Source organism: Sander lucioperca, chromosome 10 (genome assembly GCF_008315115.2).
Source record: "Sander lucioperca isolate FBNREF2018 chromosome 10, SLUC_FBN_1.2, whole genome shotgun sequence".
NCBI lineage: Eukaryota > Metazoa > Chordata > Actinopteri > Perciformes > Percidae > Sander > Sander lucioperca.
Genome location: NC_050182.1, coordinates 12,723,802 through 12,795,890, shown reverse-complemented (window position 1 = coordinate 12,795,890; position 72,089 = coordinate 12,723,802). Strand labels below are relative to the sequence as shown.

Genomic DNA, 72,089 nt, shown 5'->3' with positions numbered 1-72,089 from the left:
TGTGTGTGTGTGTGCGTGTGTGTGTGTGTGTGTGTGTGTGTGTGTGTGTGTGTGTGTGTGTGTGTGTGTGTGTGTGTGCGTGTGTGCGTGTGTTCGGCATGTTTGCATTTTAAACATGCTACTGCTGTCACCTGCAGGGCAAACACAGCACTGCAAGCCGTCCTCACTGTCCTGATTTGTTTTTCTCCGCCAGAAAAGTCAACATCATTAAAAATAGATATGGCTGAAATAGAGCAAACAGCTTCTCCTCTGTCATGAATTATGTTTACATGGATTTCCTCCCACAAATAACATCCAATGGGTTTGTTAATGGCAACTCAGCAAATTCTAAGCAAAGCCTGGTGGGCTTCCAGGAAACAAATTGGCAGCAGAGAACAGAAAGTACCGTTTCAGTTAAGATACAAAATGCAAAAAAAGCAGGCATCAATTAAGACGGTTAAGGAATTAAACAAAGATTCTGACTGTGGTCAGAATGGATGATGAGAAAGGAAGGAAATAGAGTCCAGATGAAACATGGAAAGTGTTATATTTTAACTTCCAGCTCCTCCTCTTATATTACAGAAGAATAGTTTGTTTTGCTGAGCAGCTCCAACATTTAAATATTCATAACTGACTGAAGCAGACAGCTGCTTCTGCTGCTGATGATGATCACACACATCGGAATCCACCGTCCTGACAGAAACACGTTTTCTTAACACTGAATGCAAAACACCACTTTTTTTTAGTCTGCAGATAATACTGCTATGACTTGATAAGAATAAAGTATATTTATAAATTAAGTTGTATTCCAAACTTTTATATCCACCATTCAAAACAAGTTGCGACTGTTCTTTTGCTTCACTACAAAGCCGATTAAGAATTACAATTTATCCAGACCTTTGCCTCCAATTAAATCACATTTTGATGATGAAATAATTATTCCCTTTTGAAATGGTGATACACTGTAGATTGCAGGAATGAAACCTTTCACTTTTTCAAAGACATTTGTTCAGCGGTCGGCTGTTTCATTACACAGATAAGCCGAACAATTAACATGTAAAGCTACACCAAGACCTGTTTTTCAGTCATTTTCTCATTCATCGCCTCCTTTCAACGACTGATACCAATTATATTTGAGTTCAAAAGGGGATTATGATCATGTTGTTGGACTTCAAAGGCTGGCGTCAATCTGTCCTCAAGGGATTAATGTGAGAACCCACTAGCTTTCAGAGATGAATAAACAACCATATTGCACATTTTCTCCTGCCAAACATCTTGCTGAGCTACGAAAATAACATTTTAAAGATGCTGAAACAGTTTTGCTTACCTACCAGGCCTGGAACAACCTGCTGTAGGTCCTGAGCATGACTAAACACTAATCATCAAATTTGGAATAGCATCCAAAAGGTTTTGTTAAAACATAAAGAATTGTTTCACTGTCCCTACATCCTAAATGTTTTAGTCTGGCTATCACCAGACCAAGCTCAATCTTTTAAGATTGAACATTATTCTGGGGAGTCTGCTCTGTATTTTCTCTGCACAAGAGGCGTGATCAACGGGCATAGTTCAAATGACTCTGTACGCAATTGGATAGTCCTTCAACCAATCAGACTAACGATCTGGGTGACGTAGCAGCGACAGCGGCATCAATGGGTTGCTGCCATGGAGTGCTGCCCTTCGGTGGCCATTGTCGGTACACGATCCGTTCTGCCTGCACGATCCGTTCTGCACATGCGCAAGATAATACTGTTTTACCGAGGATACGACCTGCACGATCTGTTCCACGCTAGCCTATGGCTAGCCTCCACCGGGAAGCTAACGTTAGTTTAGCTAACAGCTAATTCGGCTAACCGCTAGCTGACAGCTATCCATCCATCCATCTTCGTCCACTTATCCGGTCTCGGGTCGCGGGGGTAGCAGCTCCAGCAGGGGACCCCAAACTTCCCTTTCCCGAGCCACATTAACCAGCTCCGACTGGGGGATCCCAAGGCGTTCCCAGGCCAGGTTAGCGATATAATCCCTCCACCTAGTCCTGGGTCTTCCCCGAGGCCTCCTCCCAGCTGGACGTGCCTGGAACACCTCCCTAGGGAGGCGCCCAGGGGGCATCCTTACCAGATGCCCGAACCACCTCAACTGGCTCCTTTCGACGCGAAGGAGCAGCGGCTCTACTCCGAGCTCCTCACGGATGACTGAGCTTCTCACCCTATCTCTAAGGGAGACACCAGCCACCCTCCTGAGGAAACCCATTTCGGCCGCTTGTACCCTGGATCTCGTTCTTTCGGTCATGACCCAACCTTCATGACCATAGGTGAGGGTAGGAACGAAAACTGACCGGTAGATCGAGAGCTTTGCCTTCTGGCTCAGCTCTCTTTTCGTCACAACGGTGCGATAAATTGAATGTAATACCGCACCCGCTGCGCCGATTCTCCGACCAATCTCCCGCTCCATTGTTCCCTCACTCGCGAACAAGACTCCAAGGTACTTGAACTCCTTCACTTGGGGTAAGGACTCATTCCCTACTTGGAGAAGGCACTCCATCGGTTTCCTGCTGAGAACCATGGCCTCCGATTTAGAGGTGCTGATCCTCATCCCAGCCGCTTCACACTCGGCTGCGAACCGATCCAGTGAGTGCTGAAGGTCACAGGCCGATGATGCCATCAGGACCACATCATCTGCAAAAAGCAGCGATGAGATCCCCAGCCCACCGAACTGCAACCCCTCTCCACCCCGACTACGCCTCGATATCCTGTCCATAAATACTACAAACAGGATTGGTGACAAAGCGCAGCCCTGGCGGAGGCCAACTCTCACCTGAAACGAGTCCGACTTACTGCCGAGAACCCGGACACAGCTCTCGCTTTGGTTGTACAGAGATTGGATGGCCCTGAGAAGGGACCCCCTCACCCCATACTCCCGCAGCACCTCCCACAGTATCTCCCGGGGGACCCGGTCATAGGCCTTCTCCAGATCCACAAAGCACATGTAGACCGGTTGGGCATACTCCCAGGCTCCCTCCAGGATCCTTGCGAGAGTAAAGATCTGGTCCGTTGTTCCACGACCAGGACGGAATCCGCATTGTTCCTCTTCAACCTGAGGTTCGACTATCGACCGAACCCTCCTTTCCAGCACCTTGGAGAAGACTTTACCAGGGAGGCTGAGAAGTGTGATACCCCTATAGTTGGCACACACCCTCTGGTCCCCCTTTTTGAAAAGGGGAACCACCACCCCGGTCTGCCACTCCTTAGGCACCGTCCCAGACTTCCACGCAATGTTGAAGAGGCGTGTCAACCAAGACAACCCCTCCACACCCAGAGCTTTAAGCATTTCTGGACGGATCTCATCAATCCCTGGGGCTTTGCCACTGTGGAGTTGTTTAACTACCTCAGCAACTTCCACCAGGGAAATTGAAGACAATCCCCCATCATCCTCCAGCTCTGCCTCTACTATAGAGGGCGTATTAGTCGGATTTAGGAGTTCCTCAAAGTGCTCCTTCCACCGCCCTATTACCTCCTCAGTTGAGGTCAACAGCGTCCCATCCTTACTGTACACAGCTTGGATGGTTCCCCGCTTCCCCCTCCTGAGGTGGCAAACGGTTTTCCAGAAGCACCTTGGTGCCGACCGAAAGTCCTTCTCCATGTCTTCTCCGAACTTCTCCCACACCCACTGCTTTGCCTCTTTCACGGCAGAGGCCCTTCGGTACCTTGCCACTGCCTCCGGAGTCCTCTGGGATAACATATCCCGGAAAGACTCCTTCTTCAGTCGGACGGCTTCCCTGACCACCGGTGTCCACCACGGTGTTCGTGGGTTACCGCCCCTTGAGGCACCTAAGACCCTAAGACCACAGCTCCTCGCCGCAGCTTCAGCAATGGAAACTTTGAACATTGTCCACTCAATGGACTTGAGTTCAATGCCCCCAGCCTCCACAGGGATGCACGAAAAGCTCCACCGGAGGTGTGAGTTGAAAGTCTGTCGGACAGGGGCCTCCTCCAGACGTTCCCAATTTACCCGCACTACCCGTTTGGGCTTACCAGGTCTGTCCAGAGTCTTCCCCCACCCTCTGACCCAACTCACCACCAGATGGTGATCGGTTGACAGCTCTGCCCCTCTCTTCACCCGAGTGTCCAAAAAATACGGCCTCAGATCAGATGAAACGATTATAAAATCGATCATTGACCTTTGGCCTAGGGTGCTCTGGTACCAAGTACACTTATGAGCATCCCTATGTTCAAACATGGTGTTCGTTATAGACAATCCATGACTAGCACAGAAGTCAAACAACAAACAACCACTCTGGTTTAGATCAGGGAGGCCGTTCCTCCCAATCACGCCTCTCCATGTGTCTCCATCATTGCCCACGTGCGCGTTGAAGTCCCCCAGCAGAACTATGGAGTCCCCCACTGGAGCCCCATATAGGACTCCACTCAAGGTCTCCAAGAAGGCCGAATACTCCGAACTCTTGTTTGGTGCATATGCACAAACAACAGTCAGAGTTTTCCCCCCCACAACCCGCAGGCGTAGGGAGGCGACCCTCTCGTCCACCGGGGTAAACTCCAACGTAGCGGCGCTCAGCCGGGGGCTTGTGAGTATCCCCACACCCGCCCGGCGCCTCACACCCTGGGAAACTCCGGCAGTTCCGGCTCCTTCCCCCACAGAGAGGTGACATTCCACGTCCCCAGAGCCAGCGTCTGCTGCCCGGGTCTGGTCCGTCGAGGCCCCTGACCTTCACTGCCACCCATGTGGCAGCGCACCCGACCCCAGCGGTTCCTCCCACAGGTGGTGGGCCCATGGGATGGAGAGATGGATGCCACGTAGCTTTTTCGGGCTGTGCCCGGCCGGGCTCCGTGGCAAACCCGGCCACCAGACGCTCGCTGACGAGCCCTCCATCTGGGCCTGGCTCCAGATGGGGGCCCCGGGCTTCCTTCGGGCAGGGTCACTCCATCTCTTCCTCGGTCACTCATAGGGTTTTTGAACCATTCTTTGTCTGGCCCCTCACCTGAGACCACTTTGCCTTGGGAGACCCTACCAGGAGCACAAAGCTCCAGACAACACAGCCCTCAGGTTCATAGGGACACACAAACCTCTCCACCACGATAAGGTGATGGTTCCAGGAGAGGTAGCTGACAGCTAGATTCAGTCTAAAATAACGTTAACTCAAACGTAATGGGAAAAGCAGCTACAGCTAAATTAAGACTTCACAGTAATAACAATAAAGACAAGTATTGAGTGATTGTATTTTAAATGAGCACAAGTAAAGTAGAACTGACGTAACAGCTGTTATATATGTTAGGTGTTTGTTATATATGTCAACGTTTATTTTCAAGTTTTATTTTGAGGGTCTTTTAAAGTTATTACATGCTGTCTCAGCTAGCAGTTAGCCAAATTAGCTGTTAGCTAAACTAACGTTAGTTTGCCTGTGGAGGCTAACGGCAGACCGCTACAATCAGCTAGCGGTTAGCCGAATGAGCCGTTAGCTAAACTAACGTTAGCTTGCCTGTGGAAGCTAACGGCAGACCGCTACAATCAGCTAGCGGTTAGCCGAATTAGCTGTTAGCTAAACTAATGTTAACTTGGCTGTCGACCGGAAGCGTGGAACAAATCGTGCAGTGTCGTAAATCCTCGTACAACCGCGTATGCGCGAACATTTTGCGCATGTGCAGAACGGATCGTGCAGGCAGAACGGATCGTGTACCGACAGCCATCATGTTGAATGTAAACAAAAAGCTGCTTGGTCACTTCTCTATCGTCATCGTGTTAAACCCGCCAATGGCGCGCCAGGTGGATAAGTCAGTTTGTGATTGGTTCCCGCAAATTTGTAACAGAAGCAGGTTAGAAAAATGTACAGGTTTCCAGCCTGAGCTGCAGGGCGAAATCAAAGCGCCGGCAGATCGGGCTATAAATGTTCTGTATAGTACCCCAAATCTCAAACTCTGCTATAGCATCCCCAAAATTTATATTATATGCAGATTGGTTCATAGCACCACTAAATCCCAAGGTTTGGTATATAGTCCCCCACATTTATTTGTTAAAACCCAAAATCTCATAACTTAGTAAAACATCCCCAAAAATATCCCAAAAATGTGTTTTAATTAATCTTGTAGGTATAGCACCCCAAATCTCTGCTTTTGGTTATGATCCAAACATTTAGAGTAACACCCCCCAAATGTATTTTACAATAATCTGTATACAACACCACCAAATTCTAAGGTTCTGTATGCATGTGCGTGATCACGTAAGGCTTGTATCATGCGGACGCGCCGACAGTTTTGTTGTCATTACTTAGAATTCCTCATGGGGGAGACAGAAACTACACACTATAGCTTAAATATATCTGTTATAATCAGCAAATGCATTTACGGCAACACCAAACCCCAAAGTTTGGTATGACTCAAAATGTTTTATAGCACTTCAAAAAATTATAATTTGGTACAGCATCCACAGATAAATTTGGGCTCCTTTCTTCCGCACAGGCGACCAAAGTGGCTGTGAATGTCGGTTCAAGTTACAGAAATGGTCGAACACAGACCTCTCCAATCCAATGTCGGAAAGGTGTAAGGCGAGGGGGTTCCTGAAGATATTCCACCCTCAGATAAGCAGGTCTGTCTTGATACTGATACTTGCCCCTTAAGCAGCCACTTACTCTCATGTTGTTACATCTCAGTATGTTTATGTAATGAAGTCTCCACTACTGTCCAGAGCTCAGAAGCTAAACACAGCAAACTGTAACATGAACAGAAACAACTCATCTGTTAACAGTAAATTCATCTAACACTGTTTCCTATCCGCACAGCACTCCCCTGGGAAGAGTATCTCCCCCCTCCCTCCTGCCACATTTATCTTCCATTATGTGTCCTGTACAGTACAGCAGTGTGTTGCTTGGGACAGCACAGCGATGAACAGCACCAAGGGAATGCAAACAAACCATTAATCTTCTCCCGCCGAGCAGAAAAACAACCCACACTGAGAGCATTTTTCTAAATACTTTCTCCTGCTTCTTTAGTCTATGTTGTTAAGGCTGGGAGAATGATGCAAACGATAAGGACACAGTGTGGCCACAAGGTAACCGCAAACAACTGTTTATTCATATTTTACTGTGGGGAACACAGGGAGACGGAGAGGACATCTGGAGTGTCTCTGGATATTAACAACGTCCCTGTGTGTGAATAAATAAGCCTAAATAGAAATAGCAGCAGTGCTTCGTTTTTCTCGCTCTCAATTACAGTCACAGTTGCAGCTTTTATTATTGGCCTGTAAAAGCACCTGTGCTGCCAAAGTGTAAAGAGGGAAAAAATAATAAATAAATGTAGGATAAATAGAAACACATGTCAGTAGCTGTAAAAAAAAAAATAACCAAAGATTATGCTAAAGGAACATCCACAGTGTATATGTGTTCTACTTAAATCCATGCGATCTCTCTCTGCGTCATGAAGTAGGAAACTTCTGGAAACTAACCAACACACACATAATGAGCAATCAGATGTGATTGTGTTGCCAATTGGAGAGATATTTTCTGTGGCTCTGTGGCACAACATGGTTGATTGTGTTTGAATAGCCGCTGATTGATCGTAGCCTCGCTGCAGCCTCGCTGCAGCCAAGCTGCACACGCCGTGAGGGGGAAAAAAACACCCAAAAATTGGTTTCCCAGGAATAAAGAGTTATACACTTCTACACTCGACACACTTGCAACGCTCTTTAGGCCCTAAGTTTAGTCCGACCGCAGGGCTGAAATGACTTGAAGAGTCACTGTTGGAAATACATTTCAAGGTTGGATTTTGTAATGGAAAAGCTGGGTAAAGCAAAGCATGCCGTGTCAGAAATAACACTGTAGCACTCTCAGTCTTTAACTAGCTGTTTGACTTTTGATTTTGTTAAACGAGTAAAAACAAATCTGACAATATATATATATATATATATATATATATATATATATATATATATATATATATATATATATATATATATGTTTCAAGAATTCTTAAGAAATGTGTATCGTTTTTTTGATTCAGCTTCTTTGTTCAAAATACAAATTTCTAGAAACTTCCTGAAACATTAGGAACAGTTCTATAATTTATAATAATGTCACTTCAATGGCTACTCCATCTTGAGAGACACATTTGAAAAAAATGTAGGGTGGAAATTGCTAAAGAGGAGTACAAGTAGTTTTTGGTTTGGATTATTTCAACATTATGGAAAGGACTCTATGGTGAATCGATTTTCTGCGTGCAAAAGTCGCCGGACGACACCATTTTCTAAACGTAGCCATACTGAGAAAAACAGAGAGAGTTTTTGTGGAGCTGATAGTCTTAATTAGCTTTGCTTGAATGTATCGGATGTTCATTAATATAAAGAAGTTACGCACTAAAGCTTTAAGCGAGACTTAGACACAGTAGTATCGCTTTGCCAGACCCTCCTCCACAGCGCTGCGGAGGAGGGGACGGTCTGGCTAGTAAAAAGTACAATATTTCCATCTGAATTGTTGGGGAGTAGAAGTAGAAAGTGGCAGGAAAAGAAAAGGCTCAAGTAAAAAGTACTTAAAATGTGTTACTTCATAACACTCCACCACTGGATGTGACGTGGAGCAGGATTCCTGAGGAGCTGAGTGGACAGGACTTTGAGTTGAGTCATGTTTTGGTCGACAGAGAAGTGGACTGTGTCAAGGAAGAAGTGAAATGACAGCTGAAAGCAGTAAGAAGCAGTTTAAAGTCTGACAGCAACAGCATAATGGTTAAATCAGATGGGTTATAGTAGTGGGAACTCCAAAAGCCGATCATCAGATGACAGAACAGGAGATATGCTTAACTATGCTAAAAGTATGCATATGAAAGTATTTTTCTGTATGAACTTTCACTGAGCTTTTAAACTTCCACTTTGAAGTAAAATCCATTTTGACAGTTGACTATGAGACTAAATTGCAGTGATGTGACACAACAGATGTTTTTGCTGGACTGAGGCACGGAGGACACCCAGCTGCTCTAGTAGAGATGTAGGCCTACAGACTGGCCACCAGTCCCGGGGAACTCCCAGTTGTGGTTGTGTGTTGAGCACATGAATAAAAATCTGATTTCTGATGAAAAAACAGCATGCTCCATAAACCTGCTCCCTGGATGCAGAAAGGTGAAGAAACCCCGAAAAAGCATAATTAATTCTGCTAACAGAGCTGCAGGGAAAAAGAAGGAAAAGTTAAAAAAAAACATGTGTCTCAGTTGCACTAATGGCAACACAAACCCCTTAATTCCAATAAGGGTAATATTTTCTCATGTCTGCACTGCAGCAGCAAAGGTCTTCAGCTCTGACTCAGAGCAAGTTGGAACGCGTCCAGCAGCTCCACTTGAAAAGTGAGTTTCACATGATTGACCCTGAAATAGAACAAGACAGCCATAAAGAGCTCTGCTGCACCCTTGGATGATGTCTGTGTGGGAAAACCTCACGTCTCTAGTTTTGATGATTTTAATGTTTTATTCTAAAGGGACTAATCAACATTTCCGTCCATTCTGGGCCCAGAAATGTCAGAATTGGGGATGAAAAGTGGACCAGACAGAGTCGCTGGTGTGAAAGTCAGTCAAACATTTGCCATTACCTGAGAAATGTAACATCTCTTCCCTCACTTTCATACCAACCTATACATCATTTTAACGACTCAATACTAGCAAAGAAAAGCAATGCCTTTCTGTGACATTTCGGGAGGGCGATTACACCTGGTAAAACAATTTAAAGCCTTGAAGGATCATTGAGCATCAAACGATTCTGTGCCGGGAGTTAATTTTTCCATTCTTAAGGGACTATGGGGGGAGCTTTTAAACAGCCCGTCCTCCCCATGCTTCGCTGCCGTGCCCGTCCTACTTTGAATAGAGAGATGATGGGTTTGAGTCACCTTGGCCCGCTGTGGTCTGTCTCGTCACAGAACGGCAGTCCCGTCCAAATCAATGTCTCCCAGACTCAAGTGCTGCCATCCCTGAGTGTTCGAGGGAAAACAAGACCCCCAGGAATTCACACACACACACACACACACACACACACACACACACACGCACACACACACAGACTTCATCTCCCACTCTCGTCACGCCTTCTTCACTCCACCACCGTGACATTAAAATGACAGCGGCACCAACATCACCACAGAGGAGAGAAAGCAACACAGAGAGATGAGAAACATGAGAAAGGAAGGTCTGGTGATTAGCACAGGTCTCACAGCCCCACCTTGTGTTTGAAGGCAGGAAGTGACACACACACACACACACACACACACACACACACACACATCAGGGTGGAGAGAGAGGATGAGTATTGCTACTCCAATGGTCAGAAAAAATTGATTGGTCAGGTGCCTAATACACAGCAACACATTCATCATTTACAAGGTAAAGCAGACTCACACACAAACATTTGCTCACATGCATACTCATAAAACTGGAGCTGGGCTCCTTATTTAGAGTGTGAGAGTGTTATTTAGAGTATAGAGTGTGTAAAGTGATTATCATGCCTTATTGTCACTCTGAGTCGCAATTGCAAACAACAAGTGTTTTATACTTTTATTTTTCTAGGGATGGCAGTCCACTACTTTGGTCTAGTACCAACATTTATAACAAATATTGGATGGATTAAAATTGAGTACAGGCATTCATGTTCCCAAGAGAATGAGTCCTGCCCATTTTGGTGATCCTCTGACTTTTCCTGTAGCGCCACCATGAGGTTCACAGTTGTGGTTTGAGAGAAATTTCTCAACAACTATTGGATTACTATGAAATTTGGTAGACATTGGCGCTTCATTTAGTTAGGGCCCGAGCGCCAACAGCGGCGAAGGCCCTATTGAAACTGAAGGAATTATTTTCCCGGCAAATGAATTGCCTTTTTGAGGGGCTTAACATATTCAAAAACTCACCAAAATCGGCAGTCGCATCAAGTATGGTGAAAATGTACGTATTTTAAGGGTTTCAGGAATAGGCGCACAAAAATGGCTCGCTAGCGCCCCCTACAAAGTAAAAAAAAAATGTAGCCCCTGCAGTGCATTTAACGTAGACTCACGAAAGTTGGTACACATATGTAACATGGCAAGATGTACAAAAAAACTTCATTGGAGCCATAGCCTAAACCCAACAGGAAGTCCGCCATTTTGATTTCAAAGTTCGAAATTAGTGAGATTTTGGCCATTTCCACATGTCGTACTTTAATGAACTCCTTCTAGAGATTTCATCCGATCAACTTCAAATTTGGTCTGTGCCATGTTAAGACGTTAAAGATGAAAAGTTGTTAAAAGAAAAACTTTTCGTCATAGGGCGTGGCCGTAGCGGGGCGGCCATTTTGTGCGTTTCGCCATCAAAACAGGAAGTGGGTGTAACTCGAGTGTACATTGTCCAGTTGGCTCGAAACTTTTCAGGATTCATAAGAGTCCAACCCTGAGGAAAACTAAAGGCCGATATTTACTTAAAGTCATAGCGCCCCCTAGTGGCAACAGGAAGTAGGCCTAAAAGTCAAGGTGCTATATTTTAACAAACTCCTCCTAGAGATTTCATCCGGCGGACTTCAAATTTGGTCTGTACCATCTCAACACCTTAAAGATGAAAAGTTATTAAAAGAAAAACTTTTCGTCAAAACGTGGCCACCACGCCACGTGGCCATTTTGAGTGTTTAGCGATGAACAAAGAAATTGTTGTAACTTGAGTGTACGTTGTCGTATCTGCCCAAAATTTCTCACGATTGACAAGGGTCCAGGCCTGAGGGCATCTACAGGCCAATATTTACTTTTGGTCATAGCGCCCCCCGCTGGCAACAGGAAATGCACCTTATATGACAAACATCATCCGATTTACATGAAACTTATAATGTGTGGTCGACACGTGATACTGAGTCGCCCACTATACTTTAACCACGCCCACATATTCAGGCCACGTAGAGTCTTGTGTGAGGTGTCATTGAACTCAGCAGAGAGTTCCTTCTTCATTGGTGATGGTTTGGCCCGCCCCCTATGTTTAAGCCACGCCCCCTTTTATAAATGCTGACCCATCTAAAGTAGAGTCTTGTGTGAGGTATCATTGAACTCAGAAGAGAGTTCCTTTTTAATTGGTGATGGTTTGAACCGCCCCCTATAATTTAGCCACGCCCCTTTTCACAGCTAATGAACTGTATGACGTAGAGTCTTGTGTGAGGTATCGTTGAACTCAGCAGGGAGTTCCCTTTTCATTGGTGACGATTTGCAGTGTCTGAGTGCCGCGCAAATCCACGGTCGCAAGGAGCGGCATTCGCCAGCAACGGCGACGCGCGCAGAGGCGCGAGGGCCCGTCCATCACTGCTTGCAGCTTTAATTTGAATTATAATCACTTTGCTGATCCATCATCTTTTTTAAGCACCATCATCGGATCAAAAATGTTTGTCCCCTTGGTGTTTATGACCAAATACCTGCAAAGAAACTGACATTCTCATGAGCATCAGCTGTACTTTGTGTTTAGTGCTAATTATTACTAAACATTAGCATGCTAACACACTAAATCATAATGGTAAACATGGTAAATATTACCTGCTAAACATCACCATGTTATTAGAGTACGCTTTAGCAGTGCACAACATTGTTGGACTCACAATGGACTGTAGGATCAAAATCTACACAGCAGAAGCAGAGATATTCTATTTTAGATTCCACACATTCTTCATCCCTGTCAAAATCTGGCACCTACATTACCCACAATGCAACTTGAATGCCAACAACTAGATATGGGAAGGGAGTGGAGCATCACATGGCAAGTCATTAAGAACAGGTTCTTATTTACAATGGCGGCCTGACAAGTGGCATAGCCACTTGGGGAAAGGGAAGGAGGGTTAGATTATAAATACATTAGAAATACATACAGTTTAGAAATTACATGAAATACAATTTGAAATACTACACAGACAACAATAAATACTTATAACGAGATAAGTGCACAGGTACAGGACTGTTAAAGACAGGTAAAAAGCATGTACAAGTCATAAGCACCCCTGGATGTTTTTCATTTTCAAACTTGTAGTTTTCAGCCCCAGCCAACGCTGACTTAAGTCACATCACTTGAGGCAATGTATCATACCTCACACAGCACCCTCTGGAGCCACAAAGGTCCTTATACAACTCACATATGCAGTATAGTCTATATCGACGATGTTTCATCTACAGGTTAGTTCCGTTGACGCTGGAGGTTCCGGCCGGATGTCCCTCACCTTCCGCTTTCTTTGTGTTGGCATTCTAAACTCCGGTCAATTCGGGTGGAAAAACCTCCGAGCTAGAACCGACAATCAAATTATATTCATCTTTTTTTGAGTACAATTTTCATTACTCACTTGACAGCCACTTTTCCAGAGCTCGCCTCCCTAAGTGCACATGTGCCACCAAAACAAGTTCCTTCCCGAGGCTATTTTGCAGCGGCACCGTTGCTGCGCCCGGCTCTTAGTGCCGCCCAAGACGATTGTGATTGGTTTAAAGAAATGCCAATGAACCAGAGCACATTTTTCTCCCATCCCAGAATGCTGTGTGGACTAGTCAGACCTTCCTCCGCAGAGCTGTGGAGGAAGGTCTGGCAATGCGAGACTACATATGCAGTAGTACTACATAAGACCTGTTAACATATTTGGATGTTAGCATTAGCATTTGCTCAAAGTACAGCCTCACAGAGTTGCTAACATGGCTGTAGACTCTTGTTTTTACTGACTGCTCCTAAAGCAGATCATATCCTCAGTTTTTAAATGTGCCGTTAAAAAGTAAACAGTCAGTTTTACAGATCGCAGCCTGGAAATGTGATCGCACGCTGCTGTGCAGAACAGAGAGTGAGATCATGGTGAATCAGCAGTACAGCAGAACAGATGAATTGTGCTCTTCTTGGCATCAAAAACATTACAGTCAGCCAGCTGACTTGGAACAGATTTACTTTTATATTCATAGTGGGTATGTTTTCAGGGTGTATGGCGGTATATATACGGTGTCTACACTGATTTTATTCTTCCTGCAAACATAAAACAAGCTGAGCTCCGAGGAGCATGGGGAGTCATGATATTCAACTTTTCCCTCCCAGGAGAACTAAGGGTTGGGTGGTCCCAAGATATTTAAAACATTCTTTGTATGTGCCACTGTGGGACAGTATGAGCCTGATTTTATCCAAGTTCCCAAGCTGTACTGTAAGTGAGTCATCATTGCACCAGTATGATTCCATCTTATCTTGAATTACATGCTTGTCCCTTCTAATTGTTGGCTTAATATCAGCAAATAAGTCAATTGCACATGAATCGATCATCTGTGCATGTTATCACAGATGGATTTCATTCTCTCCATTTCTCCCTTCCACCCCCGTCTCTTTCCCCGCAACATCTGTGTCAAATCTAAAGAATACAATGCCACCCCACTCAAGCATACTTAACACTTATCCATCCAATCTGCAGGCAGGTCCCATAACAAGGATCTGCCACGGGGCTCGCAGCCTATTGCTTCTTGATCGGAGCAGGGGGGGACCGGGGAGGGGGGCCCGGCGAACATGGAGGACCAGGTTTTGGATTGTTCTAGGGGTTAAACTTAATCCACAGGATTTCCATCACAAAAGCCTCCTCAGCAGCGAGCAAACGTGACCTTGGGGCCTGCCAGGGACATACTGAGGAAGTAAATTCACTGAAGCGTCCCCTATTCACGTGAAGGCCTTATAGGTCGTTGTCTATCACACCAAGTACCCAACCCTCGGCCCACCTCCTCCTCCTCCTCTTACACTGGCCAGAGTCCCTTTATTATGCTGATCTAATGACTGTGGAGGGTAATCCAAAAGACCTTCATTAGAATGAGGGTGGCGTGTTACACACTCAGCCAGATCTGAACTGACACCGGGCGCCATACCTGCCAAGTTGGGTGAGCTTCAAAGGCATGCAGTAGAAGCAGAACCCTTTTTTCTTTCTATAATTCTTAAATTATCATGTGAGACATTCCTTTATCACTGATACACCTTCAGCGATACAAAGAGCAATCAATACGATTGACAGAAAGCAGCAGTTCCACACAGGAAGACATGTTACTAGAAGGCCACTTTGATGTATTTTCTGATAATTATGTATAGTTATGTTGGGTAATAATGCAGAGGAGATAAATATCTCAATGGAACAGTGTTGTGATAGCACTTGAATGCCAAAAAGTCATTCAAAAACATTGTATTCATGGTCTTGGCTGTCCTGGCTAAGAGGCTCAGTATGCTTCAAAGCCTAGTTTGTACAACAAGTTTGTACAATTTGTCATCCTAAAACATCTTAAAGTGTTCTGAACAACCAAACTCAAAGGCAAAATACTTTTGTTGTGCACACAAAACGTGACAGAAGTCATTTTGGGAAGGAATAACAAAAGAGAGCTTGAGAGAAGTTAAAATCCTGCATACTTTCACACCTCCACACTCATGGCCAATCAGATCATTGGCCGTGATTATCGGATTGTCGATCCCAGAAAGTTACAAAAAAGTGCCTGAAGGGTGTGTGCTGTTCGATGATCCAACAAGCACTTTGTTTGAAGCACACTGATCCACTTACGCAATGATTATACGACTGAGTGCAACATCATAAATGCTGCATTATCGCTGTTTGTTCAATTGATTGCATCAAGAGTGTGTTGCAGCCAGGAGGAAGCTATGATGGCAGGGTTTTTTGCTATTTCATTTTGTACAGACATTCATGGTCCCCTGAGGATGAACTACTGTATAATGGCTTTGGTGTTCCTCTAACATTTTCTCTAGAATTGCCAAAAGGTCAAATTTGTCAATTATTCAGTGAAATATCTCAAAATCTACTGGATGGATTGGCACAAAATTCCCTAGACGGTGTATTCTAATAACTTAGGTGATCCCCTGACCTTTCTTCTAGTGCCACAACGAGGTTGATATTTTCACCCTCAACAACTATGGGATGGATTGCTGTGACATTTGGGAGAGAAATGTATAGTCCCCAGAGGATGAACTGCCATCATCAGGTCAAAATTGTATCCCGTCTAATACTTGTACTGGTTTATGATCAAATACCTGCAAAATTAATATTCCCATCAGCCTCAGTTGTAGTTTGTATTTAGGGCAAATTTGTGCATGTTAGCAAGTTAGCACGCCAAACTATAATTGTGAACATCCTCCTAAACATCAAAATGCTAGCATTATATTGGTGAGCATGTTAGCATTCTGACTTTAGCATTTAGCTCAAAGCCGCTGTGCCTACGTACAGCCTCACAGAGCTGCTAGCATAGCTGTAGCCCGTAGACTCTTTGTCTTGTTTAATTATTAGTGATAACATTTCACTTCATAGCTTATTGTTCTCTCAGTGTTGCAGATAAACCTCTCCAGTCCAACAGACCATTTGGTGGGACCATTATTACAAACTCATGTTGTGCAGACAAGCATTGCTCAAACCCAGAGCATAATTGTTAATTATAGTCTAGAGCCCAATGTTTCCCAGAATACCAAATATGTTGCAATAGACATCTAAAAGATTCCATGTAATGCAATGCTGCAGCCATAAAATTACCAGTAAGTGTAATACAGCAACATTAAAGGAAAATACAGATTTTGCATATCTTATATGTGATGTTGTCCAACAGTGAGTTTTAATTTATTTACAGAGACATTTATGGGAATATTTGGTAACATGTTCTGGTATTTCTCCACCTCTGACAAATGTCTTTATAATATACAATCAGAGAAAAGTAGCGTTAAAAGATACAATAAAGGTTTAAGGGCAGGGCTGGATTATCAGGAGAGTAACTGCTCCCAGGCTCCAGGCCTCAAAGGCCCCATATTTATCGTGTCTCAGTTGGTTTTGATGAATTACCAATTTGTTCAGGAATATGCACCACTAAATCAATATCAACTCAAATGATTAAGGGTCTCAAAGCGGATGCTGCATTACTACTTGTCCCGTTTACCTGTGTCAAAATGTACATGTCTCTTATTTGTAAATTAACTTGTGTTTAACCAAATTACCACAAACGGGGTCAGTGGGGGCCCACTGCAAATGTCTGCCCCGGGGCCCCCTTGTGAGCCATGTTTTTGGGTCAAGCTAAATGAGCCAAGTTCATGATGGAGAGAGAAGTCACAGTTTAGCTAAATGAAATGCAGACTTTTCCCCCCTATTTTTAGAAAAGCATGTAAGCTACCTACATGATGCTGTTCCCATGATCATTTGCCACCTCCCTCAGTCACCACTCGTGTGAATAAATGTATTTATTGTGCTGGATCAAGAGATCTGTAGTGACAAGCAGCAAGACTTTGATCTGGTGAGCAGCCACTCTACTCCAAAGCTGTGGAGAGTTGAGACTTGAAACTCTTTAAGAAACCTGTCATGTTACTTCTCTATGTTATCACCTCTCTTTCCCCACACTTGATCATTTTCTCTGCCACCATGTGACCTTTTTCTTCTACTATGTAAGGTTAGCCGAGGCAGAGGCCCAGTTTGCAGTCCAGATGTATTTATTCACAGGATGGTAACATCAATCTCGTGCAGCCATATTTTGTGCAAAGCCCAGCCCAAGAAAATAAATTAACTACAGAGAAAAAAAAGATTTACCAAGAAAAACATGGAATAACTAAATGCAAAACGGTGAACAAACTACAATTAAACCCCCTACCCTGGTAGCTATCCACACTTGCTTCAATCAGTTTCCATGCTTGTCCATCAATCCCTCATGAAATCCAGCCTCCTCCCTTTATCAGCTAGGGGCCCACCAAAAGATGCTGATTAGTATTTGATTTTCAATTATCTTATAGAGAACAAGACCTGGTCCACAACTTCATCCACACATTTATTATTAAATTACAAAACATTCTAATAAACATTTTAGGCAAGTACTTTCGATTCAAATTGCATTGCTTAATGTCACACGAGTAAAAATCTGCAAGGTTTGGCTGCCTGGGTAGCTCACCTGGTAGAGCAGGCGCCCATGTATAGAGGTTTACTCCTTGATGCAACGGCCGCAGGTTCAACTCTGCCCTGTGGCCCTTTGCTGCATGTCATTCCCCCCCTCTCTCTCCCCTTTTGTGTCTTCAGCTGTCCTATATAAATAAAGGCCTAAAATGCCCAAAAGAAAATCCTTTAAAAAAAAAACTGCAAGGTTTTATTTTGTATAGCACTTACATTTAGGTAGAAGGGTAGTTAATATTTCCAGCATCAGTTCTGGCTACTTAGCTATTTTACTTTAGTGTTACGAACTTCACCTTAAACTTAAAGTACTTTAAATAGTGCCATTTACTGTGTAAAAAGAAGTGAAATGTAATGACTTATGCATCATTCTCAGCACAGTCTGGACTTTATTTTACAAGCACCTGAATCAAAATTATGATTATTATGTTGAATTTCACCCAACATGGAATACAGAGCCTTTTGTAAAAGTCATAACTTATACCTTGTTCAGGCATTACAAATACAAACACACCTTTGACAGCCTCAAAGCACACGCTTGTAAAACCTGCCGTTGCAACACTCTGTCAGGCAAATTTGCAGGCCATACATTTCACAGTGAAAATAAACATCCTCGGCCTAATAAACCTATGTAAACAGAAGAAGAAAGCATGCTTCAATCGCACACTGAGCCTTTATTTGTTTTATTGATCCTCAAACAATCATCCTGCAGGGAGGTGAGACTGTGAACCATTTTGAATCATCATCATTTATAATTTTGTCTTTATTTGAGGACATTCTGCCCAAAATATGCATAACTGTAATTAACTTACATGTCACACAGGAGGAGTAAGTTTCACATTGAGTACTGGTTTGGAGCCAGTTATTGAACAATTTATTCCTCATAGTTTACGACTGAGCTTCCCCTCAGGCGTTTCTACAGATCTCAGAGGGTTGACTCTTGAGAAGGCAGAAGAAAAGAACAGTGCTTTCAGTAAGCCATTACCTCTGACTATAGGGTTATTAATTCAGACAATAAAGGCTTTAGCTTCACAGCAGCGCATGTTTTACATTTACAGTGTGGGCTTTTAGAGAGAGTTACAACGACTGTGCAGGAAAATGCTTTGGTGTTAACAGTGAAGGGGGGGGTAACAGGGGTAACTATATATCTTGTTAACCAGTGGTGAAGGAAGTATTCAGATCCTTTAGTTAAGTAAAAGTAGCAGGATAAGAGAAGATACAACTTTATTTATCCCGAGGGAAATTGCTGTGCAGCAGTTGTAGTACAAAGTGGGAAGAGTACAAATATAAAAAAGTGCACGTAATATGTAATGTAATACAAACGTCTAAGATAACAATAAGGAGCAAATGCAAAACATATAGCCTATACAATGCCGAAATCAGGTTAACAAATGGATCATAAAAATATAAACAGGTTAACATATACTGTAGGTTGCATATATAGATATGTATGTACAGTATCAGATCTGAAGTATAGGTAAGTGTAAGACATGGTTCATACAGAACAAGCAGTAATGCAAAATACTTCATTGTACTGCATTGAAAATGTCACTTAAGTAAAGCACAATGTACTGAAAGAACACATTTTTCAGAAATATGGCTCCTGTTATGCTATCATATTATATAATATTATATTAGTGGATTAATATTACTGATGCATCAATGTACAGCATTAGCTACTGTAGTTGGTCAAAGTGGAAACAATTTGAACTATTTTATATCATCATATTTTATAAGCTCATCATATGTTTTGTGTGTAAAAATAAACGTCTTCACTAAAGCAGTGACAAAAATTTAGTGGGATAAAAAGTATAATATTTCTCTCTGAATTATGTAAAGTAGCATGACATGGAAATACTTAAATAACGTAAAGTTGTTCAAATCGACACACTGTCATTAACGCATCAAAGATCCACACTAATGGAAGAAAATGGTATTTCACATGTAACTGTCTCATAATCTCATTAAAATTGTTATGATTTTAGATCCAAACCATTTAAATGCTTTTACATTCCCTTGTGTCGGCACAGATACTGTCCCCTATAAGGAAGATGTAATCAGAAGTGGCAGTCATATGGTTGCAGTTATCCTGTTTTAGCTGTTTTGTATTTAACATAATGAGGGTCTGAAAAAGGCAAGACACGGCTCGTAGACCCTCCGCTGAGGACTTCTCACATGTGAAACACTAAACAATTATATGTAAATCCAGCCAGCAGGAATGTCAAAAGTTGAAACAAATGCACTGGATTAGATCAGATGGAACTTTAACGATCACTGTGGAGAAATTGGGTCATTTCAGCAGCACGAAGTGAGCCTCAAAGATAAATACAAGACAACCAGTAAACATCATTATACAAGAGTACAAGTTCAGGGCATACGTCAGATAGATAAATGAAGACGGTAGATTCACAGAAATAAAACCCAAGTATGTGTTGTTATCATTTCACACTTTATGGTTTAAATTGATGTCTGTTTTAGTTTTCAGTAACTTATTTACACGCTCATAGTATGCTTTATTATTGTGCACTGTCCCTGTAAAGAAACCAAAGGTCGTGGTTTCGGTTAGATATTGTGCTTCAAGTGACTTTTTTTCCAGCAAAAATCACATTCCCTTAACCCTTAATATAATAGGTTAACCGTCTGAGGACGAAAGACGCAACAGTGAGTCCTACTCAAAAAGCGATGTTACAAAATTTCATTTCAGACATTTATTTACTATTTTTAATCATATACTGTATAACCTAAGACTTTGGTAAACTAATTTCAACACATCATAAGTTAAGGTTTGTTTCAAAAGGGATTTGAGGACTTTCAAAAAGCCAGCATCAATGTTTCAGCTTTAGCGCCAAATTATCTCTTTACACATTGCTCTAGATAAAAATGTGGCGTCACTACATGGAAAGCTGAGTTTGTTCGGAACACTGTGATGTCAAACACATGGGGATCAGTTATATGCAAAAGCCTTAAAAAGGTCAATTTAAGAAGATATGTGAAAATGCCCTTATATGTTTTAGTTGCTACGAGTGGATATTGTATAGTAAGACATTTTGCAGATGTGTTCTATATGAACATTTAGTGACTTGACAAATAAGACATTTCCTCATTATGTTGATGAAAACAAACAGGTAATCTAGGCTGCATTACGTTTCTTTCGAAACATATCTGCTGTTGAAGATCAATAGTGTATAAACAGAATGTTTAGGAGACTGGGTTAGTAAAATGTGAGCATGCATGTAAATCTGCACTGTAACCTGTTCACATAGTGTGAGACAACATCATCATGTAAATGCGCTAAATATTCAGGGCCATATGCCTGAACCAAAGTCTATATTTAAAACAAAAAAAAAAAAATGAATAAATTGAATTTCAAATTACTCATGTTTGGGGGAAATGATACTGGTATAACAACTGCAAAAAGCAGTTCCTGTGTTACCTGAGACAAACTGGAAAAAGCAAGTTTATTTATTATATTATTCATTATTTAAATGGCATAAAACCTGACTGAGGTTTTCTTCTTGTGCGACCAAGATTTGAAACAGGAGACTAAGGATGGTATGACTTTGACAGCTATTACCACTATGCCCCAAAGGTGCCATTTTGTTTCATAATAAGAGATACGTCTAATAATTCACCAGTAAATTGATGTGTGGAGGTGTGTTTGAACTGAGATTAGATGATTAGAATGTAATTATATACACATCACTATACAGCTGGTTCAAGGCAGCTAATGGCATGAGTAATGGCTGCGGATCTGGATCCATTCTCTGTTTCTTTTTTAGCAGACATTGGACTGAAACATGTCTGCCTTGTGATTGCATCACAAAGTGTGGATGTGAAACTGGTGTTAGAGATAGAATAAGTGTTTTAAGTGCTCTGTGGGTGCTTTGCTGAGAGTTTGCACAGTTTCACAGCGAGTGAGATTACATTAAATTTAAATATTCCATGAAAGTGCTGCGGTAGCACAGTGTTGTTTGAACTAAAAGAATCGTTGAACAAAGTATTTGATTCATGCGTTGACTTTTCCTCTACTGGTTTAGAGCTATTTCTTGGGTTTGTTGGTCTATAATATCTTTCTTCTGTCTAGTGTGGAGCCTCAGGCCCTGTTCACATTTGGGACACCAAAACAGACACAATTATTTTGTATCAGTGCTGCAGGCATTTCTGGATAATGTGGATTAATGGAGTGCAGTGAACATATCACAAACAGCTCTGTCAACAAAAATGCAGAAAATGTCAGCCACTGCCAGATGTTCTAGTGTTTTGTTAAAATTCGCACAGAAAGTGGCCGGGACAGTGGTAGAGCAGACGCACGTATACTGAGAGGTTTATGCCTTGCCACAGAGGTCCAGGATTCGAATCCAACCTGTGACAATTCCTGCATGTCTTCCCCATCTCTCTCTCACCTAGCTGTCCTATCAAAATAAAGGCAGAAAAGCCCAAAAAAATAATCTTTAAAAAACAAATTGGAAAGTTACATCAGCACCATCACGTTGATTTTTGTGACAACTATGAGGCTGACAATTACAGTATTTCACTTGCACGGTAGGGAAATTTTGCTCTGTAAATCCTCCCAAAAGAACAAAAAAAAAAAAATCACCTCATTAAATGAAGAGTTTTAGTTCCTCTTTTTATGAAAGTCCTGGCACTTCCATTTACACATCTGAGGTGTCGCACATTGAATGTGACTCTAATGTTCACCCTAACCCTAGGGTTAATGTCATTTATTTCACCATGTAGCCTACACTGTGTTGACTATGGTTCATTCTGTATCAATCATAACAGAAAAACTAATTTGACACAAATATCTCAACTCAAGGCCGCCTTATTCATTTTTTCCAGAGCTCACTTTTTCTGTTAGCTAGCAACTACATGCGTATGTGTGCCTTTAAAACTTAAACTTCAGTTTTAAGCATTAAAGTTCATTCTTGACTTTTTGGGAACAGTGTGTAACCTAATAGTTTAAACTCAAAGATCCACTTACTAGCTTTTCGTAGCTTGTTGCATCATGGTCTTCTTCGCTGAATCATGTGAGTGACAGCTAGTAAGTGGACTGTGGAGCATAGATGCAGTTATTTTCCTCTTTCTTGTGTTTTTGCTCCTGCTGCTTCTATAAAATCGTGAAGCGGAGCCATACTGCTCAAACATTTTCAACTCCAGTGGACACATCTTCACCTGAATTGGCACCATGAAAGACAACAAATCGGTTATTGTTTGTATGCATCCATCCTCAAAGCTCCTGATTTTAACTTCATGCTCAGCCTGAAAGCACATTTAGGGCTCGGTGCGCATAATATGGCCCAGTTCCAATGTCCCCTCGTTATCCCTAAGAACTGAAACCCCAAAGACTTTAATGATTTCACCTGTGCCATCATTGTTAATCTAATTGTCAATGCACAGCTAACCCTCACAACCCCCAGCAATTTTACAACCATCTTGAGTTATCCAATAAACGACACAAGTAATAAACATTGGAATCTTTCCAATCTCCTATCCATCCCATATGACGTGAACTGCCTGAGTGCAGGAAATTGTGAAGGCTTCAAACATGAGGAATGGGACAGCACTTTTTTTGAACTCGTTACCTGATGACGCATTTCTGTGGACAGCACAATGTGAGACTGATGCTTCATTCTGTTTGTACCTTAATGAGCTGGATCGTTCGTTGTTCGCTCCCTGTTTATAAGCAAAATAAACATATTCTGAAGTCACTATCATGCTATCATAAGGTTATGAACGTGTGTTGTGGATGTGTACGATGCGGAATTACACTGCTATTGCGGTTCTAACGTCACAACACTCTATGCATTGTGGGTTATTCCCTTGAGCAAAGTCTGCAGACTTAATAGAAAGTGTGCATAAGGAGCTTGCTGGTTTTACAGTGGGACAGCCCCAGCCCGCACAGACTTTGCATAATCTGTGAGTGTGTGACAGGGGAGAACTGGGCCCTTGTGGGGTAGATTTTCACACCCTGTCATGGCAATACCTCATCCTGATTGGCTTTCTTACATTTTAAGTACCAGTTGATAGGGCAAATTAAATTGTGAGTGGTTAAAATGTTTTATCTTGATGAACTAACTTGTATATTCATGCACAAAACAACACTTGTATGTCTGCTGTCTGATGGATTGTAGCCTACTGCAGTAAATGGTGGACAAAATAAAACAATTATAACGAAAAGTTGAATTATGATTCACACTTGCGATGATGTGATTATAATGTAACATGCATACGGGTGGACATTGGGAGTGGGTCCATAGTACCCCTATGCTGTGTGCATTACACCTAGGGAACCATTGAATGGTTTAGCACCAAAATACATTTCTGATTTTCTGCTACATTATGAACCATCCAGAGCTCTCAGGTCATCTGGGACAGGTCTGCTTTCTGTCCCCAGAGTCAGAACTAAACATGGAGAAGCAGCGTTCAGTTTCATGATGCATCTGAAACAAACTCCAAGAAAACTGCAGGTCCGCTGCAACTCTGATCTTTTAAATCAAGGCTGAAGTTTGATGCTGCCTTTTATTAAATGAAGTAGCCTAATTGTTAATTTCTTACACTGCTCTGTAACTTTTATTCTTGTATTTTATACCTGCCTTATTATATTGCTCTTTAATGTTTTTATGTGAATCACTTTGACTTGCCTCGTTGCTGAAATGTGCTTTATAAATAAAGTTGCCTTGCCTTGCCTTGCCTTGCCTAGGAAGGTGGGAGGTAGGCAGGGCAACAGTTCCTGCACATGCATGGGGCCCATAGTTCCTGTCTACTCCCCTGCATACACACAGAAGAGCGCGATAAAGACATTTTATAAAACAATGTCAATTTACATGTAACGGGACCAACATCTTTTATTTTTTTGTATTTTAATTAATCAGTCTATGGACCATGGTCTCGCGCAGGCTACTTCTCTTACCAATGCAGCGCACGTGCTCGAGCAGTTCGCTCAGGCCGGGAGCGCGCGTGGAGGCGGTCCGGGGCTGCCTCAGTTTTCTGTAATCGCTTTTCTGCTGCTGCTACCTCCAGTTAAATAGCTAGGACACGGGAGCGAGCTGACGGCCGTGTGAGGATATACTTTTTTCGGTACCTTGGGATTAACGACGCGGAATTGCAGCATCGACGGCCAGCCGCCAGGTAATATCGACACACGCATTTAGCCGCCCCTTTAGCCGTTAGAGACGCGAAAAGTAAGTAAATGTCCCGTGAAAAGTGTCGTTTTCCAGTGAAGAAGAAGAAGGAGGAGGAGGAGGAGAAAAGAGGGGGGGGGGGGGGGGTGGGTGTGTGGGACGAGCCTCCCTTTGTGCCGAGACAGGGTCACTGCTCTTCAACGCACAATGTGGACACTCCAGAAACGGCGAGGATCCGCACATTTTCCTCCCGCTGCTCCACTGGCCTTGCCGCTGACCGTCCTTCATCAGCCCCGCCATCGGCTGTTCGGACGAGTCCGGCAGAAACGCCTTCTTCTATGCGTATTTTCATTGACTTTAAAACACCGGGCCTGTTCTGCTTTTCCCTTCTTTTTTTTTTAAATACCCCTCAACGGTAATGTAAGGCACCCTGCTCTCCGCCTCCTCCCCCACGGCCTTGTAACGTTAGCAACGTTAACGTTAGCGAGCTCCAAATAATGTTTATGGTCGCTTTTGTAGGACGGCTCGGTTTCACTCCCCCGGTCGACCCCTATTGTGTTTTTCATCCCCACATATGTTGACCTACCAGGTGCTGTGTGATAACACACAAACATCTGAACTTGTCTCCGGTGTTATTTTCGGGCAGTATAATGTCTCCGCATCGACCCTGGCATCTCAAATGATCCGGGTACATTTTAGCCGCCTATCATTACCGTGAAACGCCCCCCGGGGAAGGCGAGCTGTCCGCCACTTCACAAAATCGTTTTGATGAACTTCTTACATGTCGCATAGCTTATATCTGTCTGTTTTTATATTACAATTCAAGACACAACATATCTGTTTTAGCCCTGTCTTTGTCGTCTGTAAAGGGGGGTATGAATTAACCGGGGCACTGCTCGCCTTCACGGATGGTCTCTTAATTTCCAAATGTCTTTTCTGATCTGTCCCCGATGAGATGTGTTACTTTCTGCCTGCAGTGCTATAAAGAGCTATTTTATTCATTTATTTGGTGATCTCATTGACCCAAAACCACAATAACATCCATTATGTGTTTAAAAAAAAAAAGAAAAGAAGGGAGAACCATGACACAGGGCAGCAATAGGTCTATTTTATCAATCTAGGCCAGTAAAGCTACTCACATAAAGTCTTCCAAACAATTAGCCTGTAATATATAACCCCTAACCGATTATTAGGTGAAAGGCTTGTTATATTCCTTTTTACAAGGGACCCATACATCTGTAATTCACAGCACTGTAGCCTTTGACAAATGTCGTTTCATTAGCTCTCACTTTGCACATCGCTGCTCCGCTTTAACTGTCATCCACATCCAGCTGTACGTTGATTAAATTAAACCCATCTTGCTGTGGCTTCCCTCAAATCTACCCATTTTGCTGAGATGCCACAGTTTGACATGCAATTGCCCAGAGTGGAAACTTGCTTTTCCTGCTAACAGGTTGTTGTGTGACATTTCTTTCCAGGGCCCACGATGTCCAGTGAAGTGCAAAGACCGGACGACAGCCCCAGCACCAGCGGGGGAAGCTCAGATATTGAACAAAGGGAATCGGTACCACCTGAACAGGAGCGAGAGCAAGCACAGCCCAAAAAGAAGGAGACCAAGATCTCGAGTAAAACCGCTGCTAAACTTTCAACTAGTGCCAAGAGGTAAGAAGAAGGGGAAAAAAAGCTGGCTATGGAGAGTGGCATTTACAAAGGGCTTGTTTGTTAAATTAAAGGCCTCTCCCCTTGTGCCCTGAGGGTGTGAAGTTATATAAAAAGACTATAGTCCCACAGGCATTGTCATTTCAAACATCCACACTATTCAGTGTGACACTAAACCCACAGAAAGGAGGTAACTCGCACAGCTCGGCACTCTAGTGTCATTGCTGTCATTCGAAAAAGATATTCCCATTCCGGCCTGTTTGTTTGAATAGATTTGCCTCATGCTCTGCAGCGCTCTTGTCTCCTACACCGCCAACACTTACCTCCACCAGTCTTAGCACTTATTCCCAAAAAAAACAGGCCATGACAGAATTATTATGCAACCAGTTGTGCAAAGGGTTGGCTGAGGCCGCTCAATCTTTTTATAACAGCGACTGATGTTGTGAACATCTCCCTTTTGTACGTCTGTGCTTTACTTAAAAGCAGTCTTTATGAGGGCCTTCAGCAAAACAAGGCGCTGTAACATGGAGAGGCTTCACTGTTGTCTTAGGTACTGTGTTTATATTAGCGTGAGTTTAGCCGACGCGTTTGCACTCGGTTGCCCTTCACAGTCTGAATCATTTTGCACGGCTATCTGAAATTCTTAAAGCAGTCGTGTTTATCCTCATGCTGATTTTAATTTTGTTTTTGCACCACAGACTGATTACAATGAGAAAGATCACATCACATAAAAACTTAAATCTTTTTATATTATATTTAGGATGGAACGATAAACCCAGTTCTGTGGCCCTTCACTTGGACAGCAAATTAAGTTATTTACAACTGCTGTAATGACATTGGGAATATGTGAGATGTTCTCAGCAGCTATGAGAGTGTTGGATACTGTGTTGTTGGTCCACATGGTTAAAGGTGGGATTAAAAGCAGCATTTAACTCATCACAAGCTCGAAACACACTGGCTTCACCCACTACAGACTTCTCCATTGCTTCAGCTTTTATTATCTGGAGATTTGCCCTCCCAGACTTTAACAATAAAATCCTTCTCTTCCAGGATTCAGAAAGAGCTTGCAGAAATAACACTAGACCCACCTCCAAACTGCAGGTAAGAAGATGTTCTCTTTTCAAAGCATTTCTCTAATGACTCTCTAATGAGTGATGGACGTTAGAGGCAGAAACATGCTTCTTTTCAAGGCTTCTTGTCTCTTAAAACAAACAAAGGCCAGGCTGCAATGCACTCGCTCTTGTCTCGTTCCCTTAAAGCTGTTGTTTATATTTTGTTTGAGATGGTAATCTCAGGTGAATTACAGAATCTGTAGCCTATTCTGACATTGTTGTTGTTGCTGCATAATGCACGCTGCAACCTCTGTTAAAAGCTCAGCTCTTTAGATGACAGTATTATGGTTGCACTGAAATGGTGCAAAATGAGCAGCAGGGTGACTTTAAAACATGTTTCGATTCTCGTATGTGTGTGTGTCCCCCCCCCCCTGCTCTGCTGGGGATTTACCACAGACAATGGTTATTGTGTGCTACTGCCGCGGCTCCCAGGCCTTTGAGGAAAGAGATACGGTCGCGAGCGAGTGGCACACCACATGTGCATCAGTCTCTCTTGACATGACAAAAGGCGTGCCTTTGGGATGTAGCAGCTTTTATTAACTTAAATAACACAAAGCAACACTGTCGTTGATTATGCTGCTGTCTATTACAGCGCAATAATTACTCCCCGAATCCACTACAAATTAAGAAAGCAAATGGAGGCCAGTCCTCGCCAAAATCGAGGACACTTGTGGGAGATGCTGATGTTTTCTGACCATTTTTTGGATTGGCTGTATTCGATCGTAGGCACCTGCTTAAAATGACTAAGGAAAACAGCTTTGTTTGACTCATCTGGCGATTTGGAATGACTTCACCCGAGACAGCCTTGTTTATTACATGAATTAATCACCCCTGCTGGGTCTCATCAGAACCCCGCCATCATTAACGATAAACATTGAGCTAACCTTTTCATTCCAGCTCACAGCCCAGTTTTGTTATTGTACTGGGGGCTAAAAGAGATGTTGTTTTCCTCGAGGACTCTAATCTATTTCACCCCCCCCCCACACACACACACACACACACACACACCTCCTCACATGAAGGATTTAGCTGGAGGACACGAGTAAGTCATTTGAAAGTAAAATAATCGCTAGCGGAAATTTCACAGTCATCGTCTTAGCGGGGAACTAGTTGCCTGGGAAACAATTAAGCTTCTTTAAGATAATCCTTTTTGGTGTGTGTGTGTGTTCGCTTTCTGTAAACTCCAAAATGATACTAAAATCTAATAATGTGTTTTCTGTGACGCACCCAAATAGATGAGCCCTGTGTTAGCAATACTGTCAAGACGCATCAAACGTAAAATTTCTCATGCAAACGATTACAGCACCATTTACATCCTCGCATGAATGAGTGCAATCGGTGGAGCTAGTGTCGTCATTTGTATTCCACACGCTCCCCGCTCCCGGCCAGGTTAGCCTGAAAGGTTATTCATTTCTTTCCCTGCGACAAATGGAGTCACAGACTGTTGGCCCCCTTCAGGAGGCAGACAGAGAGTTGTGTTAAAGAGATTCACTTCAGCACATTCAACTAACGCTGCGCTCGGGGGCCAGTTGATGTATGTCACCTCATCTGTATCTCGGCGGAGGAGCCCCTCTGAGTCCCTCGCCACTTTGTCCTGGTCGGAGAGAATTTGCCATCATCACGTTAGTTAAAATGTGCGGTCTCCTTTTGTATCATGTACAATCTCTTCAGTACCGCCTTCAGGGCTCTGTGTGCGTTTCTCTCTGCAAAATGGAGAGCTGTGCTTCATGTCTTTGGGTGTAGATGTGCGCTAAGAGAACAGAATTTATCATTTAACGCCTCAGAAGTGTTGAGGATCTAATTTAGTGAAACATCTGTGGCAGGAGGTGTCGGTTGATGAAGTCCAATAAAACGCCCACGCCTTTTTCTTCTAGCATCCATCTAAGGTTACCGTGTTAACCCTCAGCTGGGTTTAATATCACAAACTGTTGTTACAATAACCCGTCTGTGTTGATAAATCACACACTTGCTGATGTTTCCTTGCTTTCTGTGGCTATGAAGAGTCTGTAATTTGAATGCTTAAGTTGTCAAAAGAAAGTACATTTCCACACAGTGTGACTGAAAACTGTCATACCTTTAGTGCTATGTCACTACTTGGGAAAATCAAGCCAGTATTTAAATTTGTCTCCAAGCTTTATCTCACTCTCAGCATTGTGACAGCTCACTTGTCACCTTGGCAGTTGTCATGCATCAAACGAACACGAACACGTTGAAGCCCAAGAGGATTTGACATGGCAATTATTCTCACTGTCATACACACTTCGAGTATATTGTACAGGCAGCTTGTGCTTTTACACCTATTGATAGAAATGAAGCAGCATCTGAAAGGAAGAGTGTTTTCCTGTCCTGCAAGTTTCACAAATGTTGTAGTAATCTTACTGGGAATAAAATTTGGATTAGATGCACTAAAAGAGGAACTTGACACGCTCATTGGTGTTACTAAATTCCCACTGCCATAAACATTTAAATTCATGTTGACATCCAGTAAAAGCAAGCAAGAGGACTTGTGAACAAAACTGTAAATACCTAGTACAATTTGTCCAATTGCTTTTTTTTTTGCTCACCTTTTTTACTGTTTTTTTCTAGTACATCCTCTGTGGAAAAGTGTTTATACTAAATGCCTGACGTTAGGGCTGCAACTACCATTTATTTTGACAATTAATTACTCTGCACAATTTTCCTAAAGCCCAAAGCGATGTCAAAGTCAATTTATTGGGTTGACCAAAAGTGCTTTACACGGTAAAAACAACAATAATACAACCATTGAATACATAGTACATCACACAGGAAAATAATAAATGAATACAAGTTGTTTTTATTCCTGAAAAGGCTTGTTTTTTCCGACCAACAGCCCAAAAAGCCAAAGATATTAAATACAATGATATAAAACACAGAAAATCAGAGAATCCTCACAATGTATTGAGAAGCTGGAACCAATGAATGTTTGGCTTTTTTTGTTCTTCTAGAGTGAATCACTTAAAAGATTATGAAAATACTTGAGTTTGAGCTTTAGCTGAATTGGTTTAAATATATATATATATATATATATATATATATATATATATATATATATATATATATATATATCCGTCCAAAACCACAGGAACAATGTTGGTGATTCTTAAACTGAATCATTCGACTTTGTCACATTCATGCCCCAATCACAGTCCATCTCTCCCACATTTGATAGGCTCCTGTCAAAAGAAATACTCCTTTCTGCTTCTCAGTTCATATTTCCATACTTATCACTTCCATTTGTGCATTTCCATTGCTGCTGTATCACAGGAATTGTTTTAGCTGCATTTGCTATCTCGGCGCTGCGGCTGTTGCGACTTGTTACTATTCCTTCCTTGTAATGTTGATCCACCAACGCCAACATTTCAAGCAGAAATCCCAACAAAGAAACGTTGACATTGTTCAAATAAAAGCTACTGGTGTTGTACCTTGCAGTTCTGGACCACTGTGCAGTTTCATGTGTTGATCTTCTTCTCACAGATGGCCAAAAAGATACTCTCATTACAGCTACTATGGAGTGATGGCAGAACAATGTTCAGCTGCCTAAAACATAATAGTACATGTCAGGTTTTGGGGTCAACCCATCTGGATTCAAAGATTGAGTTTTTAAAGCTGCTATTGTTCACTGACGTTCAGCAATCACAACAGAATAATCCATTACAGAAGAGGCAGAGATACCAATTTCTCATCCCGAGGCAGCTCAAATAGATTAAATGCAACACAGCCTCAAGCCATGGCGCATTTTGAGTAACAAATTCACCCCCCTCCTCTGTCACGTTGGCAAAAGTCATTCTTGGAGTGTAAGAAACCACTAACTGAGGTGGAAGTAGATAAGGCTGAGGGAGAGTTGATGTAGCAAGTAAGTCATTTACTGAACTTAATTGCAGAATAGCTCCTGTAGTGCTTTGGACATTACAAACTGAACACTTAAACCGTGTAGAAATAAATCCACAGAATTGGATCTTTATTCAAGCCAACTGACGTCGTTAAGCCCCACCCCCTTAGTTACTGTTGCTATGCCTGTCACGCATGACGTCCTCGCACAGTGCACAGAAGTGTACATTGATGCTGTTGGCAGATTTACCACTCTAAATTCTTGATAATTTTCGGGGCCTTGATTACAGACAAAAGTATCCACTCATTTCTAGCTGGCGGCCCTCTGTTTCTGCCAGCTGAAATAACTGTCCCTGGCAGATATTATAGCTGTAGATAGCTGGCTAATTATGTCACCGTTAGCTCCGTGAGTTGCTTGGAAACATTGAAACCGAAATGACTTTTTAATGTTTCCATCTGACTCTTTTTTAAGCAAGAATCTTGCTTAATAAGGGATTTTGCATTATTGCATCAGCATTGTTCTTGTCTTGCAATGTAGAGCGAGTTAGTTATTATACTACAAGTAAGAAAAGTAACAACACGACACACACACACACACTTTATACTAGAAAAGGCTACTGTCCACATCAATTGTGATCAATATCGCACACAATGTGCTCTTCAAATTTATATTTTATGGAACTAAAGCTTCTTTTTTTTGACTAATATCTTACACTGTTTGTAGTGCTTCAGTATGTGGTGAAATCCAAAGCTTGACAGACCTATTTACAGTAACTAAGCTATAATTGGGCCATCGCTGTTTGGCAAAACTGTCAATTCTTTGAATTGTTTGTCTCCCGTTTAGAGTATCAGCTCCTCCTTTTAGTACAGCTGTAATATTTGGCTGGTCTTTGAAACAAATAGCCTTCCTCAGTCCCTGAATTTTCCTGGTGTGATGTAATGACCCCACGATGCCCAAAACAGAGCTGTCACTCCCGGATGACATCATGCAAGCTGCAGGGAACGGCCTCTTCACGAAAACACACACACAGCTGGTCACTGCATCGCATGCTCGCTGGCTAAAAGCCTTGACATGAATATGTATCTCCATCATCATCAAGACTCGCCAAGAAATGAGACTCTCTACAATACTGTAGGTTCTGACCCGTAATTCTCTTCTCGCTGATGGGATCATCTTCATGTCTGTGATAGCTGCATATTAGTTTGTGCCATGCCTCTGGGGGATCATGTGCCGGCGACACACCCAGCATCATTTGTCACGGCGTTACCATTAAGCACAGCAGGGAGGGTTATTAATATTCATGAGGGGGTGAAGGGATGTAGACCGGAGGCGGTGGGGGGGGGATGAGCTGCAGGAATACCTCCTGGGTGTTCCTAGCTGATCACTGTGTTGTGCATGAATTATTGCGAGTAGGATCTTTGCAATGTGCTGTCAATTGAACGCGAAGAAAACAAGCGAATGCTTTTTAGATGACGGCAACATTTGACCTCGGGTGAATCAGCCGCCCTAATCGATGTCTTGTTGCACAATCGTCGCCTTTCATAAATATTGATGAATTCTAGGCGCCCATCTGTGTCTGACGCTGGCGCGTTCCTGACCTTTCAGTGAAGGTCTTGTCCATTGACCACAAAAGCTAAGCACCTTCGTGAAGGCACCGTTTCAGAATCCGAATCGCTTTGTTCACCAAGCAGAATAAATAAAAAGGGGTCTACTTGGAGACGCTTGTGTTTGAAGCATGTCAAACATTTCCATAGGCACAAGGTGGGGTCAGTGGCTAATGAGGAAGTTTGGGCAAAATCGACCTTCAAAGTTGATAAAATGCTTGTGAAATAAAGTGAGGAAATACTAAATGGAAACAAGGCGTTATAGAATTTACTTTACTTTTTTCTGTTGCGTTATAGGGAAACAAAGAGAGGCTATGAGAGTTTTTAAAAGCAAGTAATTACCAAAGTAAACCACGACGGAATACTTTTTTTTACTGTTGGAATTTAAATGAATAAACACATTTGATTTAGAGCATTTCAATATTTTACCCTAAAACTTAGCTGCATCTAAAGCTTTTCATTACCGATTGATCAAATAATCGTTTGGTCTATAACATGTCAAACTGTGAAAAAATGTCTGTTCTGAGCGACGTCTTTAAATGTCTAGTTTTGTCTGACCAACAGTCCAAAAGCCAAGATATTTATACATTCAACGGAAAAAGCAGTGAATCCTCACAATGGAGAAGCTGGAACTAGAAAATGTGATCAGTGGATTATCAAAATGATTGCCAATTTATTTTCTGTCTATTTAATCGTTGCAGCTCCAACCATCAATTAGTAGTATTCAGTAGTGACTATACTTATACTATACTATACTATACTATACTATACTATACTATACTACACAGGTCACAAATCAAGTAGGTTGCTTATGAGATTCATATTCTTACAGCCTTTCTTTGATTCTATAAAACTGAACATTGAAGGAGTAAAAGTTGGATTGGTTGAAAACAAAGAGGGGGTGAACGCAGGGCTTTTAGTCTGCAGCAATGGAAAAGGCAGCAAATGAACAGTTTAAAGTATTAAAGTGCTATGCTTTTTGGCTTTTTCCCCTTTCCTTTATCTTTTTTGTGCACGTTATAGGTTTACAAAGTGAAAAAGCCCAAAGTCCACCCCAAAGGGACTTACCATCTTCCAGAGAAAACACTGTTCACAAACTGCTCCAAACAGCTCTATTGTAGTCCAGCCTTTACTTCCGTGCGTCACTTTGTAACATACGTTATAATGCTCGCCTAGCTGCTAGCATGGCACTCCCTCACACTCTGCTTCTGACTGGCAAATATATGGTGTTTTTTGAAAATTAAACCATGTAAACCTATTCTGGTACAACCTCTAAATACAATTATGAACCTGAAAATGAGCATAATATGAGCACTTTAAGGTTTTATAACATTTACACTAAATGTATTTTATCTAAGATAAATAAAGTGCCCTCAAAAAGGACCATAAGACAGGAAGAAATATGCTATCTGAAAAAAAGCAGAAGCATATTATAGCATACAGATGGACGGTGCCAGACTGGGTTATGCTGATTTGTTACGGCCCCCATTCTCCTTGTGCACCTATGAAACATCTGCTGAAAATAATTTCCTTCCCGAGCAAACCAATCTGCCCTCATCGTTTTTCTCCTCACACAAATGTGCTCCTATAGAGCGACGGCAACATACGCTCTGCCTCTGATGCCGGCCTGAGTTTAATTTATCCTTAATGTTTTCCACTGCCGTACTTGTTTGACAGCAAACACGATCTGCCTTGATTCATGTGTGTCATTGAATTCTCAATGTCCTCATTTGTGAGGTAGTTTTCAGGCAAACACTTGTCCAGAATGTTATTAATGGGTTTGTGGGGAAGCCGAGCATGATGCACGCCGTGTGGACATTTTGTGGTGGAGTGTGGCCATTACACTGCCGGTTTCACAGAAGCAGTTGAAGTCATTGAGAGTGACTGACTGGTAATCTGACATGAAAGCAAACGGAAGAATCTTTTGGCAAGCGAAGAAATACTGTAACTCACAAGTAAACCATTTGCATGAGGTCCCATTACTCCTGTGAGATCTCCAAACCTGATAGATTTCCCCCTGAAGTCACAAATCATAGCTCCTGCCAAGACGGTGTAAAGTGTCTTAATGACATACAGTATTTGCGGTTTGAGGGACGAAAAGTTAACACTCTTAACATGCTGCAAATGGTGAAATGAATAATAACCAGTGAAAAACATCCCAAAGGAAGGCCCTTTTCTCTGTGCCGATTTGTTTAACTCGCAGCTTAAAAATCCTGTTACATTTCTCTTCCTGCAAACCTGAGGGCTAATATTATGTCAAGGCAATAGACCAACGGAGGATCAGGCTCCACAGCAGATCTGGCAGCTCAGCTTGCTCCAATCACTGACATTCTGGTAATAAGTCCATTCCCTCGGCCACAGGGCCAAATGGCCGCCCAGAGTGCTTTTGTGGAGGGAGTCTGAAGAGAGTCTCTAATTATGGCTGAATAGACGTTGGTGCAGGGCTGTGAAATTAGAAATATTAACATCATACTCCTGACTAACTCAGTTAATAAATTGCAAGAGGCTGCAGTTTTGTCTCGGAGGCAAATCTGTTTTTAGGCAGTTTCCTTTCCTGAAGCAGTGTTTCTGTGTTACCCTGGACTGCACACCAATTTGCATGTCGGCACATATTCTAACTTGTTTTAGTCAAGTAAAGCACAGTGTTCCCTCTATGTTGATTTTATTGTGGCGGTGCGCCATGGCAAAATTTCTTCCGCCACACTCTCAGAAATAGGGCAGACGCACAATAGTCGCGGTTGCCTTTTAAATGATCCTGCCGCTCACATTGCAATTTAACAAGTAGAACTATTCAGAGGTTATTGGGCCCGTCCAGTTTAACTCCACATACTGTTGTGTTGATGTAGTTTATTGTCAAAACGTTTGCTTTCTTCCGAGTCGACTATTAAACGACCAGCTCCACCAAAAACGTCACCATGGGAGATGGCTTTGAAACGCAGACACCAAAATCAAGGTAAGAAATAAAGAACTATGGCTAACATTACAAGAAACTTAAACAGGCTAGCTAGCTAACTGTTATCGATCTCACGACGTGACTTTTTGCCCGAAGACAGCGTTGTGGAGAGTGAAACAGGAGACTAGAAAAAGGCGTTCAGGTAGTGTGTTGTTAGGATGGCTACAGTAAATCATAGGCTCCTGTTATCTGAAAGATTTTCAATGTAATAGCTCAATATCTAAATGATTTCGACAATATGGATGAGGTCGTTATAATTGGATGGCCTGCAGCTTCAAGCACAATTCGTTTGGATGCAAGCATTACATTTTGGAAGATAGATGGGATTCTGAACAGCGATGCGCACACACACACACACACACACACACATACACATACACATACAGCAGAGATGTGTTACAACACGCAGCACATGCACCTGACTGGGAAAGATACCGCTACGCTCGTTACTGTAAGTAGGCTACAATAAAACCTAAAAGTAAATACGTATCAATACCCACTCACCTGTCTACAGGCATACACATGTAGGAAGCGATATATTTCAATCTCTGTCTGGGTGCAGTCCACTCTCGTCCACCACGCTGTTTACACAAACACAGCTCTACTCTACTCTAAATAGTGCATTTTGACAAACAAGCTAAAACAAAAGCTGTCGGTTTGTAGTCTAACTGTTTATCTTAGTTTGCCTCAAATCTTGAAATTTGGACAAATTCTTGTAAACTTAACAGCTGGCTAAACTAACCATCCTCTGCTAGAGCATTTATGGATGTATTATAAGACCAAAACAAACCAACGTGGCTACTTAATATGCATGTGAATGACGCAGTCTTTATGTTCACTTCTTCATTCTTGATGATGATGCTGGTTGTATTCTGGCCCTCATGACCCCTGACCTAGGACTAGGTATAAATTAAGTTAATTTGCACAATGATATGGTATAAGGGCTAGGCCCAATTTGTTAGGAATACCAGTTGTGCAATAAAATAGGATGAGAAATAGTATTGTTTTATTACAAATATATTTTATATTGAATAGGGTAATAAAATGGGGGGGGTTGCTGTTCTGCCCCACTGCTAAAAAAAAATCCTAAAGGAAACCCTGAAAGCAAATGTTTATAATTACCCCTCGACAAGACACACACACTTTATACTAGAAAAGGCTACTGTCCACATCAATTGTGATCAATATCACACACAATGTGCTCTTGAAAATTTTGATTTTGTGGAACTAAAGCTTTTTCTTCTACTATTAGTTGTTGTGTAATCCTTCACCCTGTGTAAACTGCAATGCTTTGATGGTTAAGTGATCTTTTTATGACTCATGATGTTGTGCTCTTTCCTTTATGCAGAGCCTGTGTGTTATGGTAATGATATATGCTCTGTATTATTCATTTTTAGCCAGAGGCAAACATTTGCACTGCATCAGACGCCGGCTGCCTCTAGCAGCTCAGATGCGGAGAAGAAAAATGCTTACAGCACCGAAAACACTGTTGTACCTCAGAAGCATCTTGCTAAAGTTAAATGGCTGAGGAAAATAAACAGATCCCCTGCTTTATTTTCAGCTTTGTTAATGTGACTTTAAACCTCAGTGAGGGCAAACGTCCTGAGTGAAAGGCCAGTTCTTCAAACCTCTCTTTAGAAGTACTGTATACTTCCTCAATTCAATACGGACTGCTGTTTACATTGATTCAGCCCAGCATGCAGGGTTGCCATCCTGTGAAAATAAAATTGTGCTATTCCCTTCGACTTGGAAAGCATGCAACCACCTACTCAACCATTTCTCGTGTTGCTGGATAAACCGTCCGGTCAGTAATTGCAGTAGTCATTGTACACATGAACAATAAAAGGCTTGATTAAAAAAACAAGCCATGTCATTTGAGACAATGAAGACAAGAGAGCAGAGGAAGGAGGTGTCACCTCGGCCGTTGAGCTGCACAGTAATTGGTCTCGGGGCTCTTTCACGGTCGGGGGGAAAGAAGATTGCTTCATTAAAGTTCCTCTTCTGATATCCGCAGCAGCCACACCGATAGAAAAGACAATCTTAACTGAATGAAGGTGCCTTTAGGAAAAAAAAGGTGCCTGTGGGGAACAAACTGGAATGGCAAATAATGCAGATAATGGCTTTATTTGAGCATGGCAGTATTCACACTCTCCAAAACATACTGATTCACATTCAATTACGTGTTTACTTTCCTGTTTTATTTATCAGCCCCTTGGTGCAGTTCTTGGCTCAGACAGCTATTTACCTGCTCCCGTAAACAGCTCGCTGTGTGACAGGCTGCTTTGGGAACACGCTGGTGCTGTGCTCGGTGGTCTCGCTGTGTTCATTGTTGTTTTCCCCAGTAACATATTTGCATGATTTGTTTTCTCACCTGTGTATGTTCTAGGCTATCTGATCTTTTAAATGTAACCTAATCTTAAAGTATCAAACACCCTCGTTAGACCTGAAAGGTGGCTGTAAGATGTGTGTAGTTTCTCCTTTCACAGAGCAGCGGTGGTCGGCTTGGATTCACGCCGGTAACAGTGAATTCCTTCAGGGGCCAGTTTTTGTACTCTTCACACCACTCGTGCAGCACTTCCATCTACATGCTCACTATGTTCCAAACAGTCATATTACCGCAGAATAATTACTAAATATACTGCTTTCACCTAGGTGCATCTGTTATAGCACTCTGTGGAGATATTTGTCACAGGAACTAAATTCACCCAAACATTCTTGTGGTTTTGTGTATCAGCTGCAAAGCAAGATGGCAAAATCATTTCTTTGGAAGCGTGTGAATGTTTCTCAACAGTTTTCTGAGAAAAGAGGTTTTACTTTGTGGTTGCCTTATAAGGCCAGACATTTCACAGATTACTTAATACAACACGGTTAGTTTAATAGAACTGAACAATGAATGAAAAACTTAACATCCTCTGCATATTCTTGAATTGTGGACGATGAAGCCTACTGTGAATTAACTGTTGGCAGTGCATACAGTCTAGCACTAAGACGAGTCTTTGAAGGCTTACCAGGGTACTCTTTGGTGCTGCTTCTGTGACAGTAGAGAGACGACTGTATGTTGTTTGTCAAAATGAAAGTTTCTGTTAGACTCTATTACTACCACATAGACCCATTTTAGGTAAACAAGTTCCTGCTGTTTCCATTCAACTGTGTTTTTTTACTCTTGCATTATTGTATAGTTGTCGCTTTCAGTTTGGTTCTTGATGTAAGAACTTAAGTTTATTCTGGTTTTTCATTGCAGTCTGCTCTGGAGTGTGGGCTAAATTCCCAAAATGAAATCAGTTTGGATATCTAAGATGGCATTTTTTTCAAAAAGAAACTAAGAAAAGTATTTTTTTTTCTGCCCATAAATATAATCAAGGTAGATGAATTCACCTCTGAGTGGCACAGTCCTATCTCATGACTACATCTCTTTCATCAACTTAACCTGAGCCCTGATATCTGTGGGAATTGGCTCTGGGTGACAAGATTGGTTAGTGATTTTGCAGAGATTAGCCCAGCTCTCATGCTGCAAGATAAAGGTTATCGTTTGCATTGGCACCAATCTGCAGAATGCCCTGACTATGAAATAAGGCAATGCGGATGATTACATGGAGCAGAGAGGACACCCTGGTCTCACATACTGCACTGTATCATGAGGAGGAAAGGTCATTCAATATATATGGAAATTATTATTACTGTCTGTGATTATGGGGCACAGCGTGGGTAGTTTTCAGGAACTGAGAATGAAAGGTAACAGTGATGAAGTAGGTCTGTGGTAAAATGCTCCTTTTATATTTGAAGAAGAAGAAAACATTTTCTTAATCCTCCTTTTCTCTCAGTGCGGTCTCAGGGTTTCAAAGTGTCCAATCTATCTCAGCCTTGTGTGCACTGATGAGTCTTTGTCGAGGTGAAGCACTGAGCGAGGTCAGTGTGGGATGCAATTACTCGCTCCCTCACAGGTTCCACAAACACTGTGACTGAATCATGGTGACGATACAAGCTGGTGTTGATGCTACATTTAGCGAAGGATCTGAACGGTTGTTTCTAGAAAAAATAAGAATAATCGCAAGTAGATGATCTGTGAGCGGAAGAAAACTCAAAGAAAGAGAGCAGTGTGAATCTGTGGTTCAACACTATTTTGGTGCTCTGTTGTGGAGGAGGCAGCCTAGCTGTCAAAGTGAGTTTTACATGAGTGTAATCTCGCAGGACAGGGCAGTGGCAAGACTCTCACGGACACCCGCACCCTAATGCATCCCAGACCCCTTGAAACAAATGACCCAAATACTCACTGAATCAAGGCATTTGGCTGACAGGGCACTGCAGATGTCGTGTTACTTTCACCGAGGTTAGTATTATTGCAGCCTGCAACAAAGCAGAGAGAGAGAGAGAGAGAGAGAGAGAGAGAGAGAGAGAGAGAGAGAGAGAGAGAGAGAGAGAGAGAGAGAGAGAGAGAGAGAGAGAGAGAGAGAGAGAGAGAGAGAGAGAGAGAGAGAGAGAGATAGAGAGAGAGAGAGAGAGAGAGAGAGAGAGAGAGAGAGAGAGAGAGGGAGAGAGAGAGAGAGAGAGAGAGAGAGAGAGAGAGAGAGAGAGAGAGAGAGAGAGAGAGAGAGAGAGAGAGAGAGAGAGAATATTTGTCTGACTGTCGCTCTCAGTTTTAGGGCTTTGTGTTAGATTATCGTGGGTTTGTTCTTCTTAACGCCTTCATTGACTTACCGTTAATTCAATGATGCTATTTTTTATGCAACAATGAGGACTTCGCAGCCGTGCATGACTAGTCAGAACCCTGAAGAAATGTTAGTTTGAAGTTGCTCTTGCAGAATAAAAATTCATATAATGTCTTGGTTACCGAAATATTACTGTGATTTGAATCTGTCAGTTGCAGAGCATAATATTCTACACGGCTATTAACCCGGGTCAAGAAATCATCAGCTATTTAACTCCTGTCATTAAGCGTGCATTAATTAAAGCCTGGCGAATGGGATCTCATGCAAGCACTCACTGATGCGGATTGACGATTTCCTCACCGCTCACCTCTCCCAAAACGAATGGCCAAGCGAAAGACTGTCAGATCCTGAATGAGCTGGCCCTCAACCAACTGCTACAAAGCACCACAGGAACGCCCGAGCCGGTGGGGGGAGGAGGTCTCCAAGCAACAGCCAGCGGTGGCATGCACATTGAGCTATTGACTTAGCCTTTATCCACAGCCCTTGTGCAGTTGTCAGATCCCCTACAGCAATCTCCTTGCTGAGTGAGGACCTCTGTCATGCCTGCTCATCTCTATTTTTCCATCATCTTTGAGTTATTATCGCGGCTACAAACTCATCAGCCTCAAAAGGAATTGAGCATCTGCTTTCAATGGAGATGTTTGGAAATGGAATAGTCGGCTGTCTTCTTTTTTACCGTAGTGTCAGGGAAGCTTTTGATTAGTGTATAGGAAAGGAAGTGTCACCTTGAGGTGTATGTGGCACAGAAATGTAAGTGCAGAGAGGAGATTGCCCAGAGCAAGTGAAATAAGCTGTCTATGTGGTTCAGGCAACAGCAGGAAATGTAGAAAGTAATGTTTGGAGAGTTGGAGAGGGATCACAACAAGTTCAGTTGTTAATTTAGATCAATCAGTCAGGATCACACTGGCTAATTACAAGCCAAACAGGATGTGCTTGAAATGAACTAGTTTGAACAACACGTCGTCGACCACATCTGAGATGTTTATAGCTGTTCTGAACGGCCAAACTCAAAGACGGGGTGAAAGGCCGGCCGTCATAGACAGGAGAGAGACGCCATACTCAGTCAAATGTTGGGAATAAAGGTGAAAATGTTTAGACAAGCTTTCCTGGTGGTCCAGTGGGAATGCTTGTCAGATTCAAGCATACTGCTGCTTTGAGACTGCCCCTCTTAGCGGGCGTTCACACCGAACACGCAAGGTGCTGCGTTGGTGAGGGGTGTGTTGCTTCAGGTAAAGGTAAGACATGAAATATAATTCAGGAAGTCCAGGTTAATAATAATAATAATAATATATTTTATTTGTAATGCCCTTTACATTTAGAGCAAATCTCAAAGTGCTACAGTTGAGATCGTAAAAGCATGGTAAAAACATCAATATAAAATACAAATAGTGCAACAACTTGCAGGGTTAATTAAAACTCTAAGTTCTCCTAAAAAGAAATGTTTTTAGTCCTTTTTTTAAAAAAAAAGTCTCAATAGTTTGAGGTGCCCTCAGATGGTCGGGGAGGGCATTCCAGATCCGAGGAGCGGCAGAACAGAAAGCCCGATCACCCACGGTGCTGAGCTTAGTCTTGGGGAGAAGGAGGCGGTTTGAGTTTGTTGAACGGAGGTTAAGTAACAGATCCATGAATCGGAAGGTGAATCAGATGCACAACAGTTTTATAGTAATCAGAGACATGATTTTACAATTCTGGAAAGTTAGCACAGCGGCAACTATTTTATCTTTGGTCAAGACGAAAGTAATCCACCACAAGTGTGCGCTTGCACACAATTGATTGGCCACCACAATATCCTGCTTAGCCAGGGTCAGCTGTTATAGATAGTCCTGTGTTTTTTGCGCTTACACCCGACCGTGTCGCTGTACTGGTCGCATTCAAGTAAATGGGCTGCAGTTGTTCTGGATGTGGCCTAATAGAAAAAAGTCAACTAATTGACCGTTGGGATCTCGGTCAACTGAAAAATCTTTAGTTAGTAATTACATGAAAAGTAGTCACAACTATGGCTATTTGATAGGCACCACATCTAAAGAGATCCATTTGCATTTATCTGCAGAGGGACAATAAGTACTATTAATATTACATGTGGACAGATTAATCAGTTAGTTAAAGAACTCCTCCTTTTAAATTGTATTTCTTCAGTCAAGGGCATCCCTTCAAGTTGGTCATTTATTGAACAGAAATTTCATTTGGCAACCTGACATCTTGGGCCCTATTGTAACGATCTAAGCGCATGGCGTGAAGCGTCTGGCACAGGTGCGTTTAGGTTGTGTACGAATCCACTTTAGCTAGTTTAACGGTGGGAAAAAAGAGTCCGTGCGCCAGGCGCATGGTTCAAAAGGGTAATGCAAGTGCAATAAATCAATCAGAGTGTCATCTCCCATTCCCTTTAAAAGCCAGGCGCGTTTGTACCTTGGCGCATTGCTATTATGATGGCGGATTTGCTAAGAAGGAATGAGAGATTTTCAGGAGAAGAAACTGAAATAAAAATATTACAATGTGGAATAGTATTATGATATGATCTGCTGGTGCGCTTTCACTTCACGTGTGTGTGTGTGTGTGTGTGTGTGTGTGTGTGTGTGTGTGTGTGTGTGTGTGTGTGTGTGTGTGTGTGTGTGTGTGTGTGTGTGTGTAACAAGCGTAGTGTGCGCTTAGACCAGGTTTTTGTTGGTCAATGGCACGATCACTTTCCGCTGCCTCAAGATAGCAATACGCCAAGAATGCACCTGAACACACCTCCCTGTAAGACCAGCATGCCCATGGGCGCAGGTGCATTTGTTATTTAAACAACGTAGACGCTGGACAGGGAATTGAAAACTGCGTCGGTCTTAAACTAGCAAAGACACTTGCGCCAGTTGCAAGATGGGGCCCCCTGTGTCAAAACTCATCTAATTCCAGCCATGGCCTGATGGAAATATTGAATCCCTGTGCTCTAATTTAATTTATGTTAAATAACACAACAGAAGAATGTAGGAACGGCTGAATATGACCACCAGCTCGTACTGCGGTTTGCCCTCACTTTATATTGTTATGACAGGCTTTCCAAGCACAAGTAGCAGCTGGCTATCAGATGTCAACATCTGTCTCTGTGGCTATAAATCCTTGTATTTGGAGGTCATTTCCTGTACTTGGTTCAGATAGCGCTCTCTGTCTGACCAAAATGCAACACAGTTTGTTTGGAAGAGAAACACAAAACCTGGTCATATAGATGTAGCATTGTTTGTGCCTGCCAAAACAAATGAAACCAATGTTGTTAATACTCACTAACATGTTTAATGGGAACATGTCCTTTACCACCTTATTTGACAGCTTGTACAGCAAGCCCCCGCCATGTGTATGGTGGAAGTTATCAATTACTACAGCACTAATTTAAGTATCAGGTTTACAAACACCAGTACTCCGTATGTGTCCCCTTCTTATGCACCAACAATGCGCAGCTTTGTCCCTTTACAATCTTTGCTTTTGTTAATTTATTTCCACTCTTCTTTGTGCCTGAAACAACACAAGTCCAGATTGGGGACGTCCTTATCGACAGTGGATTTTGAAGTAATTCCCCAGAGAAGAAGTAATCATAATTAGCTAATTAAAGAAGGCTTAAGAGAGGGGCGGTGTGAAAGAGTGGCACAGTAGATAAGTGGAAATGTGCAGTGTTGATACTGAAGGAGGAAGGAAATGTCTTATTTCTATTTATGGAGAATGATCTGTTTTTCAAGGGCATGCTTGGAGCCAGATGCTGTTTTTAACAGTTTGCTGTTTTGAGGTTATTACACAGGAAATCTCTGTCTGAGATTATTGGTTTATGTCTGAATAAAAGTGAATACAACAGCCTTGAGAGAAAGCAAACCCTGTGTGTCGGGCAGTTCGCATACACACATTTGTAAGCACATCTGCTAGAAAGCTAAGGGCTGGCGTTAAACACCATCCCTGGTAATTACATGAAATCGGAGGGATTGTTCATTGTCCCAGGCTTTGTGATCTGGACATTGTCCCGTTCTCCTTCTGGCTCTGTGCCAGCTCAGGGTCTTACCACAAACAACAGTGGGGGAGGGAGTTCTTAATATGGAAATGGCATTAATTACTATGCCTATACAACAGATGTGACCTCCAGCCTCCACGTCAGCATAAATACTCATCTCATGAATGAAAACTGGCTCGAATATGAAATCATTTTACACTGGTTGGTCGTTAATATCTCTCTTCTTATTGTGTGAAAGATTTTCTTTCAATCTTTGTTTTTACTGAACACTTGGTTACATGTTTAAACGGATTCACTGGTGTGTGTCAGTGTGGTGCGTGTGCTTCAGTAACTCAACTCCCAATAGCAGGTAATCTAATCTTCCAATCACAATTCTTTCTTAAAATAGGCTTGAACTAAAAAAAAAAAAAAAAAAAAAAAAAAAAACCACAAACCTCAACGGCTTCGGCATTCCCCAAATCTCGATCATTAACCTGTCAGAAGCCAGAATTTACCGCCTGAGCTGCTCTTTCCAAATCTCTGTCCGCCCGCCGGCAGTTTGAACACCAGGCTGCCGGGTCCAATGCGCTGTGCTGATTAACATATTAACAGGTCTTTTGTTTCAATTTTCTAGCGCTGGCCCCAAAGGAGATAACATCTACGAGTGGAGGTCGACCATCCTGGGACCCCCAGGCTCCGTGTACGAGGGAGGCGTCTTCTTCCTGGACATCGCCTTCACGCCAGACTACCCATTCAAACCCCCCAAGGTCAGCCGCCTGTAGACATAACTGTTATTATATTTGGAAGTTTGAGCAGCTGACCAAGTATCAACTTCCTGCACAGAGTCTGGAAAAGTGTGGCGAATATATCTGGGTCATTTAATGACCAGGAAAAGAGATTGTGATAAACACACTGTATGATCACACATTTTCTTCCATCATAGACACACTTTATTTATTTATTTATTTTATTTTGCAGAACTATTGCAGGTACATATGGCCATGTGGTCATTACCAGCAGATACGGAGAAATCTTATCTCAATATTAACTATATTATAGGCACTTTAACTTTGGTTTTAGTCCTTTTTTATATTAAAACCTATTCATAATTATTTTGAGGAAGGGTTGCTGAAACTACAAAATGCCACATATTCTTCGGACGTGCACAGTCTGTCTGCTTTCCCATGAATATTAGGGTTATCAGAACAGACTCTCATCTTAAATTATATGGGGCATGTTTTTTCTAGAAGCCCTGTGACCGACTGGGAATCTGTTCAGGGTTTGCCCTGCCTCATGCCCTGTGTTTACCGGATTAGGCTCCAGCCACGGACCGATTTTTATATCGACAATGTCAGTCATCAGTTTGCAAACTGGAAGATGGAAGTTATGGGGTCTCACAAGGTCTTTAGTTATTTTCACAGGTTCACACACCTGTTCACAAATCATGTCAGTTTCGGTTCAGACATCTCTCTAATTATCCTCCCAACACACAAATAAGCCTTGAAATGAGTTAGAATATAGCAGGTTAGGGACTCTAAGACTCTCATTATCTTACATTATATGGGGCATGTTTTTTCTAGTAGCCCTGCAACAGACTTTAGTTCAAAATCAGTGTGTTTGTGTATGTTATTGTTCTCGGGGGGTGTGACAGGGAGTGATGAGAAAAATGCAGTGCAGACAGATTGCGCCAAGCTCAAGGTAATCCCCACTAAATAGCCTATAATGGCCGTTAAAGTTATGTAATTATCATTCAGCTTTTTTGGCCAATTAACATAGTTTCATCGTAGCAAATGTTTCATGGCCCAGTACTTGGCCACTGCTCGGGGATTGGGATCCCCCACTGGTATAGAAAATGAGTGGATAGATGCACTGATGCAGCGTGACTTTTTAATGCATGTTGACGACAGCGTAATGGCAGAAAGTAAGATAGTAGAGCACATTAAATCACACTGGTGTCATGGCAGTTCAGGGTCCGCACTAAAGCTTTTTGACACACTATACAGCTTGGTTTGCACTTTGCCACGCTTGATTGTTTTAGCTCACAATGTGGGTCGTGCCAAATCCTGACCTGTTCAATGCATAGCGTCATCTTGTTTTTTCTGTGTCTGCAGAGTACTTTAAGGATGTTGAGTGGATGTCATTCTTGAACATGCAGACTGTCAGGGCCAATCTCCCTTTAGTTTGCAGTGCACCCTATTACCCCTTCTGTTATGGACACCCCTCCCCATGCTCACTCGCCCTCTTCTCTCCCTCTTTCTCGCTCTTGTTGCTGTGTAACCACCAGCTCTGTGTTTGACAGCAGACTCAAACAAATCCACAGGCTCCGGCCCAGCTTTGTGTTGCCAAAGGGACTTGAGTGTTTCCGCCCCCGCCAAATACCTCCTACCCCTCCGACACACTGTGATCTGCAGCCAAACCCCTCCTGCGCGCGCGCGCACACGCGCGCGCGCACACACACACACACACACACACACACACACACACACACACACCCCCCCACACACACACACACACACACACACACACACACACACACACACACACACCAAACCCTTCGGCCTGTAGCTGCCTTACACTCCCCTCACTATAGAAATGCTCTAGTGAAGCTGAGTTGCTGAATGCACTCAGACCTCAGGCTTGGGAGTTTTAGACCCAGAATCCGACTCGCTTTTCTAAAATCTCAAGACTCTGAAAGAGAAACAAGAGCTGACAAGTATGCCAGGTGGATTCGTTTCTGTTCCTGAACTCAGGCCAGAAGAGGAGCTCTGTGTCTGCGGAGGTGGAGGGGTTAGTTATTTATAACGTCCTGCCCCTGTGTGATTTTTTTTTTTTTTTTTGGGAATGCCAAGGCTCATTAGAGGTTTCCTCTAGAGGGTCAGGAGGGCCAGATGTTGGTGATTGGAGCAGCGGGGGCAAACAGTGGTGTCAAGTCTCAGAACCAAACAGATGTCAAGCTCAAATCTGAGCCGAGGCAGACGACGTAAACAGCGGGAGGTTTAGTTGTTCAGGGTGTTTGAGCGGAGCACAGTTGGAGCCTAAATCCAGGGAACTGTAGTGTACATGTTATGGGTCACTGTTTGAAGCTGTGTGGTTTGGGGAGGGTGTTTACTGTGACAAGTAAAGGAATTCATTTGCACTTGGGTGCTGGGGTCCAATATTCAAAGAGGCAACAAAACTGTTGTTGTGGTGTTTGGATTTTACATCATGCTGCCCTCTGTTGGTCAGTCTGATTCAGTTAAATATCATTCGAAAGTGTTACTCGATATTAGATGGAGTAAATGCTGTTTTCAAGCCATCGAAAAACCCAGAAAACAAAAATCCAAATAATATATGTTTCAATGACTGCAATAGAATACAGTCATTTTATACATCCTGTATATTTGCAACGGTGACAAATGGTGTTAAATGGAGCAATCGAGGAGGACCCATTACACTGCTACTGATGCTGATGCATGAGCGTTAATGTGAGTAAAAGAGAAAGAGGAAGGTGAAAGGCCCGCAGCAGCCTTTAACTGTCCTCCACTGGAGACACCTTATTACTCCCAGTTATAACAAGCTTCTCAACCTGGCAGAATACACAGCAGGTCGACTTTCTTTACTCCATCTACTGCTAACATGCTCATATTTGAGATTATAGTATATCGTAACTCTTTCTTTTCTCTGCAGGTCTCAGTTTTCTGTGTGTAACAGGAATGTTGCTTGCTATACATCTGTGGAGCAGTGGTTTCTGACTGGTGGTGGTGGCAGTTACGAAATTAATTAAAAAGCCCATTTCGTTATTCAATTTATTTTAAGTTGCTGAAGCAAATTTGTGTTGCAAATTTGTGTTACAATGGCAACATCCTGTTATTTTAGTTGTTTTCCTGGTTATTTATTATAAAGTGTTTATTGGCATGTAAATATTAGGGGTGTGCATCTTCACTGGTGTCACGATTCGATTACGATTATCCTGTCAACGAGTCGAATGGATTCAATATCCCAGTGCATCACAATGCGTCACCTCCTCAATATAATTATATGTTGCTACACATGGTTCATCGACAAATTCAAGCGGTAAGATATATATATATATATATATATATATATATGAACTCCCCTTTTTATTGTATCTGCTCTTAAAAAAGACACTTCCTGAATGTAGCAGAGTCTGAACACAGCAGAGAGCAGACAAAAGGCAAAAACTCAACAAAAAAAAAGCAGCAACCGAAAAATCAACAAGTACCATCAGTAGGCAATAATCGGTTATGGTCTGTCACTGCATCGATGCAGAATCGTCCAGGTCCGCATCGCGATGCATCGATGCAATGATTAATTTCAACACCCCTGATAGATATATTAGTACATCATTTATCCAGTACACAATTCTCTTTCTTCTTAAAGGTAACAGTTCCAATAAAGTGCGGAGTGAACAACAAGAATGAATTCACATCTTTTACACCTACATTTTCTTTTCACGCAGCTCCTATTTGTTGCTGACATTTCTTCACACTACCAGCGTCACTGTTAAATAAAGTCCTGTCTTCTTGTACTTGGCAGATGAGAACATTCTGTTTCTAAACGTCTAAACAGCACCGATTTGTGTGTCTGCAGGTAACTTTTCGTACGAGGATCTATCACTGCAACATCAACAGTCAGGGGGTGATCTGTCTGGACATCCTGAAGGACAACTGGAGCCCCGCCCTCACCATCTCCAAGGTGCTGCTGTCCATCTGCTCCCTGCTCACAGACTGTAACCCAGGTAAGATCTGCATCTTACTGCACGGATCATCTGACTTTTGTTAAATGGTTTTTATTATGAGACTTTCAGTGAAGTTAGTAGGTCTCTTTATCCACCTGAGTCAAACACGACTGAGAGTTGTTGTAGTAGTTGGCCAAATATTACGCAGTCAAACACAATGTTTACTGGCTATTAACGGTGTATTAAGTACCGTAAGCCATGACCAATTCAAACACTCATTGTTTCTCGATGCCGTCTTAACACTGACAGATCTTTGGCACAGTCGCTGTTGGAAAAAAATAAAACCACATTTTTACAGCAGCGAAGAGCAAGTGAGCTGCTGACAGGGGAGATCCACAATAAATGTTTAAGGAAAAACTAATATTATCATGTAATATGATATATAAAAATAACTGATGATATGTCAGTTACTTTTCTTGGATTGATAACAAAATGTTGTGCATGAGTGCAGGCTGGAAAATGTGTGAAAAGCAAAAAAAAAAACTCAGGACCTGTTGAAAGAATAATTGGGTCAGTGGTCCACCTTTTTAAAGATGTAAGATGGCCATTTTGTGCTGTCTTACATGTAGCAATTTTGAGTTCACTATTCGAGCGTAATGGAAGTTCGGGGAATTAACTTGCAAGATGGTGGTTTTATAGTCCTGTTACCACCTTTCTCTCTCTTTACAGTCTTAGTTGCTCCTGGAGGGGTTGTCTAAGCTGTTAATATGATTAACTGGTTATTGATACAGCTGGATTTTAGACAATGTAATCAAGTCTACTTGAAGGTCACCACTCCATAATAAAATGAATGCTGCATCTATCCCCCAGGCAAAACTCTTTATAGTTTGGAACCAACACGAGTCTGGTAGATGGCTTAATGATCTGGAATGAAATCGAATTGCATTTATATCAGTGTGGAGTAGGAAATGTAAGAAATCCAATACAATGTATGTACTTCTATTATAAGATGCTTGAATTTGCAAGTGGTAACTGTTGGGAAAGAAATCTTTCTGTTGAAGGTAACTTCACTTTCAATTGACTTTCAATTCAATTGAAGAAAATACTTGTACTTCGTTTCAGAAGAAAACCGATGATTACTGATGCATTGAGAGCAAAACACAGCAGTCTGGTGGCATCAGTGTCAGGATCTTCTCTGAACTGGAGATGGTTTTATGTTGTCAGTGGCAAATGGGAAGGAGCTATAATATAGAAAAGTAATGCACACCAAGGGTTGTAGTGAGGTGCTGATCACTGGAAGTAGACTTGAAAGTAGGAAGAAAACAAAAGTGCTGCACACTCTGGCTCCATATGGTGAGGTGGTGAGGAATTGAGTCTGGGGGTTACCAGGATGGTACATTTACATCTCAGTGGTACTTGCGTCGCTGTTGAAACTACAGAAGATCAAAAGACACCCACGTGGCCAAAAGGTTACCACTTAATTGTTTACTGATAACTGAGGGCAATATGGAAAACAGAGTAGTACATTTGTTTGGTCCTCGTCACCTTATGTCACATAAGCAACGGTAAATTAAAGTGCATGTAGAAAAGCAGTTATTGCAAAGCAAGAGTGTATTTAACACTGGGATAAATGTGTGGTTTAGATCAGTGCATAACTAGAAGAGTGTTGGTTTAGCCTGACAAGACAGACCCACATCAAGATGTTGGGTCTGGGAACTCACCTTTGACAGGGCTCAATCCGAGGGGCGGGATAAACGGTTGTCTTTCAAATTCCCTCTGCACGCAATAGGATAGCGCTACAACCAACCAGAGCAACGCTAGTTGATAGATTAAACTTTTGCCGTATCCGGTCGGCAAAACTCCAAACACATCTTCCTTTTATAAGAATGACTTCAGTGCCGTTCTTTTCTCAAAAAAAAGCTTAACTCCAAGTCTTCCAGAGTCGCGGCCAAAGCCGATTCCAATGACCGCTGTTCGCCAGCAGCAGCCATAAGCCCGCCCACTGACTCTATACATACTCTATACGATGTGATTGGCCCGGCCAGAGTTTGGTTTTTCCAGCTCGCAAGCCAACGGAGAGTTGCCAGACGGACCCTGGCTGCAAATTACATTTGCTGCCACTAGGGTGCGTCTAGATTTCTAGTCTAGTGTTGGTTGGTTGCTGGCTGCCTAAATACGTTTTATATGACACACTGAAAACCAGCCACGACTGCATAACTGAGCAGATATAAAATCCAGTATTTTGGAGATTCTGGATCCGGTTGAGTTCCTGTTTAAGTTAAGGTGTGACTCCCAGCTAGGCTGAGCTCTCCTCATAATAGCCTCTTTTACAGAGATTCCTCAAAACTGCCTTAAAGAAGATCCGCCATTACACCAGCTTTGATTGATTGATTTATTTATTTATTTTAAACTTAACCAAACAACAGCGGCATAATGCTGCCCCAGTGTGTGATTTTTAATTAGCATGCCGACATTCCCGAAACAAAAGAGGCGTAACATGCAACGTCTGCATGTAGTGGGTTGTGCGTGTAGTCCCGCCATGCCGGCTGTCCCTATAAACAAAACGGCTGTTTATACATTGAGGGTGTTGAGAAGGTGTTTGTCATCTGCAAATTAAGTTGGCAAAATCATTTGATTTGTATATATAACCAAAACACTGCTTCTCGGCATGTTCCAAGAGATCCAAAAATAACTTGATCATTTTAGTTACACAACTCATCTTCTCTAGCACAATCATTTACATAATCTGAGCCTGAGAGGATGAAAAAAAGTTTGGAAAACTTTTCTCTGTTTTACAGTATATGCACAGTTTGTGACTCCTGCTCAACTGAGGTAATTGATTATACTTAAGGATTTACATATTGTCTCTCTGTTTTTGTATCTTTCAGCCGACCCTCTGGTAGGAAGCATCGCCACACAGTACCTGACCAACAGAACAGAGCATGACAGAATAGCCAAACAATGGACGAAGAGATATGCCACATAGACACCCAACCATCCCCTCCTTTACTTCCCTCACCCTTCACCGTACCTCTCTCTACCTCTCTCTCTCAACCTTAGTCTGTCAAAGCACACTCACTAAGTGCAACAGTATACCTGCCCTCCTATCACCCTCCTCGTCCTCCCCAACATTTTATCTACCTTTTCTGTGTTTAAAAAAAAAAAAAAAAAAAAAAATCAAACAAAACAAAAAAAAATGTCCTTTGTTCCTTGTTGACTTGAAAGCTTCTTTTTTATACAAAGAGTAGATTGGGATTTTTATTTTCCAATATCTGAATGTTGGAAGTATTGTATTGGAGAGAAAAAAAAAACACAGAATATTATAAATATGATACGCATTGTCCTCCAGCTATACAGTATGTATTCTCATTTTCTTAGTGGCACCTGGAACAAACATGCAGAATATATGCTTTTACTTTGTTTTCCTTGTTTTGTTTTTTGTATGTGTCATCAATATGTTACCTGCATGGAACAGGAAGGTTTGCGTCAATGGATCCTTCATGCTTTTTAACTTCCTCTGATTTTGTTTGTACTGTATGTATTTTTTCAAAGGCTTTTGAGGCAGACCACAAAAGTATAGGTCTGCCTGTAAAAGAGGCAGGACTTGTATATTTACTGGCTACCCGCCACCTCTGCAATTGCAGAGTGGTTTGTTGTGCACTTGTATTACTGAAGCACCCAATAAAACACACTGTGGTTGGCTTGTGAGAAAACGATCGGCTCTGTGTGGGATTTGTGTTTTGACTATGGCCTCGAATATTTACACCTCTTCGCTGATCTTTTATCCACTCAGTCACAGTTCAGACCCACCTGATTATAAAACTTTACAGTCTGAAACATGAGCTCAAATACAATAAAGTTCTTATCAGATATCTGCTCCCGTGGCTCATTATGACTCCTGCTGTATGCTGTAGCTTTTACTACCTCTATCAAGCAGGTAAGATGTTTTCATGTGTTAGACATTTAGTCTGCAGGATATCTCAGAAACTCATGAATGGATCTCCATGAAATTCTTCCTTTGAGGAAGAAGTGACTGTTTTTGGTGTAATGCACATCTGTGATGTCTTTTGTTAATTGAGCTTGAGGGCATGTTTACATAAGATGTCAGATTAGATGGTATAGGAATTAACTGAAAGGCCCTTGTTGTAATTAAATAGCTTTTTGATGTTGAAATTGGTTATTTGGTTTGTTTTAGCAATGCTGGCAGCGTGGTTCTATTGATCTGTTAGTCCATCACTTTGTTCCAGACTAAAATATCTCAGTATCTATTGGATGTAGTGGTACAGAATTCAGTTCAGACATTCAGATCTTTTCGGTCACCACACTGAAAAAATACTGTTACAAGTGAAAGTCCTGCATTGAAAATGTTACTAAAGTAAAAGGACCAAGTCGGCTCTGTGTTTTACAGATTTGGTATTCCAGTTAGGATCCTGGAAAACCTTTTACATTTTATAAATATTCTCATTGGCTACTAGTCTGCATAAATAAGTAGATGGCCATTAGTCCGCAAGAAGGTAGCCAGCAGGCTGCTTGCCAAACTGGCTAAAGCCTCCACGCCTGCATTAATGGGTGCTGAGATAACAACACCAGATATATATTCGCCAAAGATTAATGGAAAGGATTAGGTTCATGTGTTGCAGTAATACATTTTAACTGAATTAATTACCATTTGCTGGATCTTAAAACTATAACAAGTTGTTTTTACATGGCTTCCTGAGGTGTGTGGCCTTTGAGTGAGAGAATATTAAAGCATAAATCTTTGAATTTAACTCCATCATTATGGGTTTCACTCAGTGTATGCATTATACAGCCTCAATGAAGTGTTTAAAACAGACAGATGAAAAAAAAAAAAAAAAAGATTCTTCTTTGTTAAAATTTTAAGACACTGAATGTATAATTCAGGACTTGAAAGAGGTGAAAGATGAGCACATGCTACTGTCAAAATATTGACACAACAGTGTTCACAATTTGACAAGATTACCCTATTACGGTACCTTTTAAACTTACACATACACCAGCAAGTAACGGTACATAATATTCTTCACGACTCATTTGACTGCTGTAAGTCACTGCTTCGACCTTACAAATCTCTTCCTAAATTATAAGTAATTGCACCAGATGCAGTTAAAATAGGGGGGTTGAAATGTTGGTTGCACATGATGGATGCAGAAGGTGCAGAAAAGAGATGCTCTTTAATACAGAAATACAAACAATCAACATCATCCCCCTGAAACTGAAAATGTGCTCCATGCAGTCAATATTTTCAACTCAATGGCCCGATAATACCTTGTTATGAGTAATTCTTACATGCAAATGTGGTCAGTTTAAGTGTCTTTTCAGTTTCTGTGGCCAGTGATGCACCAATTCATGCAGTCATTGCTGAAGTTCTATTACACAACCCCCCTGAATATAGTACAACACATCACACTCTTTAGATTATATCCTTTATTATAAATAAATAGCTGGCATTGAATTTGTGGGCAGGTTTTAATTATCACAGTGAGGGTTTTATTTTGTTGTCTGTCAAATGTAGAGCAAATGTCTGTAAAATATATATTTATTATGCTTTAGTTATTATTGGTTTGAAACTGAATCAGGCACATCCTCTGATTAAATAGGCTATTGAAGTTAATCAATGTAACTCAAAGTTCACAAGTTCGACCTCATGTTGCAAACAAATGTGACGGATCTGGATGTTAGATTCCAAAGAACACATTAAACCAATCAAATAAATGTACATAGGTGAGTTAACCTGCATTTAACTCATAATGTAGGCTGTACTGTTTCCAGAGTAAGACCGGAGCCGTACAACCCACTGCAGCCGCGGTAGGCTACTTCCGTTCCGCAGAGGGCGACAGGCACCAGCCAGCCTAGACTGTGGCGGAGGTCCAGACACAATAGACTGGGTAAGTTTTATTAGCGAGAAAAATAGATGAATTAAGGCTGATGTTTTACCGAGTGGTCAAAGTATATGAAACGGTCTGCCGCCTGTGTGTGTTCCCAGGTGAAGTCGAAGGTCAGTTTGTTTGTACACCCGCTGAAAAGAAACAAACAACACGGTCGTGGATAGTTGGTTGCGCGGAAAAAGGGCTCCGACTATGTACTGGAACGGAGTTGTTCCTGGCTGCTGTCTGACGCGTTTAATGTTTCGTTGTCACATTTGTCCTTGAAATACCTATTTGTACGCTTTGTTTTAATAGACATAACCGCAACGTTATGTTTAATAACCAAGACAACCGACGTGTATCACGGCCAGCCGGTTGTCGGTTCACTTGTAAAGGATGCTTAGCAAGCAGCTTTCCCCCCACGCCGTTCCAAGAAGTAGTCTCATCCCTGAAGTCGTAGGGCCCGAGTGTTCGTTGCCAGTTGGAGTTGAGAGGAAGGGGGGCAACCGCTAGCAGGTAGCACTAGCTCTGTTTAGAGGCTGGGGGGTCCCGGGTCGACACTGTGATAAACTAACTATAACGTTACATTAAGGGGCTTTCACACCGCCGCGCGGTAACCCGCCGCCTCCAGTCGTTTTAATGACGGGAACGCGGCAGAGGGAAAGCGGTTTTGATCACGGCGCTAGTGGTATGAAGCGGTTGTCGCCCACGCGCACAGATTCTGCTCTGCCGCTCGGACCTAGTTCACCGAGCTGAACCGCTGGCGGTTGTCAGGGCGGTTGCCGCGCGGAGGTGTGAAACCAGCTTCATTTGGCATTTAATTACTATATAGTTAGCAGTCTTGAGTTTACCGGTGTGAAATGGTTGATTTCAGTAAGTGCGGGTGTGAAATGATTAACTTTAGTAAATGCGGTTGTGAACTGTGCACTCGGAAACGTTAGCTAACGTTAAATATGTGGAAAATAAAAGCGCATGAGCTATCAACAGATTTGTTTCTCACACACACACACACACACACACACACACTCTCACACACACTCACTTTCACTCTATCTCTCTGCTGGAGCGTAATTTCCCTAGTAATTTATAAATATTACTTTAAATCTAAATTTGATATTGACTCAATGTTTTTCTTGAGTTGCTAATAATTATTTTCACCAAAACAGGAATACAAGAATAGGCTAGTTTAAATACCAGAGTACAGAGAAGTGTGTCAATATTTATACTCTACCTGCTGCTGTGGCATGTAAACCAGCAGTTTCTTATGAAAACATGCAAATTACTGTTTATAAATAGTGAAAGAGGCTAGTGTATTATGAAACCAGCTAATCGGCTATTGTGGCCACGCAGAGGGCAAATTAGCATCTGCTTTGGTTAGAAAGCATTCTGAAACTGCTCCACCTTCTCGCGGCTGTGATGTTATAGCTAGAGTATGGAACTTTTACATATAAATGAACGTCTGTAAAGGCTCTGACACACCAACCTGACGGGCGACCTTCGGACGGCGACTCTGTCGGTCTGACTGCCTCCCCGAGTTGGTCAAAAAAGTGCCTCGGAACACACCGAAGCGACGCCGACTTGAGCGTACATTCTGAGCGTGCGCAAGGCGTAATACGTCTTCATAACAGCAGGCGGCGCTAATCTGTATTGTCGCCCAAAAAGATTAAAACCGGCAGCTGATTGGACGAACGCGTCACATGGGTCTGGCTTCTCCCCGACCATAATGGCAGCTCGTTCGTAAAGTACGATCTCGTATTTTACGAAAATAGTTCACCGAAACGTGTTTCTGAAAACATTTTAAGCGAGAAATAGGCCATGCAGTTGCTGAATCTGTCTTCATTTCAGATCGACAAAGGTCAGTTTAAAAGATTTTCGTCAGATTTTGAGAGCTCATCCCGCTCGTCATTTCCGGGTTAGCACTCCACCAATCAGATTGGTCATGGAGTCCGACTACCCGCCTTCCGATTCAACATGTCTAATCGGCCCAAATGAAGGCCGACGGCTCCTCCAACTGACGACACGGCACGGAACACACCGAACAGACTCGAGTCACTGACCTCGCCAGACTGTCCGACGGCCGATAATCGGGTTGGTGTGTCAGAGCCTTTACATTCAAGCCCTTGCTGGTCTCTCATTGCGAGACCTATCTACACAGTGCTGTGTCAGTACTGGAGTATGGTCCGGCTACACCGCTTATCTATCTGGGATAGGGGAGGGGCACACTCTTATCTGTTTGTATTTCTTTAAACCAATCCCAACTGTCCTGGGTGGCACTAAGCCCTGGATGCAGCGACGGTGCACTTGCAAATTAGATAGCGGTCATTCTTTATCCCAGCAATGTACATCCGGTGAGCATGACTAAGCCCTTGCTAAACAAGTTTACGTATCGCCGCCAGGGAAAGCTCTCTGTATTTCTCACAATACCGGAGTTGTAGTGGTTGGTTTCAGTGGCAAATTTTCTGTGCTGGCGCACTGTAATGTATGTTGCATGTAGTATGCCAATGCAGCATATTTTTACTACTCGAACGAGTAGATTATTATTATTTCTTTTTTTTTCTTCTTCTTTTTTTTGTTTAAAAGATAAGTTTTTGAGCATTTTCAGCCTTTTATTTTGATAGGACAGCAGAAGACATGATAGGAGAGAGAGAGAGAGAGGGGAATGACATGCAGAAAAGGACCGCAGGTCGGAGTAGAACCTGGGCCCGCTGCGTCGAGGAGTAAACTATATAAATGGGCGCCCGCTCTACCAACTGAGCTATCTGGGCACCCAAACGAGTAGATTATTAAAGCCACAGCAACGTTGTTACATGAGCAGTACACAGAGTGCCGTCAATCAACTTTGCTCACTCATGTACATTTCTTCGCATTATAGCTGCTTATTCTGGCTGTCTGAGTGGTTACACAGTTTGTCAGTCTGCCTGTATTACCCAATACCTTAACAGGTAGGAAGGCGGGAGAGACCACGGCGACGCGGCGTTGTTGTTAATGCCACTGCTTTTCTGAAGCACGTCGACAGTGTCTGTGTTATTGCTCTCACTGCTAATGGTGGGAGACAAAAGTTCCGCACTCCAGCTTTAACTCGCCTTGTTTTGTTGTTTGTGTTTTCTGTCACCTTTTAGGTTCCGGCTCTTCTCCAATCCAAACCGGTATGTCGGATGAGGATTCCCGTGCAAGCACCAGCTCTTCTTCATCGCCGCCTTCCTCCAGCCAAAACAGACAGAGGGACACACTTTGCAAAAAGAAACGGGAGAGCAAAGCCAGCATGAGCAAGACCTCCAAGCTGCTTTCCACCAGCGCCAAAAGGTAAAAATAAAACCCCAGGTTGTATGTTAAGAATATACAATTCAGTCAGTTGTTTTCTGCTGATATAGTTTTGCTTTAATCTGATTTCTTTCTGTTAGTAATTTGGGATTTCTCTTGACAAAATACCACTTTTAATAATAATACTTAACAAACTATGGTTGCATTTAGCTGATTTCTTGCATGGATAAATTGACAAGAGTAGGCATGAAGAAACTTCCAGTGCAGCTACAATGAGGTTTGATAGCAGAAAAAAAAAAATGCAGAAGTATCAACATTTCTGAAGAACAAGCTGTGTTTTGTAGTACTTCCAACTTGCATCATCATTCAGCTGTCATAAAGGAAGAAATCCATCATAGAAGAGTAACACATGATAATTTCTCCTCAGGCCATAACCTACACAGTCACAAGATATGACTGGGCAGCTCGAAGCTTCCTTTTTATCCCCTGAGGAAGAAAAAAAACGGAACAAGACCTCTCACAGCTTACTTTCACAGTCAGTGTTGCTCTGCGTTCACACAATAAACCCTAAACCATTACTCACAAACTGATAAGATAAATAAGGTTGATTGTAACCGGAAATCACATTTTATAATATTGCTCAGAAGATCAGAGATGGTTTATAAGTTTCATTATTTTATTTTTCTCGTAGCTGAAGGACGTCCTGTGGCATCTTTGTAATGATCATGTTTTTATGGAGGAATAAAGTTCTGCCAGTGACGGATTTTTGATTCTTTTTCTGTGCAGGATTCAGAAAGAGCTGGCTGACATTACACTGGACCCTCCGCCAAACTGCAGGTGGGTTTCATTCTTTGCTTTAAAGGTCTGTTCATTTTCTGTCCAGTGGTGTACTCATTACGAACACACTGATCCTACTATTTCTACCTAGTAATACCTAAACTCGGATACAAAGTACTCATCTGAATCCCGCTATTTTAGTCCTGCTGTCTGAGGTAACACGAGGCTGTAACGACACATTATTTCTTAATTATAAGTGGAGATGTCCGTACACCAAAACTATTTTTAGTTTTTGTGCAAATTTTAATTATGCTGTCCTCAACGATATATAAAATTGTGTTCCAATTTAGTAATTAAAGCCACTAAGAAACTAGAAGTAATATGGACTGATGACATGACTCAGTGTGCATGACTACTACTCGTGTACTGTCATGGATAATATTTCCTTTTTAGTCCATTCACATCTGGTGAATTATCATGCACCATTAAATGCACAATTAGTTGCAAAAATATTTAGAAAGTTATTTTTAAAATACAAAATGGGCTTATTTTCAGTTTAAGAATCTAGGGCTGTACCGAATACCATTTTTTGATCTTCGAAGCTTCGGTGCTTTTCAACAGCAAATATTTGAAGCTTCGGCGGCGAAGTCACTTTTGGTTCTTGGAAATTGTGATGGGCATTTTTCACTATTTGTTTTGACATTTTGTAGGCAAATTCGATCAATTGGGGAAATAATCCAGTTTAATTGAAAATGAAAAATAATCGTTAGTTTTAGCCATCAACTCATATGGTGTTTAGCATGAGGACTTGGGTGACCCTTCTGCAGCTCGGTTTACTTTAGTGTTGCGAGTTGAAAGATTATCCTTAAAACTAGACGGTCTGGTCTAAGCTCCCATCGCAGCAGGCGTCCTCCCTCCTGCGGTGTCCTGAGGCAATTCACTGAAGCCCTCCCTGCTCCAGGCTGCTGTTCTGCAGCAGAGCCTGACCTCTGACCTCCCTGTGAATGGAGAAAAGAAAAACAGAGGAATCTCTCCCATCATGTCTCTGTAGATCAAACAAGCCACCTCAGGCCACAGGCCAACCCAAAAATGAACACCGTCTTTCAGTCAGTTTAAAAAAAAGTCTGTTGCTATTTTAAGTTGTTGTTGTTACCGCTGCCAATATTTTCTTTGGACTTTTTCTCATGTATAAAACAACAGCTTCTCAGGCTGAGTCTGGGTGGGAAAAATAGTGATTCTATTCTCTCTACCTTCCACCTTACAATCAACCAGCCTTCATTTGAAAGTTAGTTTGTTTTATAAAATCAAGCTAGCTGCTGCAGGGAAGCACGTGGCATGTGCAAATGTTTTACTTTACCACATAGCACAAACACTTTGCAAGTGATGGAAAATTGCAGCAATCTAAGAGAAGACAGTTTTTATTATTATACAGCATTTACTTCAAATTATGTTTTCATGTCTCTGACTGTATCAGGACTACAACGTGATGAAAACATGCCCTGTTTACACGTACATGGTTGTTTTGAAAACGGAGACGTTTCCCTTCGTTTGTGCCGTTAGTTGACACGCAAATGGAGACTTCGCCTCTGAAAACGAGTCTTTCTAAAACCTCCGGCCAGAGTGGAGATTTTTGAAATCTTCATTTGCATGTAAACCAGGGCTGCAACTAACGATTATTTTCATAGTCGATTAATCTGTTGATTATTTTGTCGATTAATCGATTAGTTGTTTGATCTATAAAAATGTCAAAACATGGTGAAAAATGTGGATCAGTGTTTCCCAAAGCCTAAGATGACGTCCTCAAATGTCTTGTTTTGTCCAAAACTCAAAGATATTCAGTTTACTGTCACAGAGGAGAGAAGAAACTAGAAGATATTCACATTTAACAAGCTGGAATCAGAGAGATCTTATTTTTTTTAATAATAAAAAAATGACTCAAACCATTAATCGATTATCAAAATAGTTGCCGATTAATTTAATAGTTGACAACTAATCGATTAATCGATTCATCGTTGCACCTCTAATGTAAACTGAGACAAACGGGGGTTTAGGCAGCCGAGAGAGAGAGAGGAAGTGATTCGTTGCTGCTGTTGCTATTTTCGGGATTCTGATTGGCTAATGTGGGCTTGAGCTTCTCGTTAGACTGTCACCTACAGGTTTGGCATGCTCTTGACAGCATATATACACGGGTACGTGTAAACAAACACTTTTCTGAAAACTGACAGCTGTGCACGATGTTATTTTTGAAAACGGAGAGGTTGAAATGTCCGTTTATGAAAATAGCCGGCCACGTGTAAACGTAGCATTAAATTCTGGATTATGGACGGATGACTGCAGCTGTAGGTTCTGACACTGAAGTAGAACTGCAGTTTCATGTTACCGCAAAAGACTTGTGACATTTGGGCAACTTCATTATGGACTACCTAATTACTACACAGCTTAAAACACAACCTGCACCAGCACATGTTGGATTAAAAGCCATGTTTAATTAGTAACTTGATAATGTATTTTGTAATAATTGTTCATAATGTAAAAATACACTCAAGCTTAACTTGTTATAGATAGAGAAGGTAGCACATCTGCATTTTAGTGATATTAATGAAACTGGTCATTCAATGAAGTTTTGTCTTCGTGGCTTTTTATCATGTACTCATAACTTTATTGTAGAGATTATTGAAATTAACGGGCAGTAGTTAAGAGTTCCAGCATCACTATAATACTGCAGAATATTGATCAGTTGAATTTTTCTTTTTGACCGCAACTAACAATAATTTTATTATTGATTCATCTGCAGATTTTCTTAATTTGTTTTTTTTTTTTTTATCAGAAACGAGTAAAAACTAAAATCTCATAATTCCCCAGAACTCAAAGGGACTTCTTTACATTTTTTGTTTTGTCTGACTCAACAGTCTAAACCCCAAAGTTATTCAGTTTGCAATAATATTAAACGGAGAAAAGCAGCAAATTCTCACATCGCAGAAGCTGCTGTCAGAAAATAGTTGGTATTTTTAGGTGATTATTTTCTGTCCATCGATTAAACGACTGATCATTTCAGCTCTGTATTAAATTAATCCATCTCATTAAATCAAAAGACTTCCTCTGAGTTTTTGTCTGAAGTTGTATTGTAAGGAGTTCAACGGGTTGCTCGGTGGCCGTCATGTTGAATGTAAACAGAAAGCTGCTTGCAGTCGCTTCTCTATCGTGAAAAACCCGCCAATAGCGCGCCAGGTGGAATAGCCAGTTTGTGATCGGTCCCCACAGATTTGTAACGGAAGCAGGTTAGAAAAATGTACAGGTTTCCAGCCTGAGCTGCAGGGCGAAATCAAATCGCCGGCAGATCGGGCTGGGTTTACCCAGTCTAGGGAAATGCTTCTTCGCGCCAAGTTTCATAACTGTATCAGATGTAGTTCAACCAACATATATCTTATATGATATCAAAATGATTTGATCTTGTATCCGTATCTTGCATCCCTTAATGGCTTATGATGAATGCAGATAAGAGTAAAATGTTGTTAAGGCTGAGTGCGAGTGTGTGTTTGAAGGAATGTGTTCATATCATTAAAATCATCTCTCTCTCTCTCTCTCTCTCTCTCTCTCTCTCTCTCGGTCTACAACTGTCCTATCCATTAACGGCCCAAAAAAAAAATCAACTCACTTGGAAGTCAAAGGCTTTCATGTGGTGGATGTTTTCATCTGTCATATCTTTTTTTAACACCAAGTTAATTAGTCCAAAACTGCGCTCTCTGAATTGATTTTCGATGTCGTAGCTGGCACTGAAACTCTGCCAAACGTCCGTGTTAACGCTGATCAAAAAGCACAGCAGAGCGCACCATCTGCCCCAGGGTTTTGGATCAATACTATTATGTCTTGTACTCATGGCCCCAGGGGGTTTAAGACCACATGTTCTGCATGTAAGGGGGATAAAGGCTGGGCAGCTTTGAGGAAAAATCAATACAGATTACAGATCATGACACATAACACATCACTGGGGATTTGCTTTGAACTGGGGCATCTTCTGAATAATGCACAAGGGAAATGAAACTTTCATCGCACCACATTTTTAAAGGGGGAAAACATTACATTTTTATGACCGGTAATCTGTGAAAGTCACTTTGCAGAAATGTATTAGTGCATGTTATGTCCAAATTGTAATTATTAATTAAGGGCACAGGAAATGTGACACATTATATAATTTGCACACGTTATATTTGCTTTCATCCATTGAAGGCAGTGCAGTAACTAGGTTTCTCATGATGCTTTTCCCTTGATGCTTTTGAGTTTGAGAAATAACGGAAATGTTTCATACAGTATCTACTCCCGCATAATGAATTTGGGTAATTTTGGTGGAGTTTCCCCTTTTTATGCCATACATCTTTAATAAAAACTGGCATTTATAGACTGCTTTAGTTCAACTCCTTACTGAAGAAAGAGTGCAACGCCCACAAACAGTAGGCTTTAGTTGTGCAGCGATTCATCTGGTTATACACACAGTACATGAATGAATATGTGGCGTTCATACTGTAGTACACACTGCATTGATTACTCCATTGATGTAGATCCAGTTGCATCTGCTTGAAGCTACAGAAGCCCATGAATTACATTGATATATTGACACTCTTCCTCCGTGTGTGGGTGTATTTTTCCCTCAGTCTTTTCCTCTGACTATTTATTATGCTGTATTTACTGTGAGATTGACTTTGTAATGGTGTGTTTGTTTTTCTCTGGTGACATTTTTTTTCCTCTGCATCACTGATGAGACATTGTGATGTAGAATGGTAGATAAGAACAGAATAAACATTGATTCTTTACATTTTCAAATATGAATCATGGTGTGCAGTTGCAGATTAATCCAATCCATGTTTTTTGGGAAAAGTTGAAATGCAATAAATTTATACATCTAAAGCATGATATATTGACTCGATATCGTCATCGCGATATCACGTTGCACAATATTATATCGAAAGTGTTGCGATAAGTATGCAATATTTTGTTTATTTTGTGGAGCGCTGCGTCCCGTGCGTTGGCTGTCTGACTTAGTTGTGTTCGATTTAGAACCCGCTTGAAACGCTATAATGATCATGTTTCATTGGCCAGTTACCGTGCCACTTGCTCATGTTAGTACACGTCAGCAAACAGGTCCACTACGTGACAAACCCTATGGAGCGTACCACGTGTGTGCATATTTCAACAGAGTGACAGTGTAAGTGAAGAAATGGAGACAACAAAATGGAATGAATCGGAGAAGCGAAAGAAAAGTTGTGTCCTGTTCTTTCTATTTATATATTTTATACTGTCCAACCAGTAAAACATGTCCTGTACACATGGTCGTTATTTATTTATTCATGTTGGACCAGTCCAATATGACAGTCAGTTGAAAATAAACCTTGTGTTGTATTTGTTATGAATTTATTTTGATGCGTTTTCCCATAACGTTTGTAATTTTACATACAGTATGTTTTAAAAATATCGAAATTAATATCTATCGCAATATCACATTTTGTCAATATCGTGCAACCCTAGCGCCTACACACAGGTAACGACATGCTGTTATCTCATTGGTTGCGCTTTTGAAAGGTCAGCGGCAACTAGGTCAAAGTTGAAATAATTTGAACTTTGAGCGCAGCGCAAAGCGGTAAATCCGAGTGGTGCGCGACGCCAGGGGTTGCGCAACGCGTAGTTGTGCGGGACCACCCTCCCCATAGGAAATCAATGGAGTGGCCGGCACAAAACGTTTCTTCCGCCTATCGCGTGTAGGCGGCTTAAGGTTGTGGATTCAGCACCAGAAAACATTGTTCCTGTGTGGATGTTGCATTTCCCAGTGCTTCAGTTTTATCTAAGTGCTCGTGCAGCTGTATGTGAAGGTATTTGTTTGTGTCTGCAGTGCTGGCCCTAAAGGAGATAACATCTATGAGTGGAGGTCGACCATCCTGGGACCACCAGGCTCCGTGTACGAGGGAGGCGTCTTCTTCCTGGACATCGCCTTCACACCCGACTACCCCTTCAAACCCCCCAAGGTACTGATATTAGTACTACACGTCTGTTAGCACTCATGCAGACTGTGATCAAAACTTAACGTATTGTATAGATACCAACCAATAGTATCCTGACTTGGTTTTAAAACCACAACGAGACAAAATGATAGAAAATCTGATTACTTTAATACAAATCTTTACAGCCGCATTTCACAGGTTGACACGAGAGATTACTATTCAGACGTAAATTGGACTCAATTACACAGAAATCCTTAAACCTGACATCAGTAAACTGCACTAAGCTGACTGACTTTCTGACTCAAACTGAAAGTTGAGATCTGAAATGGGAGTTTTTTTTTTTCTGCTGTCACAGATGTTTTCTACATTTTTTTTTTTTTTTTTTTTTTTTTTCACACATCCCATGAAAAGACCAAAACCAACAGTGTTACTTATCTCTGTTTTCTCAAGACTTTCTGACTTCCTGATCCTGTCTTTGACACTCAGCTTTGAGCACATTGGTTCCTATTGAAGATGTACATGTTTTTGAAGTGAAACAAATGTATACTTTCATTTATTTAAAGGCAAAATAATTTTCTTAACCTACACTGTTATAGGAAATTATTAGACCTAGACCTTATCTCAGCTTAAGGTTTAAGTTTTTAGTGACCATTACTCAAACAGGTGTTGGTATTTTTGTGGACTAATTTAAGCCACAGATTTGTTCAGTTTTTCCAACAACAATGGAGCTCTATGACACAGAGTAATAACAATGAATTGTTGGTTTTGATCTTTTTAATGGGTTTAAAAAGGAAACATTTAGAATATCAAACAGAACTAATGCATCAAGTTTTTTTTTTTTTTTTTTTTTTTTTTTTTTAGTAAAATAAAGCCTCTGTCAGATCACTTGCACTTAACTATTAGCTATAGATTGTGCTTTTGTTTGAAGTGTTGGAGCAGAAACAAAGTGCCGACTGTCTTTTTACTGAGGCACAGCTTCTCCTGTAACACAACAGCACTTACTATGATCCACAATACAGGATCTTCTGGAAAAGCTGCTCTCTGCAGTTAAAATGTATATACAGATTGAGATTCTTGTTGGTTCTGGTTTTTGGAAAAACTCTATTGAAAACTCTGTAAAGACCAAAGTCCTGACAAACATTTTTGCTGTTCTCTCTTGAACACTTTAATATGTTTGTATTTGCTAATTGATGTCTGCGATCCTTCATAATAAGAGCTTTCTTTATTTTTTTGTCTGTATACTGTGGATCCACAGCAGATATTCTGTGTCTTGAGGAGATGGATAGTTGTTCATTTGTTTGTCCCCACAAGGATTATTCGGACCAATTAAGCTACATTGTGTGACAATGTGGTCATTATGCACTTTGTAGCAGGTATTTGTTTCTGCTTTTTGTTTGGCGTTTAAAGCAAACTCTTTACATATGTTTCGCAGCTCTCGACCATTATACATTATACATTAATATATTCTTGACAAAATACATATTTGGTGCTTTGTGTGTGTATGTGAATGAAAAGTTTGGTTTACTCTGTAAACATCAGTCGGAAATAGCCTTGTGAAGTTAGAAAAGCAAAGGTGAACTTAAAGTGCTCATATTATGCTCATTTTCAGGTTCATAATTGTATTTAGAGGTTGTACCAGAATAGGTTTACATGATTTAATTTTCAGAAAACACCATATTTTTGTTGTACTGCACATTGCTGCAGCTCCTCTTTTCACCCTGTGTGTTGAGCTCTCTGTTTTAGCTACAGAGTGAGACATCTCACTTCTGTTCCATCTTTGTTGGGAGTCGCACATGTGCAGTAGCTAGGTAAGGACTACTAGCCAGTCAGAAGCAGAGTATGAGGGAGTGCCATGCTAACAGCTAGGCGAGCATTATAACGTGTGTTACAAAGTGACGCAGGTTTGTCTCTGAAGTAAAGGCTGGACTACAACAGAGCTGTTTGGAGCAGTTTGTGAACAGTGTTTTCTGTTGGAGATGGTAAGTCCCTTTGGGGTGGACTTTGGGCTTTTTCACTTTGTAAACCTATAACGTGCACAAAAGATATATTGCACAATAAAGGAAAGGGGAAAAGCCAAAAAGCATAATATGAGTACTTTCAGATTTAAAAATACCCACATAAGCCTCTCTTTATGAAATGCAGCTGCATCTTTTGATGCTACATGTTCTGCAGATCTACACTGACATTCCCATAACTCACTTGTTCTAAAATAAGTTTTATAAGAACATTTACTATAAATAGATATGTTTTACTGCTGGCCTTTGTCCTGATAGCTTTAATTAGAAGTTCTTTAATGTTTTATGTGAAAGCAATACAGTGACTTCCCTGCAAAGGTAGTGTTTCCTGGCATTTAAAAGTACCTCTTTGGGGCGGCCTCTGGCTCACCCAGTAAGAGTGTGCGCCCCATGTAGGCTGAGTCCTTTGCAGTGGCCCGGGTTCGAATTCGACCTGCGGCCCTTTGCTGCGTGTCATCCCCTCTTTCTCTCCCCCTTTCCTGTCTATCCACCGTCACTATCGAATAATGTGAAAAAGCCCCCAAAAATAATCTTTAAAAATAGAAAAGTACCTCTTTTCAACCACCAGAGGGCTTTCATGTACTGCAAAAAAGGGTGTTCAGTGACTGCAGGTTTAATACTGAAGGTTTTAGTTAGTAGTTGGTGTTTCTGCATGATTCTGCCCAGTATTCACCTAAGTCCAGCCTTAATATTTATTTATAAACAGTACAACAATTTATCAGTAAACATAACACCCTTTTTAGTTGAAATGGGTGAGACTTTGGTAAGTTTGTAGGAAAAATAACAAAGCTTGAAAACATACATATCCTCAATACATGTCTAGGACGGCGAGGACGGCATAATGCAACAATATGTAACTTTACACATCATATCTGACTTTTATTGACTGTTTTCAGTGTTTGTCGTGGTCAAGTCTCTGGATAAACAATACTAGGAAATGGTTTGTTTGCACCCTGACTGAACGGCGCCGTTTGTGTGTCTGCAGGTAACTTTTCGTACGAGGATCTATCACTGCAACATCAACAGTCAGGGGGTGATCTGTCTGGACATCCTGAAGGACAACTGGAGCCCCGCCCTCACCATCTCCAAGGTGCTGCTGTCCATCTGCTCCCTGCTCACAGACTGTAACCCAGGTAAGATCAAGGCTCGGTAGTTGAAGCCCCATCACAATGACCAAACTGCTGAAACAACAGGCTGATGACTTGTTGGCTGTCTGAGGTGGAGTGCACAAGTTTACAGTTAGATTGTGTGTGTTCAGCATGCTGCAACGAGCAGCTAACATAAAGGTTTTCTCTCTGTTATTCTGGCTTGTTTTATCAAAATGTATAGCCTGTTTGCAGCAGGAGATAGACGGCCATGTATCAAGTGGACTCTTATTTCATTTATTGTCTCGATATCCGCTCCACTTCTCGCAGTGCGTCACATCAACAATATGTCCGTGAGGAGAGACAGGTGGAGGAAAATCAAATCCAAGGGTTCAGGCTGAGGTGCTTTTTCAGAATGTGACTTGAGTCACATTACACGCTCTTTAAAAGCTAGCTAAACAGCTTGTCCATGGTTTTCACATAACTGGAATCTGAAACTCTTTTGTCAGCTGCCAAACCTGACGGCATCTGGACATTCTGTTCTATTTTATAAATGTTCTTGGCTCGTAAGGGTGAAATCAAAGAGGGAGTTTTTGAATTTAGCTTTAGGCCACAGACAAAAATTAATATTGTGCCACAGATGACACACCTCATTTGTTCTGACGTCCCAAGTGCTGCTTTATTACAAGATTGTGACAGCGATCTGATTCTGCTCTATAATGTACAAAGAAAACTACTTTCTTATCCCTAAGTCATTCTGAAAAAATATATGAAACGAGTAAGTTGAGGTAGTGAAATCATTACTAAAAATGTTAAAACATTCTGCCCTAACAGGACGTAATCTTCACTCGTTTTTACTATGCACCTAAAATTATTTCTTCTTTATAAATAAAGAGAAATGGCAAATGATAAGCACCAGATGTTAATTCAACAAAAAATGTGCACGTCGATAACGACATTCACATTTTTGTTTTGTTGAAATAACATCTGGCTATTTATATTCATTCATAAGGCCTTTAGTGTATTCTTCCTCTCTTAGTCTGTGTTTTATCAATGCTATGTGCAGACAAACTTAACTTGAAATCTATTTTTCCGTCCAGCCGACCCCCTGGTGGGAAGCATCGCCACCCAGTACACGACTAACAGAGTGGAACATGACCGAACAGCCAAACAGTGGACGAAACGATACGCCACATAAACCCACAGAGGACGGCAGTGGGGGGACGAGGAGGGGTGGGGGGCTCCGGGTGGTTTGTGTTGGGCGGGTTATTTCTATCTCAGATTTTTAGTACTTTATTGTCTGGTATATTTTTTTGCTTCCTGATTAAGTTATCTTCACAAATATGGTAATAAAGGAACACAATGGAAAGGAAGTCTTGTCTGCCTCCTTTTTTCTTTGATGTAGTTAACTAAAGGGTGGATTCCACATGCAATCCTGCTGGAAAATGCCCAGTCATCCCTCTCAGTGATGCTGAGAACACTTGAATGAATATTAGAAGTTGCACTCTAAGATTGTTATAATATTTTAATATGTTGATGACATTGAGGGTAATTTTGAGTACATTTGAGCTTTTAACTTGGTAAAAATGTAACCTTCTGTATATGTCATTCATAAGAAGTATATACACAATGAATAGCTTACAAATACTTTACACGTGTAATTTAAAGGAGATAACATTTTTAAATGCCTAAAAAATGGCTGTATCATCTTATGACATTGTTTTGTGTTAAACCATTTATTAAATGTTAATATAGTGCCTATAAATGCTATATAGGGGGGTGTTAAAGTACCAATAAAGTATGAGACAAGTGAAGAAATGTTTTAGTTTGTCTTCTTGCTGTAGCTGTCTATTTAAAAAAAACTAACTATAGTTTTTGAGCTGTTTAGGTCTTCAAAAGGAATAAATGATTTTTCAAATGAGTGAGATATAGAGTTTTGAATTGAATTAAAAATGAGCTTTGGCTGAGAGCCACAAACTAAAGCAAGAAAAAAAGATATATTGCCATCATTATCCTTTAGAATGGTATCTTTTTTATTAGGGGTCCAAGCCCGAGTCTGTAAGAACGGGCAATAGCAAAGCTATGCCGTTCATACAGCAGGGCTGTAGAACCCTATTGTTTTTCTACTGATTTTTCTTCTTCTTCTTCTTCTTCTTCTTCATTATTATTATTCTTCTCCGCCTAAAACTCCGACTACAGCCTAAACCGTACATGGTGGGGGGTTGCCATTTTCAGGAATGGTCTGAATCACCGCAAGGACCTCAGGCACAAAAATTGACCCACTTCCACCACTAGGTGGCGCTATAGCAGAAAAAACGCATTTTGGCTCTATAACTCCCACACCGTACACCCTACATTCAAAACTCATACATCCACGCGTTCCCTGGATCCAACTGAATCACGTGATATAGGCCACGCCCATTTCCGCCTAGACTTTTATGCGTGAAAAATCGCGATTTATCAAAAACCTACTTTTTCGAACTCCTAGACCGTGCGACCGATCTGCACGAAACTTGGACCCTAGCATCTCCAGACCGACCTGACAAAAAGTTAATAAAAAGAATTTTGATAGGACAAAAATTGCGCATATTACGGACGAACAAATTTGTGTAGCTAACTATGAAAACACCAACTTTGCCATATCTCAGCCAAAATAAAGGCTATCAACACCAAACTTTAGATTCTTGTTTGACATGACCCTCTGGAGGTGCCCCACGCGTTTTACGAAGATTGGTCACTAGGGGGCGCTACAAGTACAAAAAGTTTATATCTCATGAACGGCTCATCCGATTTTTACAAAATTTGATGGGCACCATCTAGGGACACTTCTGAGGCCAGGTCTAGAGTGGGGTACTGAGGGGTCAAAGTGGGCGTGGCCTATGGGACCCAAGTCTAGATTCACCACTTACACTAATGTGAACAACTTTAAATTTACAGGGTAGATAGACAATGGGTCATGGACCACACCTACCAAAACTTACACATGTGGACCACTAGGTGGCGCTATAATGGTTTTTGGCCTTTATCTCCCACATCACACATCGCACATTAGAAAACCATACATCGCCGTGTTCCTTGAATCACGTGATATAGGCCACGCCCATTTTTGCTTAAAATCTTTTTCGCAATATCGCGCAATGCGCAAAACCAACTTTTTCGAACTCGTCCTAGGCCGTGCGACGGATCAGCTCGAAACTTGGTATGTAGCATCTCCAGATGGACCTGACCAAAAGCTACTCAAGGAATTTTGCTACGTTAAAGTATGCGCATTTGACGACCAAACAAATTTTCATAGCTAGCTACCACACACGTATCATATCATATCTTGGCCAAATGAAATGTTATCAGCAAGAAACTTGATGTCATTGTTCAACATGCCACTCTGATGCTCTGTACCAAATTTGGCGAAGATCGGCCTTTAGGGGGCGCTATAATCAACGTTTATTTGTTATGGCCAATAACTCAATGCACTTCTCTGCCACAGTACATACAATCAACACGAAACTTGTGGTGCTCGTTCAGCATGCGGCTCTGAAGCTCACTACCAAATTTGGCAAAGATCGGCCATTAGGGGGCGCTATA

At 41.7% G+C, this 72,089-nt stretch overlaps 2 protein-coding genes and 1 long non-coding RNA gene across 4 annotated transcripts; 2 read left to right on the top strand and 1 right to left on the bottom strand.

Annotated features, from left to right (window-relative positions):
• Window positions 1-24,764: 24,764 nt before the first annotated feature.
• On the top strand, window positions 24,765-69,410 carry LOC116036015 (ubiquitin-conjugating enzyme E2 E2). Of its 2 annotated transcripts, none has more exons than XM_031279422.2 (6): window positions 24,765-24,990; window positions 26,462-26,645; window positions 27,693-27,743; window positions 45,451-45,583; window positions 49,407-49,554; window positions 68,556-69,410. In XM_031279422.2, exons 2-6 carry the CDS (start codon window positions 26,470-26,472, stop codon window positions 68,573-68,575), a joined length of 528 nt encoding a protein of 175 aa, XP_031135282.1. In that variant the 5' UTR covers window positions 24,765-24,990; window positions 26,462-26,469; the 3' UTR covers window positions 68,576-69,410. The 2 variants fall into 2 exon arrangements, with proteins under 2 accessions (XP_031135282.1, XP_031135281.1); XM_031279421.2 differs by lacking the exon at window positions 68,556-69,410 and adding an exon at window positions 52,383-53,207.
• On the top strand, window positions 55,268-69,880 carry LOC116036016 (ubiquitin-conjugating enzyme E2 E1-like). The gene is made up of 6 exons (XM_031279423.2): window positions 55,268-55,400; window positions 58,499-58,682; window positions 59,427-59,477; window positions 65,299-65,431; window positions 68,408-68,555; window positions 69,608-69,880. Exons 2-6 carry the CDS (start codon window positions 58,528-58,530, stop codon window positions 69,703-69,705), a joined length of 585 nt encoding a protein of 194 aa, XP_031135283.1. The 5' UTR covers window positions 55,268-55,400; window positions 58,499-58,527; the 3' UTR covers window positions 69,706-69,880.
• LOC116036017 lies at window positions 69,774-70,055 on the bottom strand. Its single transcript, XR_004101514.1, has 2 exons — window positions 69,935-70,055; window positions 69,774-69,901 (listed from the first exon to the last, which is right to left on the bottom strand). It is a non-coding gene; the product is annotated as an uncharacterized LOC116036017 (long non-coding RNA).
• Between the last annotated feature and the right edge of the window lie 2,034 nt (window positions 70,056-72,089).

What these genes read in the sequence shown, in the direction of transcription:
- LOC116036015 (XM_031279421.2), top strand. Translation starts at nt 26,470, where the DNA reads ATGTCCAGTGAAGTGCAAAGACCGGACGACAGCCCCAGCACCAGCGGG. An exon ending in CTTTCAACTAGTGCCAAGAG is followed by an intron (nt 26,646 to 27,692) that starts GTAAGAAGAAGG and finishes CTTCTCTTCCAG; the next exon opens with GATTCAGAAAGAGCTTGCAG. An exon ending in GACCCACCTCCAAACTGCAG is followed by an intron (nt 27,744 to 45,450) that starts GTAAGAAGATGT and finishes TCAATTTTCTAG; the next exon opens with CGCTGGCCCCAAAGGAGATA.
- LOC116036016 (XM_031279423.2), top strand. Translation starts at nt 58,528, where the DNA reads ATGTCGGATGAGGATTCCCGTGCAAGCACCAGCTCTTCTTCATCGCCG. An exon ending in CTTTCCACCAGCGCCAAAAG is followed by an intron (nt 58,683 to 59,426) that starts GTAAAAATAAAA and finishes TTTTCTGTGCAG; the next exon opens with GATTCAGAAAGAGCTGGCTG. An exon ending in ACCCCTTCAAACCCCCCAAG is followed by an intron (nt 65,432 to 68,407) that starts GTACTGATATTA and finishes GTGTGTCTGCAG; the next exon opens with GTAACTTTTCGTACGAGGAT.